Below are 72,089 nucleotides of genomic sequence, written 5' to 3'. Positions count from 1 at the left end.
AATACCATATGTCTGGAGGCGTTACGTTGAAGTTTGTTTGTCCTTTACTGGACTTTAAATTTCTTAGAAAGAGAAAAGTTTCTAAACGTAATGGTGATTTGTGATACCTGGATCTCGCGGCAATATCACAAATACATTGTATAACAGTAATATAGTTATTGCACAAATCTTATATTATAATTGTGACAAGAGTGTGTCATTACCTGCTACCCGAGGTAAGCCAGTTAACTACCAATAAAACGTTCCTGTCTATTGGACATTTATATAATGCTTCAGATTGTTTTAGAGATGTATTGGACATTTATATAATGCTTCAGATTGTTATAGATACAGCGCCTAGCATTGCCAGCTGTGGTGTTCGTTTTGTACATGTCTGCAGATGGTTTACATCTTTTACATTCAAGACTCAGTTGGTAATGAATCAGGATTTCACATCTGTTGTCGTCGTTAGTCATTTATTGATAACGTTAACAAAATCATAAAGATTTGTTATTATTTTATTAACAAAAGCTTTAACAATATAAATACAACAAACAACCACAGCTTCTCAAGTCACCTGTCCAGTGCTGGGTCTGAATCTGTAAAAAGAAAACAAATTACCAATAAGTAAACAGAAACCATCTCGTATACCGTTAACATTACTTAAAGTAAACCTAAACTGCTAGGCTCGTAAAATTTGATCGAATAATTGACGGATTTATTAAATTATTCATCCAGAACAGAGATAAATTGTCACTCGTACAATGCAGAAGCAAACTCCAAGGGGACTTAACCTACGACACTATATGTATATAGGTAATTGCTTCTTAATACGATAATTCGGCCGAAAAATGTATTGAAATAGCAGATAGTGTCAAATATAAGAAACAGCTAAAGTAACGATATCAGCAGTGAAGCCCATTCTGTAAAAAGGGTTGCCGAAACTACACGAGGTGCGTTGATCATCTCAGTGTAAAATAGTAGTTTTGAAAAGGAGGACTGATCTAAACGTTTTATTAATAGAGTAAATCCACGCACCTTTAACGGTTTAGTAGATAGTTTGTCCGGGGTAGTATTGCTGACCGCCAGCATACATCTGTTGTCCACCGGCGTATTGTCCGAGTCCAGCGCCATGTCCACTAGCGTATTGTCCGAGTCCAGTGCCATGTCCAGCAGCGTATTGTCCGAGTCCAGTGCCATACTGACCAGCTCCGTACATCTGGGAACCTGCGTAATGACCACCGCCGTACATCTGGGAGCCTCCGGATCCGTACATACCAGAGCCGTACATCTGGGAACCGGAACCGTAAATCTGGGAACCAGCGTAGTGACTTCCGGTGGTGTATACAGTCGGGTAACCATGTGAAATTACTCCGCCCTTAACATATCCACCATGGTGCTTCTTGCAAGGCAGACCTGAAACACACAAAAATACAAAAGTTGGTTAAAATTAATGAAAAAAAACCTCAAAACTGTATTTATAAAATGATACATATCTGATAATCACTCCTGCAAATCATCGAAAGTCTTAACACAACAGTAGTACATTAAAAGCGTATCAAAGGGGTGCTACTCGAATAGGAGTAACAACGACTACACAGCTATCTAGCGTTTTAGTGTCTGTACAACCAGACCATGACCCATACAATCTCTTCTTATGTAATTTGCCTTTGTTTTATCACGATAATCCGTGGCTAATCTTTCACCAGGTAAAACATATTTTTGTATCTTAGATATATAAATATATATATAAATAAATAATTTTTAAAAAAAAACAGTTTTATACACTAATTATCAGTAAGCTACATGCAATACCGGTCACAGCGAGCAACGTGTTCAGTTCAAATATAGTGTTGATAGTTTTCCTGTTTTCATATTTTCCATAAAGATTCAAACGCAAGCAGAAATCTACAGTTGCTTCTGTAAAGTATATTGCTGCTGAGAACAATACAAATTAAGCAATGTTTTATCAAACACACTTACACAGTCACTTTTCATGGAATACAATTTGTATTCCAATATAACTTCGTTTTTACGTGTTCTGTCCTATACACCAAACTTTATACGTGTTCTGTCCTATACACCAAACTTTATACGTGTTCTGTCCTATACACCAAACTTTATACGTGTTCTGTCCTATACACCAAACTTTATACGTGTTCTGTCCTATACACCAAACTTTATACGTGTTCTGTCCTATACACCAAACTTTATACGTGTTCTGTCCTAGACACCAAACTTTATACGTGTTCTGCCCTATACACCAAACTTTATACGTGTTCTGTCCTATACACCAAACTTTATACGTGTTCTGTCCTATACACCAAACTTTATACGTGTTCTGTCCTATATACCAAACTTTATACGTGTTCTGTCCTATACACCAAACTTTAAGAAAAGCCTTTCTGCCTACCTGATCCCTTGACGAGGGGGTAACCACCGGTCATATAACCACCACCAACATAATGTCCGCCTCCCCCGATGATAAAGCCATCATCATCATCAAATGAGGCAGAGGCTACCGCAAAAACGGCGACGAAGACGGCGGCGATGACGATGAAAGAGTTCATGGTTATTGCTATAAAATATAAGAACATAAAAATTAATAATCTGTGTAGTGCTAATGTTTGATGGAATAAATAGATAAGTTCAGAAACAATTATTTCCAGCTCTCTCAAACGTGTGTTGAATTATATCAAGAAATGTTTACCGCGGTATTATTTTCTTACTTCAGTTAAAATCTAGCTACGTATATGAATGGTACTCAGAAATGTTCGCAAACCATGCTACTTACTTGCTTCGGTGGATGAAACTACAATTTGGTTTGGTTCAGCACCCTTTATATAGTATTCGAATTAGCAATTGCATCGGGAAGTTACGGTTAGTCTAGTCGAATACAGCCTTAACACATAAGATTATATTTGAATACGGAAGTGCATACCGACCGTGGTACCAATGTCGCGGGAACCAGACGGCCGGTTACGTCACGGTGATCACGCTGGGTAGCTAACTGTAAGTGACAGCATTGCGGCAGAATTCATAACTCAGAAAAATAAGCACGATCGGCATGTTCGTAATAATACAGAACCTGAAACTGTTCACGTACACATTCCTGAAACTAGTTAGGATTTTATTAAAAAGACATTTTGCCTCACTAAAAAAAGTTGTTCTTTAAAACCTTCTCTAATAAAAAAAGGATCATTTTCGGTTGAGAGTTTATATAGTTTACATATGAACTGAGGTCATAATTATATTGTAACTTTCATGGATAAGAAAGTCGATGTAGTTTTGATTTCCTATTCAGATTACTTTCAAATTATGAAAACACTTCTATAAATCAAATTATATTATTATTGATCTTAGAGCACATTTAATTTTTGAATGCTGACAATCAAAGTAAATATATATTTTGACGATATGCTCTAAAAACCCCAACTTTGCATTCACTGAAAATACCTACATTCCTTATAGTTTATAGTTAACGAATATTTACTGTATTTTCCATTGTTTTCAGTCAAAATATCAATGGTATATATATATATAGTAAGATGACATTCACGAGAAAGGTGTCGAAAATGAAATACTTCAAAACATTTTGCGATATGTGTAGACACATATATCTTACAATGATTGAAAGATTCTCAACTTCCTCTGAAAGAAATTGAGATACACCATACTGATTACATACGGAATATATATTGTTTATATGATGATACACGTGCCATTATTGTTATAAGATACCTGTACCATTGTTGTTATAAGATACCTGTACCATTATTGTTGATAAGATACCTGTACCATTGTTGTTATAAGATACCTGTACCACTATTGTTATAAGATACCTGTACCATTGTTGTAATAAGATACCTGTACCATATTTGTTGATAAGATATCTGTACCATTATTTTTGATAAGATACCTGTATCATTATTGTTGATAAGATACCTGTAACATTTTTGTTATAAGATACCTGTACCATTATTGTTATAAGATACCTGTACCATTATTGTTATAAGATACCTGTACCACTATTGTTATAAGATACCTGTACCATTTTTGCTATAAGATACCTGTACCATTATTGTTATAAGATACCTGTACCATTATTGTTATAAGATACCTGTACCATTGTTGTTATAAGATACCTGTACCATATTTGTTGATAAGATACCTGTATCATTATTGTTATAAGATACCTGTACCATTATTGTTATAAGATACCTGTACCATTATTGTTATAAGATACCTGTACCATTATTGTTGATAAGATACCTGTACCATTATTGTTATAAGATACCTGTACCATTATTGTTATAAGATACCTGTACCATTATTGTTATAAGATACCTGTACCATTATTGTTATAAGATACCTGTACCATTGTTGTTATAAGATACCTGTACCATTGTTGTTATAAGATACCTGTACCATTATTGTTATAAGATACCTGTACCATTATTATTATAATATACCTGTACCATTATTGTTATAAGATACCTGTACCATTATTGTTATAAGATACCTGTACCATTATTGTTATAAGATACCTGAACCATTATTGTTATAAGATACCTGTACCATTGTTGTTATAAGATACCTGTACCATTATTGTTATAAGATACCTGTACCATTATTGTTATAAGATACCTGTACCATATTTGTTGATAAGATACCTGTATCATTATTGTTATAAGATACCTGTACCATTATTGTTATAAGATACCTGTACCATTATTGTTATAAGATACCTGTACCATTGTTGTTATAAGATACCTGTACCATTATTGTTGATAAGATACCTGTATCATTATTGTTATAAGATACCTGTACCATTATTGTTATAAGATACCTGTACCATTATTGTTATAAGATACCTGTACCATTATTGTTATATGATACCTGTACCACTGTTGTTGATAAGATACATGTACCATTATTGTTATAAGATACCTGTACCATTATTGTTATAAGATACCTGTATCATTATTGTTATAAGATACCTGTACCATTATTGTTATAAGATACCTGTACCATATTGTTTATAAGATACCTGTACCATTATTGTTATAAGATACCTGTACCATTATTGTTATAAGATACCTGTACCATTATTGTTATAAGATACCTGTACCATTATTGTTATAAGATACCTGTACCATTATTGTTATAAGATACCTGTACCATTATTGTTATAAGATACCTGTACCATTATTGTTATATGATACCTGTACCACTGTTGTTATAAGATACCTGTACCATATTTGTTATAAGATACCTGTAACATTTTGTTACTAAGATACCTGTACCATTATTGTTATAAGATACCTGTACCATTATTGTTATAAGATACCTGTACCATTATTGTTATAAGATACCTGTACCATTATTGTTATAAGATACCTGTACCATTATTGTTATAAGATACCTGTACCATTATTGTTATAAGATACCTGTACCATTGTTGTTATAAGATACCTGTACCATTATTGTTATAAGATACCTGTACCATTATTGTTATAAGATACCTGTACCATTATTGTTATAAGATACCTGTACCATTATTGTTATAAGATACCTGTACCATTATTGTTATAAGATACCTGTACCATTATTGTTATAAGATACCTGTACCATTATTGTTATAAGATACCTGTACCATTATTGTTATAAGATACCTGTACCATTGTTGTTATAAGATACCTGTACCATTATTGTTATAAGATACCTGTACCATTATTGTTATAAGATACCTGTACCATTATTGTTATAAGATACCTGTACCATTATTGTTATAAGATACCTGTACCATTATTGTTATAAGATACCTGTACTATATCTGTTATAAGATACCTGTACCATTGTTGTTATAAGATACCTGTACCATATTGTTATAAGATACCTGTACCATTATTGTTATAAGATACCTGTACCATATTTGTTGATAAGATACCTGTACCATTATTGTTATAAGATACCTGTACCATTATTGTTGATAAGATACCTGTACCATTATTGTTATAAGATACCTGTACCATTATTGTTATAAGATACCTGTACCATTATTGTTGATAAGATACCTGTACCATTTTGTTATAAGATACCTGTACCATTATTGTTATAAGATACCTGTACCATTATTGTTATAAGATACCTGTACCATTATTGTTATAAGATACCTGTACCATTATTGTTATAAGATACCTGTACCATTATTGTTATAAGATACCTGTACCATTATTGTTATAAGATACCTGTACCATTATTGTTATAAGATACCTGTACCATTATTGTTATAAGATACCTGTACCATTATTGTTATAAGATACCTGTACCATTATTGTTGATAAGATACCTGTACCATTATTGTTATAAGATACCTGTACCATTATTGTTATAAGATACCTGTACCATTATTGTTATAAGATACCTGTACCATTATTGTTATAAGATACCTGTACCATTATTGTTATAAGATACCTGTACCATTATTGTTATAAGATACCTGTACCATTATTGTTATAAGATACCTGTACCATTATTGTTGATAAGATACCTGTAACATTTTTGTTATAAGATACCTGTACCATTATTGTTATAAGATACCTGTACCATTATTGTTATAAGATACCTGTACCATTATTGTTATAAGATACCTGTACCATTATTGTTATAAGATACCTGTACCATTATTGTTATAAGATACCTGTACCATATTTGTTGATAAGATACCTGTACCATTATTGTTGATAAGATACCTGTACCATTATTGTTGATAAGATACCTGTACCATTATTGTTATAAGATACCTGTACCATTATTGTTATAAGATACCTGTACCATTATTGTTATAAGATACCTGTACCATTATTGTTATAAGATACCTGTACTATATCTGTTATAAGATACCTGTACCATTATTGTTATAAGATACCTGTACCATTATTGTTATAAGATACCTGTACCATTATTGTTATAAGATACCTGTACCATTATTGTTATAAGATACCTGTACCATTATTGTTATAAGATACCTGTACCATTATTGTTATAAGATACCTGTACCATTATTGTTATAAGATACCTGTACCATTATTGTTATAAGATACCTGTACCATTATTGTTATAAGATACCTGTACCATTATTGTTATAAGATACCTGTACCATTATTGTTGATAAGATACCTGTACCATTATTGTTATAAGATACCTGTACCATTATTGTTATAAGATACCTGTACCATTATTGTTATAAGATACCTGTACCATTATTGTTATAAGATACCTGTACCATTATTGTTATAAGATACCTGTACCATTATTGTTGATAAGATACCTGTACCATTATTGTTGATAAGATACCTGTACCATTGTTGTTATAAGATACCTGTACCATTATTGTTATAAGATACCTGTACCATTATTGTTATAAGATACCTGTACCATTATTGTTATAAGATACCTGTACCATTATTGTTATAAGATACCTGTACCATTATTGTTATAAGATACCTGTACCATTATTGTTATAAGATACCTGTACCATTATTGTTGATAAGATACCTGTACCATTATTGTTGATAAGATACCTGTACCATTATTGTTATAAGATACCTGTACCATTATTGTTATAAGATACCTGTACCATTATTGTTATAAGATACCTGTACCATTATTGTTGATAAGATACCTGTACCATTATTGTTATAAGATACCTGTACCATTATTGTTATAAGATACCTGTACCATTATTGTTGATAAGATACCTGTACCATTATTGTTATAAGATACCTGTACCACTATTGTTATAAGATACCTGTACCATTATTGTTATAAGATACCTGTACCACTATTGTTATAAGATACCTGTACCATTATTGTTATAAGATACCTGTACCATATTTGTTGATAAGATACCTGTACCATTATTGTTGATAAGATACCTGTACCATTATTGTTATAAGATACCTGTACCATTATTGTTATACGATACCTGTACCATTATTGTTATAAGATACCTGTATCATTATTGTTTATAAGATACCTGTACCATTATTGTTATAAGATACCTGTATCATTATTGTTATAAGATACCTGTACCATCATTGTTTATAAGATACCTGTACCATTATTGTTATAAGATACCTGTATCATTATTGTTATAAGATACCTGTACCATTATTGTTGATAAGATACCTGTACCATTATTGTTATAAGATACCTGTACCATTATTGTTATAAGATACCTGTACCATTATTGTTATAAGATACCTGTACCATTATTGTTGCTATAAGATACCTGTACCATTATTGTTATAAGATACCTGTACAATTATTGTTATAAGATACCTGTACCATTATTGTTATAAGATACCTGTACCATTGTTGTTTATAAGATACCTGAACCATTATTGTTATGAAATACCTGTACCACTGTTGTTGATAAGATACCTGTACCATTGTTGTTATAAGATACCTGTAACATTTTTGTTATAAGATACCTGTATCATTATTGCTATAAGATACCTGAACCATTATTGTTGATAAGATACCTGTACCATTATTGTTATAAGATACCTGTACCATTATTGTTATAAGATACCTGTACCATTATTGTTATAAGATACCTGTACCATTATTGTTGCTATAAGATACCTGTACCATTGTTGTTTATAAGATACCTGAACCATTATTGTTATGAAATACCTGTACCACTGTTGTTGATAAGATACCTGTACCATTGTTGTTATAAGATACCTGTAACATTTTTGTTATAAGATACCTGTATCATTATTGTTATAAGATACCTGAACCATTATTGTTATATGATACCTGTACCACTGTTGTTGATAAGATACCTGTACCATTGTTGTTGATAAGATACCTGTACCATTATTGTTATAAGATACCTGTACCATTATTGTTATATGATACCTGTACCACTGTTGTTGATAAGATACATGTACCATATTTGTTTATAAGATACCTGTAACATTTTTGTTATAAGATACCTGTAACATTTTTGTTATAAGATACCTGTAGCATTTTTGTTATAAGATACCTGTACCATTATTGTTATAAGATACCTGTACCATTATTGTTATAAGATACCTGTACCATTATTGTTATAAGATACCTGTACCATTATTGTTATAAGATACCTGTACCATTATTGTTATAAGATACCTGTACCATTATTATTGATAAGATACCTGTACCATTATTGTTGATAAGATACCTGTACCACTGTTGTTAATAAGAACCTGTACCATTATTGTTATAAGATACCTGTACCATTGTTGTTATAAGATACCTGTACCATTATTGTTATAAGATACCTGTACCATTATTGTTATAAGTTACCTGTACCATTGTTGTTATAAGATACCTGGACCATTATTGTTATAAGATACCTGTACCGTTATTGTTATAAGATACCTGTACCATTATTGTTATAAGATACCTGTACCATTATTTTTTATAAGATACCTGTACCACTATTGTTATAAGATACATGTACCTTATTGTTATACGATACCTGTACCATTATTGTTATAAGATACCTGTACCATTATTGTTATAAGATACCTGTACCATTATTGTTATAAGATACCTGTACCATTATTTTTGATAAGATACCTGTACCATTATTGTTGATTAAATACCTGTACCATTATTGTTATAAGATACCTGTACCACTATTGTTATAAGATACCTGTACCATTTTTGTTATAAGATACCTGTACCATTATTGTTATAAGATACCTGTACCACTATTGTTTACAAATTAAGATATTTGATAACATTAGTGTCATAATGTGTAAGGCTTTCCATACTGAGGTAAGGGGGATAACTTGTATCAACTACGAGTGTTTAGGTGGCTTTACCTATATAATGTTTCTTATACATGGATTTTATATTTTTTAGCCTAAACTCGAATGATCTGGGACTTAATTAGGATCACTTGTACCTATATAATGGAATTATCGAACTCAATAGGGAAGCATAAATAGTATACTAAAAATGTAACATTCCTGGAAACCTGCGATATATAAATGGTAAATAAGAATACCATATCAAATAATTAATATCACAAAAATCAGATAATGCTTACAACGTATAAGTATATGTATATAGTATATGTATGATGCAACGACATATCATATTTACCTGAATCTTAAAGTATACCATACATGTATTTATTACATTTTTGTCTGTGAAATGTAGAAACATTATTAAACTCATCAAACTTATATTTTCACTGGCAGTGATGAGCAGTGAAAATAAAAGGTTTTGTCGAAACTGTTTTCCTGGACTAAATTAAATATCTATAACTAGTTAAACTGTTTACATAAATAGTGGTTAACATATTGTGTTTTAGAAATTAGTAAACACGATTTTGAGTTTTTAAGTGTCATTTATTATTTTAAATTATTATAAATGAAATAAAAAATAAATTCAACGGTTTGTCGTTTACTATCAAATATATCTAACTCGTATGGTAGTTTTTTGTTTTTCTTTTAATATTTTCACTCGTGCTATCTCAAAATCTACCATATTATTGAAACATATATTGGATATTAAACGGCAAACTATTAAATATCCTCTATCTATTGAATGAAGTTTAATGTTGAAGGATGGCAGATTAACATTATAATATTTTAAGATATGTTTCTGATGTTTTGTTTGTCAATGTGATAGCTATTAAAGTGCCATGGAAACAAATACATTTTCAAACAGTAGCAGAACATGAGTGTTCAATTTTAAATTTGCTTTATTTATCATTACGTACATTAGGATAACTGTACAGGTATACCTGTGTTTGTTTGGAGGTACGTACATTAGGGTAACTACAGGTATACCTGTGTTTGTTTGGAGGTACGTACATTAGGGTAACTACATGTGTACCTGTGTTTGTTTGGAGGTACGTACATTAGGGTAACTACAGGTATACCTGTGTTTGTTTGGAGGTACGTACATTAGGGTAACTACAGGTGTACCTGTGTTTGTTTGGAGATACGTACATTAGGGTAACTACAGATATACCTGTGTTTGTTTGGAGGTACGTACATTAGGGTAACTACAGGTATACCTGTGTTTGTTTGGAGGTACGTACATTAGGGTAACTACAGGTATACCTATGTTAGTTTGGAGGTACGTACATTAGGGTAACTACAGTTATACCTGTGCTTGTTTGGAGGTACGTACATTAGGGTAACAAAAGGTATACTTTCTACTTCTACCATATATCAAAAAAAGACCAACCTCAACTGGTTGAAGGTTATGTCATGTATGGGAGAGCTGAGGCAATACAAAATGGAGAAAGCATAATTAATATATGATAGATGATATAATTAATAACACAAAAATTCAATTTATTAAAATAATGGCAGGAAACTAATTAAAGGAACTAACAAATACTTTAAATAAACATGAATTCATGTTATTATTTGCAAAAAAAATATTTTCTTCAATATTCCTTAACTGAGGAAAATTACACTACTTAAGAATTTCTATAGGAAAGCATTAAGAGTTTAAGGAGAGTTATTTCATTACAGAATTTAAGGAGAGTTCCTTTATTAGAGAATTTAAGGCGAGTTCCTTCATTACAGAATTTAAGGAGAGTTCCTTCATTACAGAATTTAAGGAGAGTTCCTTCATTACAGAATTTAAGGAGAGTTATTTCATTACAGACTGTAAGGAGGGTTCCTTCATTACAGTGTTTAAGGTAGTTCCTTCATTACAGAGTTTAAAGAGAGTTCCTTCATTACAGAATTTAAGGAGAGTTCCTTCATTACAGAATTTAAGAAAAGTCCCTTCATTACAGAATTTAAGGTAGTTCCTTCATTACAGAATTTAAGGAGAGTTCCTTCATTACAGAATTTAAGGAGCGTTCCTTCATTACAAAGTTTAAGAAGAGTTCCTTCATTGCAGAGTTTAAGGAGAGTCCCTTCATTACAGAATTTAAGGACAGTTCCTTCATTACAGAATTTACGAAGAGATCCTTCATTACAGAATTTAAGGAAAGTTCCTTCATTACAGAGTGTAAGGAGAGTTCCTTCATTACAGAATTTAAGAAGAGTTCCTTCATTACAGAGTTTAAGGAGAGTTCCTTCATTACAGAATTTAAGGAGAGTTCCTTCATTACAGAATTTAAGGAGAGTTCCTTCATTACAGAATTTAAGGAGAGTTCCTTCATTACAGAATTTAAGAAGAGTTCCTTCATTACAGAGTTTATGAAGAGTTCCTTCATTACAGAGTTTACGAAGAGTTCCTTCATTACAGAATTTACGAAGAGTTCCTTCATTACATAGTTTACGAAGAGTTCCTTCATTACAGAGTTTAATGAGAGTTCCTTCATTACAGAGTTTAAGAAGAGTTCCTTCATTACAGAGTTTATGAAGAGTTCCTTCATTACAGAGTTTACGAAGAGTTCCTTCATTACAGAATTTACGAAGAGTTCCTTCATTACAGAGTTTACGAAGAGTTCCTTCATTACAGAATTTACGAAGAGTTCCTTCATTACAGAGTTTAAGGAGAGTCCCTTCATTACAGAATTTACGAAGAGTTCCTTCATTACAGAGTTTAAGGAGAGTTTCTTCATTACAGAATTTAAGGAGAGTTCCTTCATTACAGAGTTTACGAAGAGTTCCTTCATTACAGAGTTTACGAAGAGTTCCTTCATTACAGAGTTTACGAAGAGTTCCTTCATTACAGAGTTTACGAAGAGTTCCTTCATTACAGAATTTAAGGAGAGTTCCTTCATTACAGAGTTTACGAAGAGTTCCTTCATTACAGAGTTTACGAAGAGTTCCTTCATTACAGAGTTTACGAAGAGTTCCTTCATTACAGAGTTTACGAAGAGTTCCTTCATTACAGAGTTTACAAAGAGTTCCTTCATTACAGAGTTTACGAAGAGTTCCTTCATTACAGAGTGTAATGAGAGTTCCTTCATTACAGAGTGTAATGAGAGTTCCTTCATTACAGAGTTTATGAAGAGTTCCTTCATTACAGAGTTTACGAAGAGTTCCTTCATTACAGAGTTTACGAAGAGTTCCTTCATTACAGAGTTTACGAAGAGTTCCTTCATTACAGAGTGTAATGAGAGTTCCTTCATTACAGAATTTACGAAGAGTTCCTTCATTACAGAGTTTACGGAGAGTTCCTTCATTACAGAGTTTACGAAGAGTTCCTTCATTACAGAGTTTATGGAGAGTTCCTTCATTACAGAGTTTACGAAGAGTTCCTTCATTACAGAATTTACGAAGAGTTCCTTCATTACAGAGTTTAATGAGAGTTCCTTCATTACAGAGTTTAAGGCGAGTTCCTTCATTACAGAGTTTATGAAGAGTTCCTTCATTACAGAGTTTACGAAGAGTTCCTTCATTACAGAGTTTACGAAGAGTTCCTTCATTACAGAGTTTACGAAGAGTTCCTTCATTACAGAGTTTACGAAGAGTTCCTTCATTACAGAGTGTAATGAGAGTTCCTTCATTACAGAGTTTATGAAGAGTTCCTTCATTACAGAGTTTACGAAGAGTTCCTTCATTTCAGAGTTTACGAAGAGTTCCTTCATTACAGAGTTTACGAAGAGTTCCTTCATTACAGAGTGTAATGAGAGTTCCTTCATTACAGAATTTACGAAGAGTTCCTTCATTACAGAGTGTAATGAGAGTTCCTTCATTACAGAATTTAAGGAGATTCCCTTCATTACAGAGTTTACGAAGAGTTCCTTCATTACAGAGTGTAATGAGAGTTCCTTCATTACAGAGTTTACGAAGAGTTCCTTCATTACAGAGTTTACGAAGAGTTCCTTCATTACAGAGTGTAATGAGAGTTCCTTCATTACAGAATTTAAGGCGAGTTCCTTCATTACAGAGTTTACGAACAGTTCCTTCATTACAGAGTTTACGAAGAGTTCCTTCATTACAGAGTTTACGAAGAGTTCCTTCATTACAGAGTTTATGGAGAGTTCCTTCATTACAGAATTTAAGGAGAGTTCCTTCATTACAGAATTTAAGGAGAGTTCCTTCATTACAGAATTTAAGGAGAGTTCCTTCATTACAAAGTTTAAGAAGAGTTCCTTCATTACAGAATTTACGAAGAGATCCTTCATTACAGAATTTAAGGAATGTTCCTTCATTACAGAGTGTAAGGAGAGTTCCTTCATTACAGAATTTAAGAAGAGTTCCTTCATTACAGAGTTTAAGGAGAGTTCCTTCATTACAGAGTGTAATGAGAGTTCCTTCATTACAGAGTTTACGAAGAGTTCCTTCATTACAGAATTTAAGAAGAGTTCCTTCATTACAGAGTTTAAGGAGAGTTCCTTCATTACAGAGTGTAATGAGAGTTCCTTCATTACAGAATTTAAGAAGAGTTCCTTCATTACAGAATTTAAGGAGAGTTCCTTCATTACAGAATTTAAGAAGAGTTCCTTCATTACAGAGTTTATGAAGAGTTCCTTCATTACAGAGTTTAATGAGAGTTCCTTCATTACAGAGTTTACGAAGAGTTCCTTCATTACAGAATTTACGAAGAGTTCCTTCATTACAGAGTTTACGAAGAGTTCCTTCATTACAGAGTTTAATGAGAGTTCCTTCATTACAGAGTTTACGAAGAGTTCCTTCATTACAGAATTTACGAAGAGTTCCTTCATTACAGAGTTTACGAAGAGTTCCTTCATTACAGAATTTACGAAGAGTTCCTTCATTACAGAGTTTACGAAGAGTTCCTTCATTACAGAATTTAAGGAGAGTTCCTTCATTACAGAGTTTACGAAGAGTTCCTTCATTACAGAGTTTACGAAGAGTTCCTTCATTACAGAGTTTACGAAGAGTTCCTTCATTACAGAATTTACGAAGAGTTCCTTCATTACAGAGTTTAAGGAGAGTTCCTTCATTACAGAATTTAAGGAGAGTTCCTTCATTACAGAGTTTACGAAGAGTTCCTTCATTACAGAGTTTACGAAGAGTTCCTTCATTACAGAATTTACGAAGAGTTCCTTCATTACAGAGTTTACGAAGAGTTCCTTCATTACAGAGTTTACGAAGAGTTCCTTCATTACAGAATTTACGAAGAGTTCCTTCATTACAGAGTTTAAGGAGAGTCCCTTCATTACAGAGTTTATGAAGAGTTCCTTCATTACAGAGTTTAAGGAGAGTTCCTTCATTACAGAATTTAAGGAGAGTTCCTTCATTACAGAGTTTACGAAGAGTTCCTTCATTACAGAGTTTACGAAGAGTTCCTTCATTACAGAGTTTACGAAGAGTTCCTTCATTACAGAGTTTAAGAAGAGTTCCTTCATTTCAGAGTGTAATGAGAGTTCCTTCATTACAGAGTTTATGAAGAGTTCCTTCATTACAGAGTTTACGAAGAGTTCCTTCATTACAGAGTTTACGAAGAGTTCCTTCATTACAGAGTTTACGAAGAGTTCCTTCATTACAGAGTGTAATGAGAGTTCCTTCATTACAGAATTTACGAAGAGTTCCTTCATTACAGAGTTTACGGAGAGTTCCTTCATTACAGAGTTTACGAAGAGTTCCTTCATTACAGAGTTTATGGAGAGTTCCTTCATTACAGAGTTTACGAAGAGTTCCTTCATTACAGAATTTACGGAGAGTTCCTTCATTACAGAGTTTAAGGAGAGTTCCTTCATTACAGAGTTTAAGGCGAGTTCCTTCATTACAGAGTTTATGAAGAGTTCCTTCATTACAGAGTTTACGAAGAGTTCCTTCATTACAGAGTTTACGAAGAGTTCCTTCATTACAGAGTTTACGAAGAGTTCCTTCATTACAGAGTTTACGAAGAGTTCCTTCATTACAGAGTGTAATGAGAGTTCCTTCATTACAGAGTTTATGAAGAGTTCCTTCATTACAGAGTTTACGAAGAGTTCCTTCATTACAGAGTTTACGAAGAGTTCCTTCATTACAGAGTTTACGAAGAGTTCCTTCATTACAGAGTTTACGAAGAGTTCCTTCATTACAGAATTTACGAAGAGTTCCTTCATTACAGAGTGTAATGAGAGTTCCTTCATTACAGAATTTAAGGAGATTCCCTTCATTACAGAGTTTACGAAGAGTTCCTTCATTACAGAGTTTACGAAGAGTTCCTTCATTACAGAGTGTAATGAGAGTTCCTTCATTACAGAGTTTACGAAGAGTTCCTTCATTACAGAGTTTACGAAGAGTTCCTTCATTACAGAGTGTAATGAGAGTTCCTTCATTACAGAATTTAAGGAGATTCCCTTCATTACAGAATTTACGAAGAGTTCCTTCATTACAGAATTTACGAAGAGTTCCTTCATTACAGAGTTTACGAAGAGTTCCTTCATTACAGAGTGTAATGAGAGTTCCTTCATTACAGAGTGTAATGAGAGTTCCTTCATTACAGAGTTTACGAAGAGTTCCTTCATTACAGAGTTTACAAAGAGTCCCTTCATTACAGAATTTACGAAGAGTTCCTTCATTACAGAGTTTACGAAGAGTCCCTTCATTACAGAGTTTACGAAGAGTTCCTTCATTACAGAGTTTACGAAGAGTTCCTTCATTACAGAGTTTACGAAGAGTTCCTTCATTACAGAGTGTAATGAGAGTTCCTTCATTACAGAGTGTAATGAGAGTTCCTTCATTACAGAGTTTACGAAGAGTTCCTTCATTACAGAGTTTACGAAGAGTTCCTTCATTACAGAGTTTACGAAGAGTTCCTTCATTACAGAGTTTACGGAGAGTTCCTTTATTACAGATTTAAGGAGAGTTCCTTCATTACAGAGTTTACGAAGAGTTCCTTCATTACAGAGTGTAATGAGAGTTCCTTCATTACAGAGTGTAATGAGAGTTCCTTCATTACAGAGTTTATGAAGAGTTCCTTCATTACAGAGTTTACGAAGAGTTCCTTCATTACAGAGTTTACGAAGAGTTCCTTCATTAGAGAGTGTAATGAGAGTTCCTTCATTACAGAATTTAAGGAGATTCCCTTCATTACAGAATTTACGAAGAGTTCCTTCATTACAGAGTTTACGAAGAGTTCCTTCATTACAGAGTTTACGAAGAGTTCCTTCATTACAGAGTTTACGAAGAGTTCCTTCATTACAGAGTGTAATGAGAGTTCCTTCATTACAGAGTTTAAAGAGAGTTCCTTCATTACAGAGTGTAATGAGAGTTCCTTCATTACAGAATTTAAGGAGATTCCCTTCATTACAGAATTTACGAAGAGTTCCTTCATTACAGAGTTTACGAAGAGTTCCTTCATTACAGAGTTTACGAAGAGTTCCTTCATTACAGAGTTTACGAAGAGTTCCTTCATTACAGAGTTTACGAAGAGTTCCTTCATTACAGAGTTTACGAAGAGTTCCTTCATTACAGAGTTTACGAAGAGTTCCTTCATTACAGAGTTTACGAAGAGTTCCTTCATTACAGAGTTTACGAAGAGTTCCTTCATTACAGAGTTTAAGAAGAGTTCCTTCATTTCAGAGTGTAATGAGAGTTCCTTCATTACAGAGTTTATGAAGAGTTCCTTCATTACAGAGTTTACGAAGAGTTCCTTCATTACAGAGTTTACGAAGAGTTCCTTCATTACAGAGTTTACGAAGAGTTCCTTCATTACAGAGTGTAATGAGAGTTCCTTCATTACAGAATTTACGAAGAGTTCCTTCATTACAGAGTTTACGGAGAGTTCCTTCATTACAGAGTTTACGAAGAGTTCCTTCATTACAGAGTTTATGGAGAGTTCCTTCATTACAGAGTTTACGAAGAGTTCCTTCATTACAGAATTTACGAAGAGTTCCTTCATTACAGAGTTTAATGAGAGTTCCTTCATTACAGAGTTTAAGGCGAGTTCCTTCATTACAGAGTTTATGAAGAGTTCCTTCATTACAGAGTTTACGAAGAGTTCCTTCATTACAGAGTTTACGAAGAGTTCCTTCATTACAGAGTTTACGAAGAGTTCCTTCATTACAGAGTTTACGAAGAGTTCCTTCATTACAGAGTGTAATGAGAGTTCCTTCATTACAGAGTTTATGAAGAGTTCCTTCATTACAGAGTTTACGAAGAGTTCCTTCATTACAGAGTTTACGAAGAGTTCCTTCATTACAGAGTTTACGAAGAGTTCCTTCATTACAGAGTTTACGAAGAGTTCCTTCATTACAGAATTTACGAAGAGTTCCTTCATTACAGAGTGTAATGAGAGTTCCTTCATTACAGAATTTAAGGAGATTCCCTTCATTACAGAGTTTACGAAGAGTTCCTTCATTACAGAGTTTACGAAGAGTTCCTTCATTACAGAGTGTAATGAGAGTTCCTTCATTACAGAGTTTACGAAGAGTTCCTTCATTACAGAGTTTACGAAGAGTTCCTTCATTACAGAGTGTAATGAGAGTTCCTTCATTACAGAATTTAAGGAGATTCCCTTCATTACAGAATTTACGAAGAGTTCCTTCATTACAGAATTTACGAAGAGTTCCTTCATTACAGAGTTTACGAAGAGTTCCTTCATTACAGAGTGTAATGAGAGTTCCTTCATTACAGAGTGTAATGAGAGTTCCTTCATTACAGAGTTTACGAAGAGTTCCTTCATTACAGAGTTTACAAAGAGTCCCTTCATTACAGAATTTACGAAGAGTTCCTTCATTACAGAGTTTACGAAGAGTCCCTTCATTACAGAGTTTACGAAGAGTTCCTTCATTACAGAGTTTACGAAGAGTTCCTTCATTACAGAGTTTACGAAGAGTTCCTTCATTACAGAGTGTAATGAGAGTTCCTTCATTACAGAGTGTAATGAGAGTTCCTTCATTACAGAGTTTACGAAGAGTTCCTTCATTACAGAGTTTACGAAGAGTTCCTTCATTACAGAGTTTACGAAGAGTTCCTTCATTACAGAGTTTACGGAGAGTTCCTTTATTACAGATTTAAGGAGAGTTCCTTCATTACAGAGTTTACGAAGAGTTCCTTCATTACAGAGTGTAATGAGAGTTCCTTCATTACAGAGTGTAATGAGAGTTCCTTCATTACAGAGTTTATGAAGAGTTCCTTCATTACAGAGTTTACGAAGAGTTCCTTCATTACAGAGTTTACGAAGAGTTCCTTCATTAGAGAGTGTAATGAGAGTTCCTTCATTACAGAATTTAAGGAGATTCCCTTCATTACAGAATTTACGAAGAGTTCCTTCATTACAGAGTTTACGAAGAGTTCCTTCATTACAGAGTTTACGAAGAGTTCCTTCATTACAGAGTTTACGAAGAGTTCCTTCATTACAGAGTGTAATGAGAGTTCCTTCATTACAGAGTTTAAAGAGAGTTCCTTCATTACAGAGTGTAATGAGAGTTCCTTCATTACAGAATTTAAGGAGATTCCCTTCATTACAGAATTTACGAAGAGTTCCTTCATTACAGAGTTTACGAAGAGTTCCTTCATTACAGAGTTTACGAAGAGTTCCTTCATTACAGAGTTTACGAAGAGTTCCTTCATTAGAGAGTGTAATGAGAGTTCCTTCATTACAGAGTTTACGAAGAGTTCCTTCATTACAGAGTTTACGAAGAGTTCCTTCATTACAGAGTTTACGAAGAGTTCCTTCATTACAGAGTTTACGAAGAGTTCCTTCATTACAGAGTTTACGAAGAGTTCCTTCATTACAGAGTTTACGAAGAGTTCCTTCATTACAGAGTTTACGAAGAGTTCCTTCATTACAGAGTTTACGAAGAGTTCCTTCATTACAGAGTGTAATGAGAGTTCCTTCATTACAGAGTGTAATGAGAGTTCCTTCATTACAGAGTTTACGAAGAGTTCCTTCATTACAGAGTTTACGAAGAGTTCCTTCATTACAGAGTGTAATGAGAGTTCCTTCATTACAGAGTTTACGAAGAGTTCCTTCATTACAGAGTTTACGAAGAGTTCCTTCATTACAGAGTTTACGAAGAGTTCCTTCATTACAGAGTGTAATGAGAGTTCCTTCATTACAGAGTTTACGAAGAGTTCCTTCATTACAGAGTTTACGAAGAGTTCCTTCATTACAGAGTTTACGAAGAGTTCCTTCATTACAGAGTTTACGAAGAGTTCCTTCATTACAGAGTTTACGAAGAGTTCCTTCATTACAGAATTTACGAAGAGTTCCTTCATTACATAATTTACGAAGAGTTCCTTCATTACAGAGTGTAATGAGAGTTCCTTCATTACAGAGTTTAAAGAGAGTTCCTTCATTACAGAGTGTAATGAGAGTTCCTTCATTACAGAATTTAAGGAGATTCCCTTCATTACAGAATTTACGAAGAGTTCCTTCATTACAGAGTTTACGAAGAGTTCCTTCATTACAGAGTGTAATGAGAGTTCCTTCATTACAGAGTTTACGAAGAGTTCCTTCATTACAGAGTTTAAGGAGAGTTCCTTCATTACAGAGTTTACGAAGAGTTCCTTCATTACAGAGTGTAATGAGAGTTCCTTCATTACAGAGTTTACGAAGAGTTCCTTCATTACAGAGTTTACGAAGAGTTCCTTCATTACAGAGTTTACGAAGAGTTCCTTCATTAGAGAGTGTAATGAGATTTCCTTCATTACAGAGTTTACGAAGAGTTCCTTCATTACAGAATTTACGAAGAGTTCCTTCATTACAGAGTTTACGAAGAGTTCCTTCATTAGAGAGTGTAATGAGAGTTCCTTCATTACAGAGTTTACGAAGAGTTCCTTCATTACAGAGTTTACGAAGAGTTCCTTCATTACAGAGTTTACGAAGAGTTCCTTCATTACAGAATTTACGAAGAGTTCCTTCATTACAGAGTTTACGGAGAGTTCCTTCATTACATAATTTACGAAGAGTTCCTTCATTACAGAGTTTAAAGAGAGTTCCTTCATTACAGAGTGTAATGAGAGTTCCTTCATTACAGAGTGTAATGAGAGTTCCTTCATTACATAATTTAAGGAGATTCCCTTCATTACAGAATTTACGAAGAGTTCCTTCATTACAGAGTTTACGAAGAGTTCCTTCATTACAGAGTTTACGAAGAGTTCCTTCATTACAGAGTTTACGAAGAGTTCCTTCATTAGAGAGTGTAATGAGAGTTCCTTCATTACAGAGTTTACGAAGAGTTCCTTCATTACAGAGTTTACGAAGAGTTCCTTCATTACAGAGTTTACGAAGAGTTCCTTCATTACAGAGTGTAATGAGAGTTCCTTCATTACAGAGTTTAAAGAGAGTTCCTTCATTACAGAGTTTACGAAGAGTTCCTTCGTTACAGAGTTTACGAAGAGTTCCTTCATTACAGAATTTAAGGAGAGTTCCTTCATTACAGAGTTGACGAAGAGTTCCTTCATTACAGAATTTAAGGAGAGTTCCTTCATTACAGAGTTTACGAAGAGTTCCTTCATTACAGAATTTAAGGAGAGTTCCTTTATTAGAGAATTTAAGGAGCGTTCTTACATTTCAAAATTTAAGGAGAGTTCCTTCATTACAGAGTTTAAGGCGAGTTCCTTCATTATAGAGTTTATGGAGAGTTCCTCAATTAACATCTTTTTCTTATTATCAAATAATGCTTTCATATGTTATAAGGTTGGGGATTTACTTAAAAGGAGCATTGATGAAACCGTGACCTTCACATTTACATGTATATAATGTACTTAGCGATACAAACACAATCATACATGTATTGCCGAAATATAAAGAGATGTGGCGCCTGATGTAAAAGACAATTCATGTACAAATGAAATTATGAAAAACGACTATTATCTCTCGAATTAGACAAAAATTTAAATGCCAGCTTATGTTGAATATTTTATGATTCACTCTTTATCTTGTATTTTTTTCAAAGGGACATGCGTCTTTTTAGAAGAAAAAAAGATGTCTTGAGAGGACATCCCCGCTTCAGTCCTAAACCTAAACGTCTAAGATTGTTGTTCTGTTCGATGTATCAACTCCACAGCTTTGAGGCACGAAGGATAAGAATAGATTTTTTGTGTTCGCCGTAGCCAACAGTTAATAACTCGAGTGCACGGCATTTCGTAGAAACACTTCGTAATCTCGCGTGACTACACGTAATGTTTACGAAGTCAAAGCGTATAATCTTGTAATCAGCGATATGCATAATTATCGTGTATTGTATAACTGAAAGTATAGACTGTTTTTCTGTGTAGTATACAGGGTACAACGTACACGGAATCTGAAAACTAATTGTACTTAGGCCTTAACCATCGTCCTTTCAGTACGGAATGGCGGCGATACTACATACAAAACTATACCTCATTGTTAACTGCAATATGTGCATTATGGTAAATTAACGAATGTACTGTACAAGTGAGGGTATAAAGTGTTGTGTTGCTACTTTTGACTATTCCGGGGGAAAAACCCGGTATAGAAGTGTTAATTAGCTTTCTACATAGTTTGTTTGTCATGTAAAGTACTTCAGGCATCGCCAGAACTGTTCCGAGATTTTGTCCACGCGCACACGAATCATTGTTGGAATAACAGATGCTGATAACAGTTAAGATGAGCGCTGTATGTAGAGTTCGGCCATTATGTTTGCCATCAGCAATATAAAACCGTCGTAATCTATGTCAACACGGGCAGTTTTGTTTGTAAACTTTGGCATATCAACACTCCCGTTTAAAGCTGCGTTCATTCCACAAGAACAGCTTAGCATTCTTGATATGTCGTCGTTCCAGTGGAAATGAAAGACTTTGTTGATGTTTCAGGGACAGCTGTTATTTGTGAAATGGACGAGCTTTTCAAAATCATTGACTAATTGACTTAGATGACCTCACGCCACACTCATATCAGCCGACGCTATTGTTGACCACACCAATTCGGCGTGCCTTTACGGGAGGGGCCTGGCAAGAATAGTAATGAGGACCAACAGAAAAAAGTCCAGCTCCTCGAATGCTTGAGATTGTCATCAATGACAGTCAAGATACTAAATATCAAGTCGTTAATATCATATTGAGATATTAAGTCGTAGTTTCGTGTATTATATTTTGCATTAGTCGAAGCTGCAAGACATCAAATCATAACTAGGAGTTAAATGTATTAAAAGAGACCGATGCAATATATCAACTCGTAGTTATACGAAATACTGTTGTTATGTTTAGTGATGCTTTAACACGATGCTTTAACACGGTGTAAATAGTTTAATTATACATTTTTTCACGTTAATAAAGAAATTACAAAACCAGAATCGCTATAAATTTATTGATTTTTGCATGTTTTTTCAAGTCGCGTACATTTATATTGATGAGTTATCAAGTCATAGTCAATATATCAAGTCATAGACACGAAATACAAGTCGTAGTCACAAGTACGAGATATCAAGTCAGTCAGTATATCAAGTCATAGTCAGTTTATCAAGTCATAGTCAGTATATCAAGTCATAGTCAGTATGTCAAGTCATAGTCAGTATATCAAGTCATAGTCAGTATATCAAGTCAGTCAGTATATCAAGTCATAGTCAGTATATCAAGTCATAATCAGTATATCAAGTGGGTCAGTATATCAAGTCATAGTCAGTATATCAAGTCATAGTCAGTATATCAAGTCATAGTCAGTTTATCAAGTCATAGTCAGTATATCAAGTCATAGTCAGTATATCAAGTCATAGTCAGTATATCAAGTCATATTCAGTATATCAAGTCATAGTCAGTATATCAAGTCAGTCAGTATATCAAGTCATAGTCAGTATATCAAGTCATATTCAGTATATCAAGTCAGTCAGTATATCAAGTCAGTCAGTATATAAAGTCATAGTCAGTATATCAAGTCAGTCATTATATCAAGTCAAAGTCAGTATATCAAGTCATAGTCAGTATATCAAGTCATAGTCAGTATATCAAGTCAGTCGGTATATCAAGTCATAGTCAGTATATCAAGTCATAGTCAGTATATCAAGTCATAGTCAGTTTATCAAGTCATAGTCAGTATATCAAGTCATAGTCAGTATATCAAGTCATAGTCAGTATATCAAGTCATAGTCAGTATATCAAGTCATAGTCAGTATATCAAGTCAGTCAGTATATCAAGTCATAGTCAGTATATCAAGTCATAGTCAGTATATCAAGTCATAGTCAGTATATCAAGTCATAGTCAGTATATCAAGTGGGTCAGTATATCAAGTCATAGTCAGTATATCAAGTCAAAGTCAGATATCAAGTCATAGTCAGTATATCAAGTCATAGTCAGTATATCAAGTCATAGTCAGTATATCAAGTCATAGTCAGTATATCAAGTCATAGTCAGTATATCAAGTCATAGTCAGTATATCAAGTCATAGTCAGTATATCAAGTCATAGTCAGTATATCAAGTCATATTCAGTATATCAAGTCATAGTCAGTATATCAAGTCAGTCAGTATATCAAGTTAGTCAGTATATCAAGTCATAGTCAGTATATCAAGTCGTAGTCAGTATATCAAGTCATAGTCAGTATATCAAGTCATAGTCAGTATATCAAGTCAGTCAGTATATCAAGTCATAGTCAGTATATCAAGTCATAATCAGTATATCAAGTGGGTCAGTATATCAAGTCATAGTCAGTATATCAAGTCATAGTCAGTATATCAAGTCATAGTCAGTATATCAAGTCATAGTCAGTATATCAAGTCATAGTCAGTATATCAAGCCATATTCAGTATATCAAGTCATAGTCAGTATATCAAGTCAGTCAGTATATCAAGTCAGTCAGTATATCAAGTCATAGTCAGTATATCAAGTCATAATCAGTATATCAAGTCATATGCAGTATATCAAGTCATAGTCAGTATATCAAGTCATAGTCAGTATATGATATCAAGTCATAGTCAGTATATCAAGTCATAATCAGTATATCAAGTCATAGTCAGTATATCAAGTCATAGTCAGTATATCAAGTCATTGTCAGTATATCAAGTCATAGTCAGTATATCAAGTCAGTCAGTATATCAAGTCAGTCAGTATATCAAGTCATAGTCAGTATATGATATCAAGTCATAGTCAGTATATCAAGTCATAGTCAGTATATCAAGTCAAAGTCAATATATCAAGTCATAGTCAGTATACAAAGTCAGTCAGTATACAAAGTCAGTCAGTATATCAAGTCATAGTCAGTATATCAAGTCACAGTCAGTATATCCAGTCATAGTCAGTATATCAAGTCAGTCATTATGTCAAGTCATAGTCAGTATATCAACTCATAGTCAGTATATCAAATCATAGTCAGTATATCAAGTCATAGTCAGTATATCAAGTCATAGTCAGTATATCAAGTCATAGTCAGTATATCAAGTCATAGTCAGTATATCAAGTCATAGTCAGTATATCAAGTGGGTCAGTATATCAAGTCATAGTCAGTATATCAAGTCAAAGTCAGTATATCAAGTCATAGTCAGTATATCAAGTCATAGTCAGTATATCAAGTCATAGTCAGTATATCAAGTCATATTCAGTATATCAAGTCATATTCAGTATATCAAGTCATAGTCAGTATATCAAGTCAGTCAGTATATCAAGTCAGTCAGTATATCAAGTCATAGTCAGTATATCAAGTCATAGTCAGTATATGATATCAAGTCATAGTCAGTATATCAAGTCATAGTCAGTATATCAAGTCATAGTCAGTATATCAAGTCATAGTCATTATATCAAGTCATAGTCAGTATATCAAGTCAAAGTCAGTATATCAAGTCATAGTCAGTATATCAAGTCAGTCAGTATATCAAGTCAGTCAGTATATAAAGTCATAGTCAGTATATCAAGTCAAAGTCAGTATATCAAGTCATAGTCAGTATATCAAGTCATAGTCAGTATATCAAGTCATAGTATATCAAGTCAAAGTCAGTATATCAAGTCAGTCAGTATATCAAGTCATAGTCAGTATATCAAGTCATAGTCAGTATATCAAGTGGGTCAATAGACACGAAATACAAGTCGTAGTCACAAGTACGAGATATCAAGTCATTGTCAGTATATCAAGTCATAGTCAGTATATCAAGTCATAGTCAGTATATCAAGTCATAGTCAGTATATCAAGTCATAGTCAGTATATCAAGTCATAGTTTATCAAGTCATAGTCAGTATATCAAGTGGGTCAATATATCAAGTCATAGTCAATATATCAAGTGGGTCAGTATATCAAGTCAGTCAGTATATCAAGTCATAGTCAGTATATCAAGTCATAGTCAATATATCAAGTCATAGTTTATCAAGTCATAGTCAGTATATCAAGTCATAGTCAGTATATCAAGCCGTAGACACGAAATACAAGTACAAACGATATATCAACTTATAGTCAGTATATCAACTCATAGTCAGTATATCAAGTCGTAGTTACACTTACGAGACATTAAGTCGGAGATGTTGATCTACTTTCTAGTAGTTACTATATACTTAGTCGTATTTAGAGGTGGTGATGCTACACGTAGTCTTTATTATAAGATATTAAATCAGATATACAGTCCAACCCACTTAATACGAACTCTGATAATACAAAAAATCGCTTTAATGAAAATCAAATCCCCTGCAAACCGTGTGCAATATGCTTATATTATTATACCTCAGACTTGTATCACAGCTTCTGATTAGTGAAAACCATGTCACGTGATTAAAAACATTCGTTATGTCACCCTCTCGTGAGCCCTCCAAAATCGTTATGTCACCCTCTCGTGAGCCCCAACTCGGAACTCTCTTCCGTAACGTCTTCAAAAGTAGTCGAATCAGAGAAGTTCCGAGTATTCTGCTTGACAACAACAATGGCTGCCGGCGGACGCTATCGTCTGCCAACAGAGGAGGAATTGGCGAAATTATTGCAAGAAAAGGATTCTAAAAACACCAAAAGGGTCATCAATGTGGCCGTGGATTCCTTTAGACATTTCCTATCTGCAACAGGTAGGCCTAGACCAAAGGATTGTGAAAACTTCGACGTCCATACATTGAAAGTTCAACTGGGAGAATTTTATGCCGGGTCCAGAAAGACGATGGGGTACCTCTTAAAAACTTTTCTTAAAAACTGTTGATAGTAATTAATAAACTTATTGATACCAAAATTAATTCACTTATGTTTTTTTCGGTATAATAAAACAATTACTGCCCTTGTTCCGAGTTGACATGAATATTTGCCCACCCTTGAGGTGTCATGTCACCCTCGGGCTACGCCCTCGGGTGACATGACACCTCTCGGGTGGTCAAATATTCATGTCAACCCGGAACAAGGGCAATAATTGTATATTGTTTACCCACTTAATACGAATCGGTTATGACGAAAACCCTGTACCTGTACATGTATAACGTGTGACGGTTTTGTTTGTCGTATGTTAACGTGTCGAGTATATGTACAATGTATCTTTGTGATCCAGATAGTTACAAATATACTACCAGTGTACGTACAGTGTAGCATTTATATACAATGTAACATTTAACGTACACATCATTGTTGACCCTGAATTTCCAATATGTCTTGAAACCTGGCATGTCTAAAAATAACATCTCATAAACTTTTATTCGTTTCTGTTTAATGAGGTTGTTAACATAAAAACGAGCAGAAGAGATCAAAATCACGTTTGATGTTTTTGCTGTTGTGCTATCAAGATAAAATGTAGCGAATTCCATAAAATCACGGAGACGTTCTTCTACGGCAAATGTGATGTATATCAGCTCGTAAAGATACTATAGTTTTTAATTCTAAAAGGAATGCAATATATTCACAATGAAAGCAGTTTATCCTACCTTGGTTGAGTAATAATGAAAATGTGGAATGCAGTCGATTTCAACTTTCCGCTGGAGACCTTTACAAATATTCAATATCATGAAAAAAACATGTTATATGCATGAAATTGTTTTATAGAGTCGATCTATTGTACGGTTTATGACCTCGATTTGTTTTTCTAAATATATCAGTTTTGGTCGCATCGCAACCGCTTGATTGAGTAGTACAGTAAGTGAGTAACACTGGATGTCCCCACATTTCAATGTCAGGTAAACTCCAACCTGGACGATTAATTTAACAATCTGTACTGAACTTTCGTAGCCTATCGCGACCAATTAGTCATTTACTTATCCGTTAGCCTAGACGTAAAGAAATATGTTGTTTTATTATCATTTTCTCGCGGCAAGGATTAAAATGTTCCGCCGGTACACGCGAACTTAGTAAGTGTAGGATTAGCCGTCATACTAACGATTTCATTTCTTAATGGATTGTGAAGTTTACACTTTGGTCGTTTTAATAAGCTTAACAGCTAATGCAGGCCCGTGTTTGGATTGTTGATTTACAATTTCTGATTAGCAAATTATTTTTCCACACTGCAATGAAGACTTTTTTTCTAGAGATTATACAATCTCAGAAAATTTTGCGGTCGTCATCCGGATATCTTTGCGTAATATAAAGTTCAATTTGGCGCTTGGTTGCATTCTTGTTTTGCTGTTACTGTCCTATATTTGATATATAATCATATGAACTGTGTCGTCAATGAAGACGAAGACCTCTCCTTCCATATCAGGTGTTGTTCCTATATTCCTTATCTATTTCAAAACAAACTATGCCCTTAAGGTAGGATGTAAGAATTATACCTGCTGCCCCCATTGCATGATCGCAAGAGGCGACTAAATTTGGGATCTTATCTTTTCTCGTCTTTCTATCAACTTCATTCCTCCGGATGTCTCCCTTGATACTGCCTCACTTTCGGCCTGAAAATGAGCGTGCGCCCCCTTGAGGAAGGCTTTGGGTTCTATCCCCTCGCCGAAACATACTAGAGTATATATGAATGGTTGCTGCTATTCCTATTTAGTGTTCAACATGCATTTTTGTGAGTGAGACGACTGGCTCGGTTCTTGTCAGTATAATTAATTTTTCTTTGTTTTCATGGTAAATACCCCGATGAAACTAAAAAAAATTGACATCAATGCTTAAATAATTTGACCGAATGGGGAGACTTGCTGAGTGTCTTCGACGGCATGCTTCAGTCAGATAGCACTATACACTTTGCATCTCTTCCTTTGTATCACACGGAGGCAAACACGAATATACCACAGCATCCCAAACCACACACCTTCACCACAGCCATGCATCTCGTACACCGGCCGTTCTTGGCTAGTGATAGCCCGTTCAACAAAAACTGATCGACAGCACTTTCCGTGTAAATCGTTCATTGACAATCCTTGTGGTTACAACTTCTTGTTTCAGGAACCAGTAAATATGCTGTCAAAATGATGTGATTTAGTGTGCGTTTCCTCAACCGCTGTGTCCAGTAAATTGGAAATATCCTGCGACTCATTGGTTTTTAGGTTTTTATAAAGTTCAGCGTCAACACAGTGGTATCATTTCAATGAGAGTATTAGACTGTCAAACATGTGTTGATATGGCGTCGTCCGATACCCGATATCTTCGGATAAAAGATAAGAAAAACATAATCATTAATATAACACTTATATATATTATGTGTACGTTTGGTTGCAAGGTGTCTGATAATACATGTTCATGCTATCGCATGATTTGTCATTAAGGTCCTTATCGTTGGCGGAGTGAGAATGAGAATTTTCTGTATATCACTTAAATAGTGTTTTGAAAACAGTTATACATATATAAAGTCACATGCCTTATCGATAACTGACCCTACATCTACAACTTCGGCGGCATTCAGACGTATTTTATCTTCATTAAACAAACCAACTATCATGATCTCTGTAGCCTTGGGGCGAGTAAAGGTGAACTATAGTTTTCTATCAATATGTTTAAGCAAATAACGAACATCTATCTGTCTATTCTACATGTAGTTCGAGCGAGCGCTTGTAGTTTGGGTAAAATGCAGGGCCAGACCAAGTGAGAGATGTTGTAAGGCAGTTACATTTAAAAACGAAATACTGCAGCATCATATAATACCAACAAAATTGAAATCGAAATTAAAGTTAACAAACAGCAAAAAGAACCAATTGGAAATAAAAAAAAAAAAAATATATATATATAAAGGACATTCTATACCCCTATACACCTATAGGAGTTTTTGACACAGAAATTGGGATATTGATATCAGACCATTTGATACAGTATACACCTGATCATAATAAAAAGTCAAAATTAGGAAATGTTTAGGTCGCTTTACTCTCATCATAGATATCATCTGAAATCATTAGTTCCGTTCTAACACCAAACACTAAAATGAACTCTACAAAATTTTATTATCACATGATTCAGATAAATTGTGCACAGCAAATCTATACTGATATGTCCCTATCGTAATCTATACATTGGATTTCACTGTTCATACAAAAACAGAGTCAAACAAGCTATCTATATCCTGTATTAACAATCGTTGCAGTATTTGCATAATGTATAAACATATATAAACTATTTTGTACAATATGAAAGACATTCATTGACAACACATTTTCATCTACTGTATTTCATAGCTGGAAAATACCTATCTAAATGTTTTCGTTTTGCCAGGAATATCTAAATATGGTCCCATATTAATAACCGCACCTACCAAACTCTGCTTGTTACTTCAATGTTATACACTATATATTCCTTTATCATGATAAACCTGAATCACACTAAAGAAGCTGTACAGTGATCATCAACTCCATACTTCTCTCTGTTTGTCTGGTGATTCATCAACTCCGTATTTCTCTCTGTTTGTCTGGTGATAATTAAGTACTGCCTGTACAGTGATCATCAACTCCATATTTCTCTCTGTTTGTCTGGTGATAATTCAGCACTGCCTGTCTGTACATCGATCATCAACTCCATATTTCTCTGTTTGTCTGGTGATAATTCAGCACTGTCTGTACGGCGATCATCAACTCCATATTTCTCTCTGTTTGTCTGGTGATAATTCAGCACTGTCTGTACGGCGATCATCAACTCCATATTTCTCTCTGTTTGTCTGGTGATAATTCAGCACTGTCTGTACGGCGATCATCAACTCCATATTTCTCTCTGTTTGTCTGGTGATAATTAAGTACTGCCTGTACAGTGATCATCAACTCCATATTTCTCTCTGTTTGTCTGGTGATAATTCAGCACTGCCTGTCTGTACATCGATCATCAACTCCATATTTCTCTGTTTGTCTGGTGATAATTCAGCACTGTCTGTACGGCGATCATCAACTCCATATTTCTCTCTGTTTGTCTGGTGATAATTCAGCACTGTCTGTACGGCGATCATCAACTCCATATTTCTCTCTGTTTGTCTGGTGATAATTCAGCACTGTCTGTACGGCGATCATCAACTCCATATTTCTCTCTGTTTGTCTGGTGATAATTCAGCACTGCCTGTACAGTGATCATCAACTCCATATTTCTCTGTTTGTCTGGTGATTCATCAACTCCATATTTCTCTCTGTTTGTCTGGTGATAATTCAGCACTGCCTGTACAATGATCATCCACTCCATATTTCTCTCTGTTTGTCTGGTGATAATTCAGCACTGTCTGTACAATGATCATCCACTCCATATTTCTCTCTGTTTGTCTGGTGATAATTCAGCACTGCCTGTACATCGATCATCAACTCCATATTTCTCTCTGTTTGTCTGGTGATAATTCAGCACTGCCTGTACAATGATCATCCACTCCATATTTCTCTCTGTTTGTCTGGTGATAATTCAGCACTGTCTGTACAATGATCATCCACTCCATATTTCTCTCTGTTTGTCTGGTGATAATTCAGCACTGCCTGTACATCGATCATCAACTCCATATTTCTCTCTGTTTGTCTGGTGATAATTCAGCACTGTCTGTACGGCGATCATCAACTCCATATTTCTCTCTGTTTGTATGGTGATAATTCAGCACTGTCTGTACGGCGATCATCAACTCCATATTTCTCTCTGTGTGTCTGGTGATAATTCAGCACTGCCTGTCTGCCGACAATCAAAGCCAATAAGCGTCGTCTTAATTATCAACAAACTGTCAATCCCGGACAGAAGTAAACAATATAAAAACAGTCTACTCCAGAATGATAGGATATAATTCATGGCGATATCTAAAGACGTATCGTCAGGAAGGAAAAGCATGGCAAACCCAATGTGAGAAAGAGTCCTATATGTACCAATAAACTGTTGCACAGAACGAAGTTCCCGTCGATCTTTCAAACTTAGTTTTTTGGAGGTTCACAAATAATTCTATTGATTAGATGTAAGAGTGCTACGCTGTGTAAAAAGTAAGAAAATGCACAAAGTGATCTACGGTTTACATAATTTTAAGAAAAGAGGACAACATTACTATTATTGAGATTAGGATAGGAGAAATGAACACATTTTCTAAAATTAAGTATTGAGAGTGACACTACGAACATAGTATTTAGTCACGTGATTAATCAGGATCACACGACATGTCCAGACCTTATTCAGTGTATATAAAACAATTCATTACGGTTTACCGAGGATTTATCGTAATTATAAGCACAAATTAGAATTTGTATTGAAAATTTAAATTAATTTACCTTCGTATGATATTGAATACAATACGTCAGTCACTGATTTCCTGTACATGTTGGCTTTCACCGGGTTTTAAAACATTGCCATTTAATCAAAACTCTATCAGGACTATATTGCTGGTTAGGCTATTGGAAGTGTTTTATTATGAGGAGTGCCCCGAGTATAGACGAAAATAGTTCATAAAAAATAAAAACAAGTGTCATTCGGTCAGAATACCGGATACATTCAAGAACGTTTGGCAAATTAATGGTACTTCCTGCTACAAATCAAGTCTGATTTTTTTAGAAATAATGATGGAGATAATCGGATGTTACTGTTTATGTAATCAATATTCGTGCAAAAGTTTGATTTGCTAATGAGTCACCAATACAAAAAAAAATTAAGATCTTAACCAATTTGCGAAGTATATCATTCATGAAAATAACATGTCATTACTAAGCTATTTCAATTAATCATAGCGTTATGACAAACTTATTTGCTGACCTACAGACACATAGCAGTTACCACGAGTAACATGACCAATTACGGTTCACCTACGAAAGTTTATTTATCAGACACACAAAAAATCACGGAAATCACCTATTACAACTTTGTTTGTTTTTGCATAACTTTCAGATATAAAATACATATATCTCATTTACGCAAGAGTATAAAAAAAACATACACACTATACGTTATTGCTATGTTGTAAGTGTGTATACTTTGTAGATGTCTCTAGTTTATGTACTTCCGGTCCATCACTCGTCATAACTCGATGGTTTCTGTCATATATATATACTGATGAAGGATACCAGATTATAGCCGGGCGTACTCGATTATGTCTACATCTACGTAATTGTTGATACATGTTGTCATTGCATATCTAAATTACATAATGGATTCTAGAAGGAGTCGTCACATACACATTTACCGAACACTATGATGAGGTACACAACGAGGATGAACATAATGGTTCCTGCCAGGTACGATATGTAGGGGTGGATGCATGCTAGTATTGTCTGGCATTCTGGCTTCTTTTTACGTTTTGGAGTGATGACTCGTGACCTGTATGCACGACGACGTGACTTCCGGACAATTTTCACTCTTCTTCGATTAGTGGTAACCTCACTCGTTGCCGTTGAAGTGCTTTCATTTCCGTCAACGGATTCAGTCAATGGCAGTATTGTTATTCTTTCGTTGTCATCAAACTGACCAGAAACGTTTTGTTTTTCAGTAAGTGATGCATTTTGATATTCATCCGTTTGTGCATGTTTTAAAGAGGTGCCATTATTTAGATATGAAGGCAATTCGCGTTTAGTCCGTTCGCATTTCTCACTCGGATGGGTTCTGTTGATGTCAGATTGCGGTATAGTGGTATGCTTGTTGGACCCATGTCTGTGAAGTTCACGAAGCAGAACGCTAAGTAACACACTCATTCTGTCAATCAGATGATCTGTTCTGCTTGAGGTGAGGTTTCTGTCTATAGACGGATAGTGTGGATACTTGTTACTGTCTATAGACGGATAGTGTGGATACTTGTTACTCCCTGTACTAGTCTGAATAAGTTGCTCTAATTTTTGTACAATCTTCATAGGACTCCGAGTCCAATTTTCCAGGCCTCGAAGATAATTCCGGAAAGACAAGTTTATTTTCTCCGGAATGTTCGTTAGAATGGATTCCATATGCTGTTTGTTCAGTATTTGTTGTGTCTGTATTTGATCGCTCTCTAGTCTTCTCGCTGTAGTAGGTGATGAGACGATGAATTCATATACTGAAACAAATAACCAGGCATTAGTTGTCATAGGTATAACGATAAACTGATATTAATGTTTACAGATGTCATTCGTGTTATTGCCATGAAGTAATTTTCACCTCGAGAAAAACCAGCATGTTACGTTTCAAAATGCGTGTACCTAAGATCTGTAACTTAAAAACAACTTTCTATTTATAATGTCTACCAAAAACAGAGGATGTGCTATACCCTCATCAATGCAACACAATTAAAAGTTTAACAATCGTTATATATCAAAACTGCCAGAAGGGGATCACAATATCCTGACAACAGGATTCTTTAAACAACAGAACATCTATATCAAATGAACAGAACTACCTCTACTGATACTTCCAAAATAATATATTTATCATATGTACACATGGATACACGACAACAAAAAAAGTTGTCAGGTAACGACAAGTGTCTGTAGCCTACGCATGTGAGAAATGATTAACCCGGAGCATGTTGCTATGACGTCATCGGTCGTCCATAATTGTTGTCCAGTGCAGACAGAACAAGCGCCTATTTAATGTCGTTAATGACGTACTGATCGATTTCCGTAACGTATTAGGTTTTTAACTGTAGAAGAACACAAACAAGAGAGAAGTATTACTTAATGATGACAGAGTACTTCTTTGTCGTAAGCCCCAGTGTCTTAATTAGAAACTAGTTGGGGCACGAACAACAACCCTTACCTATAAGCGGATGGCACAGGCACGACACACTGGTACAAGTGCATATATGTATCACAGCATGCTACGGGCCAAGAGGATATTACATTTTATATCTCTTAACTTAAGATCAAATTTGATAGAAGTGTAATCTTATATAGCTGATGGTTATGTTAAACCCACATACAAAGGTCAATAAAGTAGACTTCTAATACGTCTTATACGTGGGCGTTATTATTGGAATTCAGTAAGTGGGATCACAGTGCATCTTGAAATAGAATTTACGAAGGAAATTGAACTGTTTGTTTGTTTGTAGGATAACATGAGCTGGAACTGTATTATTACTTTGATGACGTTAATATCTTCTTTCTAATCCACTTCCAGCATTATATTATTTTCTGTTAGTCCGCGTTAACATGTGTACACATCACAGTTTAATTTTAAAAGAAGCAGTATAAAGTGGCACATAAGATATAACACGATTTTGCAAACCATTCCAGTAAAATATGTCAGATCTAAGAGTGATGGTGTTCTGTATGTCAATCTCATAGGCTGTATTATGCAAAGCAAAGTAAGAGATCGATGGTGCAATATGATCGATTATGTTCCCTGTTTACGCTGATAAGACGAATTACCATATATCGGGAGGACGCGTCAACGCTGGTACTCGTATCCCTGCTAACCCTGGCGGGTAGGTGGATAGTCGACAAGGGTGGGACGTGAAGCGCAGGAGATAATGGGACCGAGGACATACAGATAACATAGCAATTATTAGTGTTCCATAAACTACATCACGATTTGGCGTGTGGAGTATTAACAATGAGGAGACTGTTATGATATTTTCACTTTTTATCACTAAAAGTTCTATTGATTACACAGTGTACGGCACATATAAATGAACTAAAGAATGTGAATTGATGAAACACATATACAGTACGGTATGCTAGTACGAATTCAAATAAACCTAGAAACACATATACAGTACGGTATGCTAGTACGAATTCAAATAAACCTAGAAACACATATACAGTACGATATGCTAGTACGAATTCAAATAAACCTAGAAACACATACAGTACGGTATGCTAGTACGAATACAAATAAAACTAGAAACACATATACAGTACGGTATGCTAGTACGAATTCAAATAAACCTAGAAACACATATACAGTACGATATGCTAGTACAAATTCAAATAAACCTAGAAACACATACAGTACGGTATGCTAGTACGAATACAAATAAAACTAGAAACACATATACAGTACGGTATGCTAGTACGAATTCAAATAAACCTAGAAACACATATACAGTACGGTATGCTAGTACGAATTCAAATAAACCTAGAAACACATATACAGTACGGTATGCTATTACGAATACAAATAAACCTAGAAACACATATACAGTACGGTATGCTAGTACGAATTCAAATAAACCTAGAAACACATATACAGTACTTTATACAATAACACAAGTCACATTAGCTCTAAAAGTTACATTTATTGAAAAGCTCTACTTTCATGTATCAACACATTATAATTTTTTGGCATTCTTAGGGGCTACTCTGTAGGATTATTCCTTAAGGTAAATTTGGAATTAACTTGGTAATTTCCAATCCATAGTGATAACCGCAGCCCCTGGGAAATCCCCATAGGTGCAGGGTTGTACATGTTTGCATATAAATCCGAATTGGTTGGTCCAATTTTTCGGGAGATCGAGATCGTAAGGCACAGCACGAGTAGATATTCTGGTTCCCCTTTGTTTGGGTCCCATGTCGCTGCTACGGCTGCTGACTTCGGTCTGTGTTTAACTGTGTCCCAAATTGTTATTTTTAACCGAAAAATAGTCCAAACATGTGAAAGTTCTTTCAATATGCTATGAAGATTATCAAAATATTGATCCACTCACAACGAAATGACGGGGAAGACTACGTAAGCCCCTACGAACGGTCCGAAATAGCTGTTCTTGAAAGTTTAAAAGTTCGCAAAACTATCTTGCAGGATAGCAGATCATCGTGAAGATACGTAGTGATTCTAAATTGTCTGTATAAACAAGTAGTCTGTGTAGTAAACACTGGAAGTAATGTTAATCGTGTAAAACACAGTCGTCAAAAGAAACATGAACGTAATTCCACCAGCCTCCTCAACTGCTAGACAAAGACTGAAATTAGCGTCACCTAAACTCTTGACCATTGGTCACTATAGTCACGTGATTACTAACAACATACTTAATATTCATGCATAATGACATCATCTAATTACTGCTGAACAAACGTTACCGAAGGTTAACTCTCCGGCTTATTATATATAAGACCTATTTACATAGATATATGAAGTTGTACATTTGTAACATTAACGTGAAAATTCCCTTCCAAAAAACATTATAAGTCCCGTATGACCTTACAATATATAATAATCTGACGTTAGATTAGGAGTTAAAGAAACTCAAGATTGTAGAGGACATGTGCTTGTATAAACTTAAATTAACACAAAATTTAAATGGTATGCTAGTACGAATTCAAATAAACCTAGAAACACATATACAGTACGGTATGCTATTACGAATACAAATAAACCTAGAAACACATATACAGTACGGTATGCTAGTACGAATTCAAATAAACCTAGAAACACATATACAGTACGGTATGCTAGTACGAATTCAAATAAACCTAGAAACACATATACAGTACGGTATGCTATTACGAATACAAATAAACCTAGAAACACATATACAGTACGGTATGCTAGTACGAATTCAAATAAACCTAGAAACACATATACAGTACGGTATGCTATTACGAATTCAAATAAACCTAGAAACACATATACAGTACGGTATGCTATTACGAATACAAATAAACCTGGAAACACATATACAGTTTTTGTATGCTAGTACGAATACAAATAAACTTGGAAACACATATACACACAGTATTTGTATGCTAGTACTAATTAAAACAAACCTGGAGGATGTACAGTTTTTGTATAGTAGTACGAATTCAAATAAACCTAGAAACACATGTACAGTATTTGTATGATAGTACGAATTCAACAAACCTTGAAACGCATGTCCAGTATTTGTTTGCTAGTACGAATTCAACAAACCTTGAAACGCATGCACAGTATTTGTTTGCTAGTACTAATTAAAACAAACCTGGAGGATGTACAGTTTTTGTATAGTAGTACGAATTCAAATAAACCTAGAAACACATGTACAGTATTTGTATGATAGTACGAATTCAACAAACCTTGAAACGCATGTCCAGTATTTGTTTGCTAGTACGAATTCAACAAACCTTGAAACGCATGCACAGTATTTGTTTGCTAGTACTAATTAAAACAAACCTGGAGGATGTACAGTTTTTGTATAGTAGTTCGAATTCAAATAAACCTTGAAACGCATGTCCAGCATTTGTTTGCTAGTACGAATTCAACAAACCTTGAAACGCATGTCCAGCATTTGTTTGCTAGTACGAATTCAACAAACCTTGAAACGCATGTCCAGTATTTGTTTGCTATTACGAATTCAAATAAACCTAGAAACACATGTACATTATTTGTTTGCTAGTACGAATTCAAATAAACCTAGAAACACATGTACATTATTTGTTTGCTAGTACGAATTCAAATAAGCCTGGAAACACATGTACATAATTTACCAGTCATTCAATAAATGACATTTTAACTACAACATTAATTTTTATTTCTCTTTACGAGTCAAACTATTGCAGCAAACAAGCTTCAGTCTCTGAACATGCACCCGGCTTGCACACATATATTTGAAATAACGTGGATTTGTTCTTCTTGATTCAAATTAACAGCGCATTCGGAAGATTTCTCCGAGAAGATATCGGATATCACTACTATTTGTATACAAATAGCCGAAGAGACGTGTATGAACAAAACCAGAACACTTTCCAATATAAACAATCGTCATTATTTATACACAATTTGATACAAATCATTGTTTGCATCATAACTCAGGCACCTGCCACTTACGCCTCGATCGTTACCTACAGCGTAATAGTTACAGGTTGGTAAACACCATGGGTTAGTTTAATGATCGACATACAGAAACCGCTCGGGATTGCTTTGTTTCCTTTTGCTCTACGCTCGTTGATTTCATGACGTCCTTATCTCTTGTTTTTAATTTGGATACATGACATATTAACCTAGATTTCGTTGATTCAATAGAAGACGGCTGCGGTCCGGAAGATCTGGTCATATTCTCCTTTATTGGTCGAAAACTTTATTTTTTTTATTCATATTTACTTTTTTATATTGTGCCTCGTTTTATTGATTGTGTGTTAGAATAATATTTTCGTTTATTCTCCATTTTGTCTGTGTTATTTTGTTATTAACTTTTCTAAGAGAAGAATATGATAATAATAAACACTGTGATATCAATTGAACAGCTACAATACAAAGCTGGGTTGTTTCACTGCTATACCAAAAACTGATATACATAATGATATTGTTATTCCAATCAGTTAAACTTTATCTGTATTTTTACATGATTCCAAAAAGACAACTGAAGAGAGTAAGAACAGGGGAAAAAAGTCTGAGAGTTCATTATCCCAGATGTGTCTCAAGTAATTCGTGTTATCATCGAATACTCCACACTGCATTATCGCATACTCTTTGATAGGCAATGCATCAATGTTATTGAATTCCACTGCTGCGGGTACCGAGTAGAGATACGGCGGCCTCGTGCATCAACAGAGGAACGAAATGCATGGTTAGGGGTGCGATTTAATTCATGTGCCATCAATCATATAAAATGCCCTAGTTACGGCTTGTTGCTACAAGTGAACATGTAGCACCAACATATAGCATCCTAAATCGTTTCCTGTTTAAATTATTTTAGGTAGCTGTTACAAATGACAATGATCATGATAGATGTATAAAAGTTCTCTCTAATTTAGATACATCTGTTTTATAAGAAAATGTTTTAGAGTGAAATTTAGACATAAAGGGATTTTGAAGTGATGTTGAATCATTTGTCTTTGTTACGGTACCTAAAAAATCAAGACAAATGTTTACTGCTTTTACCAGTTTCATAAGTGTTGTTAAGATTGTAATATAATTATAGGAAAGCATTTCATCTAAATTATTAATTGATATTTTGATATTGTTCTTATGAAGTTGGATCTATATACTGCTTGCTCATACATTAACTTTGTATTTCTATTTAAACATTTTATGACTAAGCCGCTCTTAGTCATTTTAATGACATGGTATTATGCAATACACACACACACATATATGTATCATGCAAGGCTTTTAACAGAGAAACTATTTCCTTTTAAGGCAAAGGGAAAGCAAGCCTTAACTAATGGAGTAGACAAACGCACGAAGAAATGTGTAAGAATTCCATCAAGCATGAGGTTAAGTATGACAACCACGAGTGACTTATTTAGGTGAAAGGATGACAAACATGTACAAGGTATGGAATCGGTTAACGATGACTACCACATACATCAAAACTGTTTGAAGAAATACCAACGTAAAACTATGTTCCAGCTTTACAGCACTACATAATCATTCTTACACATACACATCGAGGTTGAAGTCGTGAAATAAAAGAAATGTAACATCGAAGAGACGTGACCATTAATTTGCAACATTGTTAAATCTATATGATTAGTTTTTTTCTGATACGACACTGGGATGGGTTTTGAATGTTTCCATATGCTTTTCGATGTTTTATTGGTAAAGGTGACGGCATTATACTTTAACAGCTTATCAATATTAAAATAATTTTCAATTGTTCATTCGGTAGAGCGCTAGAAGGCCAGGGAACCCAAAATTGACCACAGTGGAGGTTTTAATGAGCTGACCCATACTAATACTACGTTAGCAGCAATGCAGAGACTCCAGGGTAAACACGTGGCCTGGTGCAACAAGCATCACAGTTATCCTAAGGAAACTCGAACCCTTGGTATTTCCTTAGATTCGGTTACAAGCTGCTAACTGCTTCTTATTTACGGTTATCATTCATCAGGGCGTTAGTCTGGTAGACCTTTGGGCATGGGTTCAAGGCACAGTAAAATACATCAAAATAGTGTTAGTCTGGTAGACCATTGGGCATTGGTTTGAGGCACAGTAGAATACATCAAAATAGTGTTAGTCTGCTAGACCAGTGGGCATGGGTTTGAGGCAGAGTAGAATACATCAAAATAGTTACTTCTTTTACATCACTAACTGTTCACTTGTTTGCATCAGCTGTTATTGATGATTTTTTTTATTTGTTAAAGGCTGCTTTCTATTTACCGTTTTTCATCTTAACGCAATAACTTGAATCTTGGATATATTTGCTAATAGATAATAAGTGGTAACGTCTTCATAGGTTTCAACGTTTCAGTTAACCTAATAATCTAACGTTTAGCTATTTAAAGCAATGGTATTGGATTTACACTCAAATTCTACGGCAAATTTGACTTCCGTTCCAGGATTGTGAATAGTCCTTTCCTAAGTAGTAAAATTCCGATTTCTTTCGGATTGTACGCCCCCCGTAGGGGTGAAAAACAACTCTGCAGTGATCAGTGCGGTATTAATCATAACCAATTTTCCAGCATCTAGGGTTAATGATTTTACATTCGTGTTTTCATGGTTTTCATGAGAAAGATGAAAATGAATACCACGTGCCATGCAGGAAACCTTATCACCTTGTTTTGTCTAGTTTGCTTATCAATGTGCATGTTGTATTTCATTTTCTTTTGATTTCTCCGCTGTGCCTTATTTCAAATTTTGTTTTTATGATTTATATTTGATACATAAGTTATCGGCAACAAAAAAAAAAAACTTCATGAAACATCAGCATTCATATTTGTACAAGGAAATAGAGCAAACGCGTTTTGTTTGAGAAATGTAGATGAAAATGGGACAGGTCTGGTACCAATTTTGGCGTAAATGGTCGTCTTGTGTGAGCTTATATTTGATTTTACACAGCTGTATGACTTATAATTTCTATTAATAAATTGGGGATAATATAAAACATAACGTGGTAATATTTACCCATTTACTGCTACCGTACCTTGAAAGTGATTCCGTGACTTGCTATCACGCGGTAATGATACTTCAACGTTATTGGCAATGCTTGGTATGTTCGTAAAATAACATACCAACGCACGTGTTCAGGGGAACTATATTACCTTATCTACACTTGTGTATTTAGAACATCTTAAAATAGCATACACGAGCGTATGAAGAGGATACGAACGAGTTTCTTGGAGTTTCGTGGATTCAAATTTAAATGGCTAGCATTGACAGACAATAACATGGATAGGCCTGAACATTCTGTAGAAAATTGAAAGATGATTGAATCAGAGGTATTGTGTAACCCAATCATGAGATAACACTCTTGTAAGCCTGAGTCAGGTGGGAATCAACAATTTGAATAATTAAACAATTGCCAGGCATATATTTTAACAAATATCGACCGTTCTGTAGCGTCAAACAAATAGAACGGATTTTGTTTTGAAAACTGTTTCATGGTATAGTCGCTCAGTTTAAATATTATATTTCAATTCATAAAAAAACCAGTTAAACTACCAAACAAAACCGTTTGATACGGGTACGAAATGAGGTCGCAATACCAATACAAACACTGGACTCCTATGGCGACCCTAGAGAAAGAACAAGAGGTATAAATTCAGTATTGAAAAGTCTTGATCTTTAAGATTTTATCCCTCATTTCCTCAGATCTGACGTTATTTGTAGGAAGTCACAACATTTTAAATAAAGCGATTAAATGAAGACATTGGTTTGGTTTGGTTTATTTTGTTTAACGTCCTATTAACAGCTAAGGTCATTTAAGGACGGCATCCCGTGCGTGTGACATGCATGCGTGTGGTGAGTGCATATGTGTGTTTTGGGAGGCTGCGGTATGTTCGTGTTAAGTCTCCTTGTGATAGGCCGGAACTTTTGCCGATTTATAGTGCTACCTCACTGAAGCGTACTGCCGAAGACACCCAACAGGACACCCCACCCGGTCACATTATACTGACAACGGGCGAACAAGTCCCCCAACTCCCAATATGCTGAACGCTAAGCAGGAGTAGCAACTACCATTTTTAAAGACTCTGGTATGTCTCGGCAAGGGGACAGAACCCAAAGCCTTCCTCACAGGGGCGAACGCTCAACTAAAGGCCAAAAGTGAGGAATTGTCAAGGGAGACATTAGGAAGAAGAAAGTTGTTCAGAAAGAATATAAAAGATAAGATCCCAAATTTAGTCGCCTCTTACGATCATGCAATGGGGGCAGCAGGTACAATTTTTACGCCCTACCTGCAGGGAATAGACACAGAATTGATACTGAATAAAATAATAGTGTAAAATGATCGTCCATTGTTTAAATTGTAACGTAATATTGGTTGGCATTATTAATAATTTACCACCAAATTTGTATAGTTTTGCATAATAAAATCATTAAATGTGAGATTATTTGTGATTCAATGGTGTGACTAATAACTCCATCTTCACGATTAATCAGAGCACTTCCCGAGTACGCTCGATAGAGACCCCTACCTATACCGGTCATTTATCACAAGCAGTTCACGGTTCTTTAACTCTAAATCTATCTAAAATTACGGACAAGATAATTGCCTTTTGGTATGTCAACGATCAACAGCCGATGTTTATTAAATCACCCCAACGTACGTGATGAGACAATGCGATTTTGACAAAAATAAAAGTGTTTGGAGATTTGTGATGTCAAAGACAGGAGACCAGGCTTAATATAGAAATATAAGATAAAGGATAAACATTTGTATATCAAATAATGCCTGCAAGGCTCTGTCATTTGGATAGGTCATGAGTATCAGATCAAGACAGTTTAATGTTTAGATATAGTAAAGCTAATCCGTGAACTAATCACTAGGGGTATATAGACAAAGTACATTATAAGTGAGGATTATCGTGAAAATGTATTGTTTCTTCAAGGGATATGGCTAAGTTTTATAAATATCAAAATGTCCATATATCCTGGTAATCATTATTATCAAAATCTAAGCTCGGGATTTACACGAGTAAAACATATTAGAAGAAAACAATTGATAAAAGGTTTTTGAGCCAGCAGAGAGGCCATTTACAATGCATAACATTGTTTGTCACGACTTCCGTAAAGCCTAAATATTAACCAGTTGCAGTTCCTAAATATGCATGTCAGAAACCAATATATTGTATTTCTATAAAAAGTAATAAAAATGTTCACTCTTCCGTTTCCAATTCTTCAACTAAAATACTCCGTAATTTTCACAAACATTGTGCGTAAATGGTTTTAGTCAGCCCAATATAGAGACAACAATGAGCATGGTTCCAATTCTGCAAGCAAACTACCGAGCAATTTTCACAAACGTCGAGCCGAAGTTAAGAACTATAATTTTCTTTGTGATGCATTACGTAATAATGCATTGCCATAGAGATTTTAGGTAATAATTCAACAAATCTGTATGGAGGTGGTTTACGTCTGCTCTCAAGATTTTAATAGTGCTGTGTACGGAGACCCAGGTCCTTAATGTCACGATCAACTCATAGATAACGTTTAGGAAAAACATATTTGACTGATTTTCTATAACTCAAACCGATTTTGTTTCATATCAATGTTTCATCATTTCAACAAATTATTTTTATAAAAAAAATTGGCTGAAGATCAGCGTTATGTCTATATCGTATTTCACTATAGTAAAACACAATCTTTTACAAATCCAATTTTCATTAATTTGTGATTTATCCAATGCATATAACACGCAAAAACGTTGCCTGTTTGCATCCTTAGATGTCACATACATGCTATATGAGTGATAATACAGAAGAATATGTTAAAATGGAAAAGTTGACGCCATACCGATAAAGGACTCCCAGATGTACATGTATGAAATGCAAACATATACAAGATACTGTTCCTTGCATTACGTACATTTTGATAGCTTTGGAAGTAAAATGATTGAAAACAAAATACAACGCAGGTAATCACTTTGCGGCGTAATTTTCGCTTGATTACGATATTGACATTGTCATGACGTCACAATCAATTTCTGATTGCACAACCAATGATAAACGTCCAGGATATATTACACAAGTGACATATGTGAACATATTACACGGGCGAATTCACTTGATAGGAGACTGATTATGTAGTAAATATATATATATGGTTAAGCAATATGAACACTGATTATGCAAAAGGACGTTAGCTTTAAGTTACAAACAAACGAATTTGGATAAGAAACTCAATGTTACCCATTGTGTGACAGCTGATGACAGCTTGCCACGTAAAGAACTGGTTTATATTGAACAATAAATTATTGCTGTAATAATCCCACAAACTGTCAGCAGATCAAATTTATTTCAAATTGGTCACACTATGTGATAAACGGTTAGATGATATACACAATGATACATTGTAATGAAGGTGTTGTTCGATCAGAAGTGCACACGTGCGAGCTTGAAGAGCTCTAGAGTAATCCCTCCATACAAGTGAACAGAAAATAATCCTTTTTATGAGCGTATTCAATGTTGCATCCGCTTCACAAAGACATTGCGTGACATCAACTCATTACCAGTCAAAAAACAAATTAATTCTAGTCAACGCATGTTATATATGAGTGACAATGGTGAACGAAAATGTCTAAAGATCTAAAGTGATGATGAGGCTATGAAAATCGGTTACTGTGCTAGCATGATTATTGTACGAATAGGTGTACATTAATATTAGGAAATGTGCATTACAGTAATAAACAAAAGTCTCACTCAACTCAGCGACTGAATGAAAACACAAACGCAAATATTCAATTTTCCGTTAGCTCGCTGAAAGGACTTAATGGCGATGGGCATTTCATCAAGATACACCAGCAGCAAAACTAAATATACAAATACAAGCAGATGTTCATAAGACCATTCACTACATTGAATAATAGAGAAATATAACAGTTAACCGATTACTGAAATCTAATTGCATGCCTCGGAAAAACCGGGTCTTTGACTCGAAAACCTGTGTTCAATGGCAAGGACCAACTTAAGTCCCTGCTAGCCGAATTTCTCTCTAATGACAGTTTGGACCACTGTCGTACATTTCGAAAACCCCTAAACATGCCTACATAAATACACTTTATCCCTATTAACGAAGAGAACAACAATTCACGGGAAATTGCTATGTGATCATAAAGAATACAGTTGTATAAACCTATTAATTTGGATTAAAATTTTATACAAAAATATAGAGTACCACTCGTCGTATTTGGCAGCTAGAAATACGTTAATCATACGCAGCCATACGCCGACCCCCAACACACCTTACGAGCGTTCCAGTGTAATTGTGCCGCGGGGATATTTGATTGATGAATATAATGAAAATAAATTAAAAAAAAAAACAAAAAAACTTTCCCATGAATTTCTATAACCTACATCTATGGTAAGCACTGGGATAATAACATTATAACCTTAAACACCACTGTAATACCAAACACCATTGCACTACAGCCAGCATTATAACCCTATCTGTTGTTGCTGCCCTTGACAACAATCCTCTATGACCCTAGCTGTTGCTGCTGCCCTTGACGTCAATCCTCTATGACTCTAGCTGTGATTGCTGCCTTTGACATCCATCCTCTATGACGCGAGCTGTTGTTGCTACCCTTAATATCCATCTTCTGACCCTAACTAGTTTTGCTGTCCTAAGCCCCATCCTATATAACCCGACCTGTTGTTGCTGCCGTTGAAATCAATCCTCTCTTACCCCGGCTGTTTGTGCCATCCTTCATATTCGTCTTCTTTGTTGTAGTTTAGAATAGAAATATGTCTGCTTTTGTTTATAGAATAGCGTTACCCCCTCCCCCTAAGCAAGTTAACATTATGTGTTGTCTTTGCGTGGTTTTAAGCTGACCAACGGAAAAATCAAAATTGATAGACCTGACATCAAAAGATATTTCCAATACCATCCGACCGGGACTGATAATGTTCCTCACATTTTTATACCTCATCTGCTTCTTATACTGTTATTCCACCCGTGATTTAACTTACAATGTTTTGATAAATTACCTATTAGCTCGGTCGCCGCGAAGTTAAGCACGTACCCATTTACAGCGCAAATAAAAATCATAAGGAAATCTCAGCAAACCCTGGTCGATATCGTGTCATTGTGGATATTTGGATATTTGCATAGTGTATTGTTGCAGCGCTGCCACAATAACGAGATGTCCGTTTTAATAATTGTAGCCCCACATTGTAGAGATAACACGTTGAGTTAAGAAACGTCCAATTACTGATCACTGATTGGTACTGATACACTAGTAAATAGGTATTGGGACGTTTAATTAAATATCAACACGAACTAAGTTTCATATATGATTATTGTTAACAGCAACGCATACTCACAAATGTCAGGTCGTCAGCGTGAGAGAGCTACACAAGGGAATAACAAATACATGATCGAATCATGTGGCACCATTATATCAATACTACAATCTCTACATAGAAATCAATACATACCAAGACAATGTTATTGTATTATTTTCATTTGATTTTTGTTATGGATATAATATGTTAAAGTCATTCTCCATTTACAACCATATTTTTGCTACTTGCTCTATGACATGATATAAAAATGTTGTGTACTTTCATTCTTGACTTGTATGGTGTTATAAATACTTATAATAACATGTTTGCAATGGTGTGGAAGACGCTAGACCAGTGGGAAATGTTGTCTCAGTTTAAGTTAACCAGGTTTCAGTGGGAAATGTCGGTTCAGTCTTAGTTAACCAGGTTTCTGTCGAAATGTCATCTCACTTTTAGTTAAACAGATTTCGATGGGAAATGTCGTCTCAGTTTTACATAACCAGGTTTCTGTGGGAAATATCACGTCAGTTTTAGTTCAAAAGGTTTATATGGAAAATGTCGTTTGTAGTTCTAACTACCCTAGTTTCAGTTGGAAAGGTCGTTTTCAGTTAACCAGATTTCCTTCCTTCATTCAATTTTGTTGTAGTTGTCACCGTTAATACGTGTTTTTTTTCTATCTTCTTTAGCCGGTGATTGATGGCTATATTTATACAGATGTTAAAGTATGTTTCAATGTAAGTGTAACTACATATTCAAAAATATACTTAGAAACTAACATCTGGTTTTCCTATACCCTTATTTCGATATCATTGTAATGTGTAGCAATACCTTATAATTCCATGAATATCCTGTTCTATAATTCACTATAAATGTTGCCATTTTCATTGCTTGGCATACAGGTGATGAGTCGTAATTTGCTGTTCTATCCCATCGCTGTTATTGTTGCCTGAACGTTTCTCATTTATAGAACGTGACATCACCTGACCAAATTACCTTTTTTACGTGTCATTTTCTTTATTTATTTATTGATTATTTTCATTATTCATTTATCTATTTATTTTTAATTATCTTTTCCCCCTAATTTACTCCATTTTAATTTATCCTTTGATTTGTCTTATCTTTTTAAAATTCAATTTTGCGTAATTCACATCCGATGTGTTATAAAATAATTATACATTAACATGTATAAATGTTAATTTATACTGTAACTCACTATACTTCTACGCGGATTGACTGGAATTCTATTTCAGTGCAATTCTGTAATTGCGCTGTGGATGAAATGACCTCCTCAGTAAGACCACAGTATTTGATTACCAATCGATCTTAGCGATCGGAGGAGCTGGTTTACAGTATATGTTGCTACTGTTTAAAGTAGATGTCCTGCTGAGGCCGACTGTTTGGATTTCTAATCGAGCCCGCCGGCCCTCTTATATATCACAGAAACACAGACTTCGCAAATGCCTGTTCCTTGTTCGCTTGCTAATACTTTTTAATTTCCTAGACGAAATGTTCGACCATAATTAACACAGATCAACTGAAAATGCTTCTGTTAAAGAAAGTATGTGTATGTATTTGACCTTAAAAGGTAGTTTACTTAGATAATTTGAGATTTTATGTGAGTGTTTGTGTGTCTGATCTTAACGTCAGTTCTAAACCAGACAATCTAGTCACCACTCGATTCCAACAATGCTACAGCTTTACGATACATGTAATATACTAGCCTATAAAGTCTATATACTCGTTCATTTACAATCCCAACTACAGAATATAGCCATCATAAGTATACCAATTATTCATTCCGAAGATACAGAAGGAAGATAATGTTGTAATTACTAATCAGGATGAAATATTAAATGAAGTGCGATTATTTTATGAGGAATTATATAGATTTAGAGAAGTTGATGATGTTAATCTTGATGTGTTTCTTGAAGGCTGTGGTGTTCCAAAGCTAAGCGAGTATGATGCAAATGGTTTGGAAGGTAAAATATCTTTGAATGAAGCTGGCCATGTTTTAAAAAATATGAAAAATAATAAGAGTCCAGGATCTGACGGTTTTACAGCTGAATTTTTTAAGGTATTCTGGTATTACCTGGGTGATTTTGTTGTTCGTTCAATTAATTATAGTTTTTCAGTAGGTCAACTGTCAATCACACAAAGACAAGGAGTTATAACTTGTATTCCTAAGGGAGATAAGTCACGTCATTTTTTGAAAAACTGGAGACCCATTTCACTCCTAAATATCACGTATAAAATAGCTTCTGGAATTATATCCCATCGAATAAAATCAGTTTTAGGAAAGCTCATTAATGAAGATCAGACAGGATTTTTAGCGGGGCGCTACATTGGGGAAAACATTCGTACAGTATATGATATAATGCACTATGCAGAGGATCTCAACATCCCAGGTATGTTACTTATGATAGATTTTGAAAAAGCATTCGATTCAGTTTCATGGAATTTTATCAATAACGTATTAGAATATTTTAACTTTGGGACAGATATAAGGAATTGGGTTAATATTCTTCATAATAATGTTTTTTCTTCAATTAATCAGGGTGGTAATATTTCTTCATCAATTAGCATACAGCGTGGTTGTCGTCAAGGGGATCCCATTGCCCCATATATCTTCATCCTTTGTGTTGAGGTTTTAGCAGCACGAATAAGAAACAATAGAAACATCAAGGGAATACAACTCCAAAATATAGATATTCTGAATGTACAATCTGCAGATGACACAGGATTAATTCTAGATGGTTCAGAGATGTCTTTAAAAGAATCAATTACTGAATTAAATAGTTTTGTCAATATTTCAGGGCTTAATATTAATACTAATAAAACTCAGGTAATATGGATTGGCAGTAAAAAATACAGTCAGGAAACTTTTTTACCCGAACTGAATCTGATTTGGGGAAAAGACAAATTCACTTTTTTAGGAATAGACTTTTCTGTGGATCTTGGTGAAATCCCTAGAATGAATTTTGACAAAAAGTTGGTGAAACTTAAATCTCTAATCAATATATGGAGTAGGAGGAACTTTACACCGCTTGGTAAAATTAACATAATCAAATCCTTACTAATCTCTCAATTTAATTATCTATTTATTACCCTACCAAGTCCACCTGAAAAATATATTACTAAACTGAATTCTATATTATTCAACTTTTTGTGGGGTGGTAAACCTCATAAAATAAAAAAGGATGTTGTTATTCAAGATTATGTAGATGGAGGTTTGAAAATGGTTGATCTGCATGCATTTATCGATTCCCTTAAGCTAAGTTGGGTCAGGAGAGTTTTTCAGTCATCAGGGAAATGGAATGTACTTTTAAATTTGACTGTTGATATAAAAAAATTACAAAATTGTGGCAAGGAATATATTAGTACATGTGTTTCTAATTGTAAAAATAAATTTTGGAAGGAAATCTTCAAATGTTGGGTTAGATTGAATAACTCAAATTATATGAGGGTGATACGCCAAGATTCTATATTAAAAACACCACTTTGGTATAACAATGACATCCAAATAGGGAATAAATTTGTTTTCTATCCACACTGGTTTAAAGCCACTGTTTATACTATAAATGACCTTGTAAAAAATATTTGTGATATGACTTTTTATTCCCTTAATGAATTCCGTCAAAACTATAGAATAAATACAAATTTTCTACAATATCATGGTCTAGTCACAGCTGTAAAGCATTTTCTTAGAAGATTTGAGTTTATGATAGAAAGACCAGACTTACCATTTTTACCATCAAACATAGAAATATTTTATAAGAGTAAAAAGGGATCTAAAGACTTTTATAACTGCATCATTATAGCACCTTCAACACCAAATGGGGTAAGAAAATGGAATGAAGAATTTGACTTTGAGTTTAATCGTGAAAAATGGGTTAAAATACTTAAACTTCCATTTACTATCACGAAAAGTTCTAAATTGCAATGGTTTCAAGTTAGAATTTTACATCATATTCTAGTAACTAACACTTTTCTTTTTAAAATAAACATATACCCTAGTCCTTTATGTACACTCTGTAACATGGAAAGAGAAACTATTGTCCATTGTCTATGGGAATGCACAGAAGTGCAGGAACTACTACAGCGATTAGAAACTTTATGTGACATTTTCCTCATTCCTATTTTTATAAATAAAGAATCTTTTCTTTTTGGTATACTATCATCTCAAGCAAATATGGTTGATAACGAAATTTTAGTAATTATAAAACACTACATCTATAAAAGTAGATGTCTACATAAATCTTTGAGTCTGAATGCTCTTATCAATGCCATTAAAGACCACTTCATTGTTCAGAAATATATCATCAGCAGCAAAAATGAATACATGAAAAGGAAATTTGAAATTAATTGGAGGAAATGGAAAGCCATTGTTGAAATGTAACAGTATACGTAGTACAAATAATATTATTAATACTGTATGCCCATCTTACATGTTTTTTATTGTTAATGCTATCGCATGCTCTGACCTTTGCCTATTGTTCGAAAATGTAATGTTTTATTAATACTCAAATTATACAAGGAATTTTGAATATATTTCGGATATTTTAGCTATGGGACCTCTAACTTCCTTTTCTTTCCTACCTACACCCTTTCTCTCTCTCTCTCTCTCTTTCTCTCTTTATTGTTCTCTTTCTATTTTGTGTGTGTCTCTGTCTCCTACAATATTTAGTGTTACTATTTCAATTTAATACAGTTAATTTTTATCTCTTCAATGTTTGTCTACTGTATTATCCTGGTATGTATGGTGAATGGATGTAAAGGTGTATATGTTTGTGAGTTATGTATGCACACACATAAAAAAGTTATAATTTAAAAAAGGAAAACTATATATGAAAGAGATATGTATGTTTCTTGATTGTGCAATATTACGTACAGTGTTTATGTTACATGTTACTGTTGATATTATATAGTAATTTGGATATACATATAACTTTATATATGGCATTAATATTTTGGACAACTTATATGTACTTAAAAGTTCTTTAGCAATATAGTGACTATTATGTCATTTAATCAATTAACTATACTCAATATTATAGATCAATTGACTTTTGACAATTTCATATATACTAAATTTATTCCATAATACATAATACAATGAAAAAAACCCATTAATTGACAGTTTGGTTTTCTTCAGTATATATGTGTGTGAATGTGAAGTGTGTGAATGTGATGTTTATTGCCTTGTAATCCAAAATGAAATGTCTTTGAAAATAAAAAAATTATAAAAAAAAAGTATACCAATTACCGCGTTAAAAACTACACTCATGAAAATCGACACTGGACAAAAATAACCATGTCATTGTTATTTTAAACTAAGGAAAAGGCTATGCTTAAATGTGTCTATTATATTCTTTTTCTGTGACGTCCTGAAAAGGTATACAACTAAATGGCTCGATCGATGTGTGGTTGCTATGTACTTGAATGGCAGAGTTTTGATAAAAGTCTGCAATGTACGACTCACACAATTTATGTCGGTTCTGTTGTACTTGTACGTGAAAATGCTGTTATTTTTGTGCGTCTGTATTACAATTGACTGTACCTACACCCGGAAGTGTAATACGATGATGGATAATGTTAAAACAGTGATTGCGGTTACAAGTGAATTCGTGTTACAACAGTATCTTGGCTTAGAATAGGGTATGTGGTTAAAGGGTTTTGGTAGACTCATGAAGGGGACCGGTGGTGAAGTTGAATTTGAAATGGTTGTTGTTATTACAATGGTATTTTGGGTTATAATGCTGGTGGGTAATATAATTGGTACCTTAATTAGGTTATAATGCTGGCTGTAGTGCAATTGTGGCTGGTATTACAATAGTGTTTGAGGTTATAATGCTGGTTGTAGTGCAATGGTGGCTGGTAATATAATGGTACCTTAATTAGGCTATAATGCTAGTTGTAGTGCAATGGTGGCTGGTATTACAATAGTGTTTGAGGTTATAATGCTGGTTGTAGTGCAATGGTGGTTGGTAATATAATAGTATTTTGGGTTATAATGCTGGTTGTAGTGCAATGGTGGTTGGTAATATAATGGTATTTTGGGTTATAATGCTGGTTGTAGTGCAATGGTGGTTGGTAATATAATGGTATTTTGGGTTATAATGCTGGTTGTAGTGCAATGGTGTTTATCAAGATATCAGATGTCGACTCCTGACGGACGAACGAGATTACGTTGCATAGTGTCATTTTGGGTGATACAGGTAAATGTTTTGCGTCCTTCGACATCAGGGTCGAATATTGACCAAATATGTACCCGTTTGTGTACATAACAGTTGCTCTATCACTCTCCGGATTCTCAATTTGAAGACTTTATATTAGCTTAATATGAGGTGGGATTAAAAAAGTGAAAGTCAGCCATTATTCAAGGTAATTACTTTTCACATTGTGATCCCCTTTGTATTTCCATTCGGGCTATCCAGTGTGATTATTATAAATATACAGGTACATGTACGTTGTTTGAGTATTGTTGTAAAGTTTCAAAACAGAACAGAATATGTACTATTTTTGGTTTACTGAACAATCGTACATACTCTAATTGTGGTTTCAAGCTATTGAGATTGCCTGATTTTCAGAATTCATGGGTTTTATATATTTTGAAATATGCCATTTTAATCGTCCTTTTTTAGAACAAAATTTGTTAGCTGTATTTTGTTGATTCCGTTTCTACCATGAAACAGTATTTACTACACAACGAACATTTATGTCGTAGAATACCATAATGTGTACACATCAAGACAAAAAAAAAGTATCATCAACCAATAATGGCAGATGATCTTCACGAAGGAAAAGCAAACAAGTGAGCAGAAGAAATGATATCTCGGTGCCTTGAAATCGGGAAAAATACTATAGTGTCAACCATCAGGGATACATTTATCGGTGTACAGAAGATAATGATATATGGGATGATTTACTGATTCAACCCATACGATAAGCGGAGGGTGACTTCTATTTTACATGTACTACTGAGGTTAATATACGACAAAATGATATATATGTGGGAGGGGGGGGGGGGGGGGGGGGGGGGAGGTGTTCAACATTGCTTGAAAATAGGTAGAACCAATTCGAGTATATGTGATTATGAGAAGACACATTATATCATCTAAAAGTACAAACTAACTACTTTTTTAGAAGAAAGGATATTAAGAAAACACGACGGATAACTAAGAGTCAAGAAATTATCAACTCAAAGTGTCCGGAGGTGAATCATCGAGATAAAATACAAGACAAACAGTACAAATGGAAAACAAAGACACATTAGAATTAAAGGAACGCCATTGCTCGCAAAAATAGTTCCCAAACTATAGTTGTATATACACTTAATAGGTACAGATGGCATGCCATTGTCACATTTGTCGTCAATTATGTAAGGCAACTTTAGCATTTGAGAAAATTGCGAAAATGCCAGCGGAAATACCCTGCCAAAATGTCTAGAACGCGGCGACCTTATTTCCTCAGCGGTACTCAGATGTCTAGACAATGAAGATAACGATCCGTGCTTCATTCTCGAACATTTCTTTATAAATTAAACTTTCAGTGTGTAACATGTATTGTTGATATATTAGCATACATTTCGTTTACAGATTTAATGAAAACTGAACTGATACCAGTAAAGTCTGTTGTGGTATTGCATGAGTTAAGACAAGCAATAAACTGTCTGAACTGTGGATGGTGCCGCAGATTCCATCTAATGAGAGACTAAAACATGTGTGTGATTGTAGATAGGTCGTACACAACCACCTGGTATCTATAACATAAAAACAGACAAAGCATATCATGTAGTCCTATATAGAAAAATGATGTCGAAAGAGGAAACATATCATTAAAATTATAATGGAATTGGTTTTACTGACTTGTGGAATCATCATACAGTTTTATTTTATGGTTAAGTTCCTAGTCAGTGCTTCTCTAATGTTTCATTAAAACTCTCAACACCACCCTGCTCTCTCCATATCGGCCTTAGTTATTCTGTAACGGTAGGTTACATTTCAGGCGAACGGCAAATATATGGATATCAACTAAATTATACTACTAAACAGACGCCCAAGATGAAATTACCAAATCACTGCATAGCAATATATTTGGCTTTGTAGCCTTTCTTTACATATCTTTCAAAATAATTGTCTATCATGGATATGATTTGTAGTGCACTTTTCATTTTCACATCTTCATCCTAATCTTCATTGGCCATCATTTGCATATGAATCATCATCAACATTGAATTAATCAACAATCTTATATTATCATCATTGTTCTCATTAATCATCATTTACAAGTTTCTATGTAAAACTTCAATGCCGTTCCTACCATCTTCGTTAACAACATTAAACAGTTATATTTAAATTTGGGTGACAAAACCATTCCATAAAGTAACAAGATGGAATAATCAAAACCAAATTCGTGACATAATTCATTGAGTATGATTAAATTTTACCATCATCATCATCACCACCACCATCATCATCATCATCATCATCATCATCATCATCATCATTTAACAAAAACATTCCATCACAATCAGTCTAACTTGCTCTACAAACACTTTCACCTTTGAACACATACGACACCCCCCCCCCCAAAAAAAAAAACAAAAAAAAACACACACACACAAGAACACACTCACAAACATACATTTGTTGAAAAAAGAGAAACAAACTATACTGTATAATGTATTTTAAAGATACTAAATGGAAATTAATAATGATAACAAAAAAAACCTCTAATAATGGCTTCCACTTCCTCTAACGCTCGAACAAGAAAATGATAACATTAAGAAGATCATCAAGAATGATATACCTACTGAAACATCTTGATTTATAGAAAAAATGATTAATGATAATAATATAAATATTTGATAGATTTTCAAATTCCAGTAGTAGTTTTTTTTTACTTATTTATATTCATTAGACCATTGAACTATTGTTTTTGGTTCAATGCACACATCGGACTAGAGAGATCTATTGTCTTCCATTTATCTACGGGAACTGGTGTGAAGAGACCGTTGTCTTTCGAGTCTTTGTGATTGCTGAAAAAATGTTTCAAAAAGCAGAGTTGTAAACTGCACAGCTTGCTTTTCATGCTTACATCTATCTAAATGGGATTTTACTACTTCTATCAATCCGTATTGAAGAAAGTTAGCTTTATATTGATCCAGACACTCATGAAGTGAATAAAAAGTCAAATTTCAATGGACAGTTCGATCGTCACAGATCAATAAAAGCATTGCAGCAGTTCTTCAACTTCTTCAAGTATTCCATTGAGCTAAGGAGCAGAGTCCATTTTGCTGATGACTTAGATATCTTGTCCACCAAACTTAGTTTAAACGATTCCATATAAGCCTGGACATCAGGCTCCAGCCTCTATCTTTCACCATACACACAAAATATCAAAGCAATATCTTAAAAATGTGTTATTAGATATGCATAATTGCTCTTAGAATTGACAAAACTAGCATATTCTTTTTAAATTAAGAAGAATATCAAAGCAATATCTTAAAAGTGTGTTATTAGATATGCATGATTGTTCTTAGAATTGACAAAACTAGCATATTCTTTTTAAATTAAGAAGTTAAATTAATCTAGCTCATTTATTTTAGTACAGCAGTTTATGTCATCCCTACCCCTAAATTTTTAAGTCTTAAATACCCTAATTGTCACCATTTTTGCAATGGTTTTCTTCCTAAAACTGATATCAAAATGTGGGGTCAGTGTGCTGTTTTTGTCCTGACCTAATATTTGTAATTTTTTCCCATTTTGTTGTTTATTATTTTCATTGTATTGAACAATGCAAAGTTTTACAGCAAAACTGAATTAGAAACTTTCAAAATTGCCATCCCAAACCGGAATTTAGTGAAAATAGTTCAGATTATTTGAAAACACTTAATTAAGCAGACAAATAAATCATTGAGCCAGCAACGGGTTATTTTATGATTTAATCAATTTTATATTTTCAAAGGTTTAACTGCGGATTGAACTAGGCTTACGTCATCAAAGCAAAACGTCGTCTGCGCATACACTGTATGTAGGAGGTATACGTCCGACTTTTAAGCCTACAGAATGTTCATACCTGGTGATCATGCAATATGCTCCCCGGCAGTACCCTTACTTCCACTGACACATAAATGTATACGGCATACCCGTTATACAATGCATTTCACTAATGATCATATCGCACGATCTAAACAAAAGACTTGTCACGTAGATATTCCGCTTTACGTGTTGGCCTCCGGTTATTTCACTGGCTACTCATAAATCGGCGTCTAGCAATAAGAATCTATATCCTTTAGATGCCAACGTCTTCCTAGTTTCACAACTGCATATTTTTTGTTCAAACGTGATGAGATCTCTCGTGAGTGAACTTTCCCGAGACTGAAAATGATGCAAATCAGCTGTCTTTGACTTCCCGTACATCACAGAAGAGTCAAAGGAACCGATATTTGGACGCATTGATTTATCAAAATATGATCCGTAATTGAATTATTGAATTAATGGATTTATATATATATATATATATATATATATATTTAGTTGTAATAAAGAAATTAATACTAAGCATCGATAGGAAAAAAATAGCTTCATGCTGATATGGAAGAAAAACTTAATTGCAAACTTTTCAAGAATGCGCGATGCGCTTTCATTTAGTGTACAATTCTGTTGTTCTTTAATACCAGCATGAAACTAAAATATATTTCTGTCGTTGCTTTAGGATCTGCTCCTCTAAAGTTTCAGTCACGGTTAAGTCTCGTTTCGATCTTGCATAAAAACGTGTTTGTTATGTACATGTTTAACAAAAAACAAACAAAAAAACAACCTGTATCTAAGAAAATGTGTCAAAATCTCAGACTTCTTATGTTAGTAGATTTGTTTTTAGAACAGTTTCAAAAAATGGTCCATTTTGCGGCTATTTTGAAAATGGATGTTTCTTGCATTTTGTGTAAGACTAAAATGTCATATTTTTGGACTAACCTGATTTATTTATGCATTTAGCTTTTATATATTACTGTTTGTTTATTATGTCGAAAACAATGTACAGTATCAGTGTAAAGACTTAATATCGTATTGACAAAGAATGGCTTAATAAAATCATTAATATGCTGATGTGATAACGGAAACCTGCAATCATAGTTTGCCTCCAAACATGACTCTTATGACGGGAAAATGTCATACGCATTTACTGTTTTGTCTGCGAGGCATCATAGCATATGTTTGCTGTAAAAATCAATTAGCATCCACAAATCGCAGGAAGGGATGGTTATAACGTAGCAGTCGTGCATATATCGAACTGCACATGTGTACCAGTATGTTGAGAGTGTTTGTAATAGGGGTCAATAAAGTAGCAGACTTGTACATATTTGACGGTATAATTAAAGCTATTTTTCTAAGAAATGTAATCGGAAATGAATTATTATGCGGTCGATACTGATTCCAAAACCGTATATAAGTCATCTGTCACCGGAAACCATAATTTCCTAGTTGCGCATGCTCTAAGATAATCTCTGTAAAAAGGCACTTCTTAGTAGAACACTCATTTGATCAATGGTAATTGCTAGTGGCGTCTTCTTTAATTACATGAAGTTTTATACTTGGATATTTCTGGACTAAAATGAGTTACTTAACCGATAAATCTTTAGTTCTGTAATAAAATACCTCTCCAAATCGCCATAACTCCAAACAGTAGGACCAAATAAAGCGGCAAACGCATGGAAGTCGCCGAGCCTTGGATATGAATCACTGGCCTATGTGATCGATCGACGATCCCAATAATTCTATGTTAACATAGACTACACTTTACTAAAAGAGACATTATCGAATTTAAACAATGCATTGATGTTTTAAAATGAGACCAACGGAATCAAATCAAGTGCTTGATATCTTCTACAAAACGTGGTTAGAACCCATCTAATATGATTTGTTATCGGAGATCCACTTCGACCACACGGCAAAAATGTATGTGTCTATGTAGACAATTCACAAGTTATGGTGATGCTATCCTATGTTGTATATATATGTGTGTGCAGGGGAGGATGAAACATAGATATATCGATCAATGTTCTACCATGATATATAGAATGTTTTATATAAAAACTCCACGGAGATAACTGATTGGTTGTCATTACTACAATGTTTGTAGCGCCTTGTCAGAATCCGAATGACTGTATCACTAACCAAAACGCAACACAGATTCTACGTAGTGAGGGATCTGCTCTGGCTTGAGGCTGACGAAGGTTTGGTCTGGGGATATATCTCTCAATGTGTATTTGCATTGAAGCTGGAAACACTCCTTCTAGCACGTACACTGCAAGGGTGTCAGATGGAAATAGATATATATAGATTTCCGATATTTTAACAGTTTATAAATAAACTATAATAAAACATGTTTGTGGAAAGTTTCCGAGAATGTTTCGTATTTTAGTATTTTAGATAAGACTGTTTTGATTTCTCTTGGGAGATATGGCCTAAGGCTAGACTCTTAAAACAACCACTTATCGCTGACTTATCCTATAGTTAAAAACCAAGCTCTCTTCATAAGCGAAGTTACGCCTTCACAGATAAAAAAAATGTATTTCAACAACAATGTAGTTGTTTCTTTTAAAAATTAGGAATAATAAAATGCGGAGGACAAATTATAAGTATATACTCTTGAAGGTTATGGAGATGGTTACTCGATTTGAATGCCTGTGTTTTAAAAACGATAGAGAAGGACATATTTTTTTTATATCTGGTGACAACCTACGGAACCGCTTACACGCAATGGCAACAATCTTAACTAATTTCGAAAATAGCAGTGTATTTTCGACGTCTGAAGGATTGTTATCACTTGGGTAATTCACAAATTTAACCAAGAGAATGGTACAATGAAGCATATAATTTAGCATAAAGGCTTTCAGAGACAATTATCAAAATCGATAGAACAAGGTCATAATATGGATATATTAATGAAGGCCATTATAAAACGACAAGAAGGCTAAGACCAGGTTCTAGGTAAGGATATCCGTCTTCTGTTGTATCCGTTTCACGTAAATCGTATCTTTGGAAACAGGTCCCTTCATATCAACTAAGACATGCTAATCTAGTCAAAAGGAGGGGTTAACAGGGTCCACTGTACATCAATCAAATTAAAATCAGATTTGTGATTTCCGCTCCTCTACGATACACTGCAATACAAGATCTGACAACTCCCCACAGGAGGTCATCTCAGCATGATCATTGTTGAGCTCAGCCGCTCAGCGCGCCGCCTATGAAAGTTTCGGGGACATTTCATTACTCGGAAGTATACATACTTACGCAACGTTCCCGAGGTATTTCTATGGTCGATAGAAACAGCACACAAAATAGCGTCGCCACCAAGGACTTCGCAACGAATTTATAGTTTAACGAACGTGTGCTCGTGTGTGTGTGTTTTTTTTATTTATTGTACGAGAGGTAGACAGTGTAGCATAGAGGAGCGGAAATCACAAGTCTAAATTTCATTAGAGTGGCTGTACATGAAAATATCATCATTTAACTTTTTAATAGTCAATATGGGTATATTAGAAAAATGTATTACTTATTGTCTGTTACCAAATTCTTTTCGATATTAGGTACATCCTTTTCAAACTATATTGTTTTGTGAAATTCTATTGTGCTCTCTGTAATTGTGGGAAATTATAATGTTACTATTTTGGAGAAATGAAGAATAAAACGGTATAGTACAAAAAGCACGTGTTACTATATAAAGATAGAAGAGTAGTAATAGATAAATAAAAATAAACATTCAGATAGTGTTAATGAGGCAGTATTGTTGTTGATTTCAAATTATTTAGAGCAAATGTTATCCACAAGGTAAATATTACTTCAAACGACGAAGTATCAGTACAAGATGAAGTTGAAAGAGTTCCCATGTGCTCTTGAATATGATCAGTCTCGCAGCAAAACAGAAAAGTACGGCTGAGAGTGAGTGAAGCATAACTGATAGAGGTCGATGATGTTAATCTTAAAAATTATTTTCATCGCTGAAATGTTCCTTTCCGTACTAAATTTTAGATATGTAATCTGCAAACCACCAAAATCCATTGATTATTGTGTTTTAATACACGGTTCTTTTATTTTGATATAAATTAATAACATAGCATTCATTTTCAAACACTTAATTTTTAAGGATTGTCAATTAAAGCAGGCAAGAATTATTGTACTGATGATGAACAGACGATTCAGCCAGACAACATATACAGCAATGATGTCTTCCCTACTGTGAAAAAATGTAAAACGATTCTTCAAAAAAAAAAAAAAAAAGAAAGAGAGAAACAAAAAAAACTGAGTCATGATATTTTTATCGAGTATCAAGTTGTGCTGATATTTATATACAGTATTATGTGGAATTATATACGGATCAATATTTAGATATATAACGTTTTATGGTTTGTTTTTATATAGACACAAGCATAAGTACATACTGGAATGTTAATTTTGTTTGATGTAAAGTAATGACTTTGACTTGAACTGAATGCATAGTTCTGATCTTGGGGAACAATCACAGATCATTAACAGAACAGAGACGCTGAGCTGCTACAGGAATGTTTGCATTCACTTCGTGATTTATATACATTTCTTACAAAAGAGCAATGAGTACACACACAAAAACAATGTGTATACACAAGAACAATTGGTATACACGTATTGTACTACCATATATCAACCTGAGCAGATGCTGCCTACGATATAGGCCTCAGGTGAAAATTGTACTTAAATTTATTTAATAAATAAATAAGAAAACGTTTTTCAACATTACCTGCGGTCATTGATGAACAACAAGTGTTTCGCACAACTCATTAGTATAGGTGTATTTGTGAAATATATAATATATGTATAGTACCTGAACTAAGTAATTGGGAAATATATAATATATATATAGTATCTGAACTAAGTACCAGCCTGATGAATTCTCACTAAATTACCTAATACCTAATAATAATGCGTGTTTTATGATAAATTGTTTCGGGCAACTCTGACCATTGGTATTATATCTTAATAATATCAAGCATCAAACTTCAAAGGATTGAATGGTTTTTCAAAAAACAGAAAAACAAAGACAAAACCAAAACAAACAAAGAAAAAAGAAAAAAATAAACAATCACAGAACAATGAATTTTGTTTTCAATATAAACATAACTTTAAACGATGTGAAAGTTTAGCGATGATAATACGTTTGTAATCTATATATATATTTCCACGTGCTATCTGTGCGTTCTGGCTACAAAAAGATATTTTCCGGAATGCTACGTTTTAAACAACGTTCTACAATACCTGTTTCACTAAGTTTATTTGTCTAAATACGAGAATACTTCTACATTCCTCTTCAAATTATATTAATGCATACATGTAATGCTACAATTATGTTCTGCCTATTGATAAACCGTTTTTCATTACATGTATGTTAAGATAGTAAAAAACATTCCAAATACATAGTCTGCAACTCCAATATCATGTTATACATACCTAAAGCGAGAGATAAGACACTGGCTGCATAACGTATCCACAGTATCATCGCCCACTGGTCATCGCCGAACCTAGTCTAAATAGACTGACCCTTCATCATCACACAACTCTGTTAGGTACGGAATCCTGTATCGGTAGTTCATAATGCCGAGATTTTCCTCGGTTCAAATCACTACAATCAATAAAGCGCAGTTACAGCAAATTTAGCCCAACCTCTTCGTTTTGTTCATCAGTAATTCCCTAAATTACAAATATCATTAGATATTTGACATTCTTTTGAAGCATTTCTCCGTGGAGGTCCCTTCAACACATCGCACGTTTGAGGTACACACTCTGGTTTGACTTTGTCTGTCAAACATTGAACAGTCCGTGATTGAACAAAATAGTTCTTTTCATCCTCAGTGCGTTTCGTCCGTTCAATGCCTGTGGTTCAAGTTTGTAATACACTCACAAACATTTCTGGCATAAAAACAACTTGTTCCTTTGAGTGGAGGTTGGCTGGCTAATCCAGCATACGGTTTTGGGGGATCAGATCTACCAGTACTGCATGTATTTTCTCTCTGCTATTGATCTTTGGGAGCTGGTGCTGACGACCGAATAATCTTTGTCACGGGATCGACTACGAGTCAATGTCGCTACAGTATGGTCCTCTTCCCCAGAACTGCATGGTATCCGTGCTCTCTTTTATACGGTCAGACGAACTCCAAATGACGCGGTTGTTGCAGGCCTATATATACATAGATGTATGCGTTAACAAAAGCAAGCACTCACGGTGACGTTAATAAAAACACACATCTGTCAAATGCCTAAACGACAACTCGGTATTCCAGGAATAGACCCAGCCTAATAACTACTTATTGATCAACAAGTGTAATTAAACGTTAAAGAGTTATGTTAAACCTTGCCGTCTGTATAGTTAGGATTTTTTGAGTACTTATTGGAAAATGTTCTTTGTTTTGGAATGTCCGGTAGCTATATTAAAATAACCGTTAACTTAGAGTATCGATTAACTTATCGCCAGCGTCCAGTTTAAAGTAAATGAATTCTAATAAATCTTATCTTGGCTAATCGAAAAGCGATCTGTGTCAATTAGTTTACCATCTGTTGTAATTGGTGTTCCGTATTCCATCCTCTCTGCCTCGTGAGAACAGCATGCTTCCCACTGCACCTCACAACACTGAATGTTTTCATTTATAACGTAATCAATCAAAATCCCCGTATTGTAGCTGGCTGTTCGTATCCTCACGCGCCATGTGTATGTGTGCTCTCTTCATATCCACCTTAACAAAACCGAGATTCAACAACTCGATTGTTAGGCGTCATGTTTTTCTGTAATCATGATATCTGATGTAACATGTCCATGTGCACCTGGTGCCGTACTTCACTAGTAGATATCACACCGAAGTTGTGTTCCTGCTAAAATTGTCCAGTATACAGAACACAAGCACATTTGAATGTTTTTGAGGGCATGTTTCAACTTGTACATGAACTAGAGTGTCTACAACCTATCGCGGGGAATAAATCAGAACACACTGTTAATGCTGAGTCTATTCATTTGTAATTAGATATTGGATTCCTAACTCTGGTACTAATGATGAATATAGCCTTGCGTTGAGTGTCAGAGGGACCCTTCGAGAGAGACCTTTCAAACAGCGCTCGTGAATACGCACGCCGTATGAAGTAAGGCATATCAGATACATTATGTTCACTGCCTGCTTTCAATTAGACCCATCATCATACCCATTCCATTGATTAAAACAAACAGAACAGGCAATCATATGATATATTGAGTGAGGCAATAGCGGAATTTCGTCGTTATGATTAATAATTATTAAGGATTGGGTAACGAAGATAAAATTGCTATGGTCATATCCCGCCCAGGAGCACGTGCTCTTGGTCTATATTGTGAACTCCTCAAACTGATCTCGCATCACCGATCTACGTAGCGGAAACACAGAACCATCTACGATCGATGGCTAACTTGCATAGGCAGTGGTCACCGCCGACGGTTCTTCATGACGTTTACTGTACCGTGTTTGCCTTTAAAGACTTATGTTATTTTGATTTTGTTTTGATTTAATCGATATGAAATTGATAGTATTGATCTATTCCGTGTTCTTGTTGTCGTTTCTTACAATCGCCGGAAATTCATCCATTTCCTTTGTACCATCGTTAACATACCTATTGATGTGGTTAAAGGAAAAGAACAAACACCGGTAGATATATTATTAAGTGTTTGTGTTTATATTTAGTACTGTATCTCCTACATAGATATCCCGTTTTTATGTAAAACTTCCATGTGGGTTTGTTTTTTTATAAACATTAGCTATCATCGAATCGATAAGGAAAGTGTTTTTACAGAAAAGTAGACCAGCATCAACGGATCCTTCACAACAATCATTTGTACCTGCTGTAAACAAAAACTAAGATTGTACAAAAAATCATTTGTACCGGCTGTAAACAAAAACCAAGATTGTACACAACAATCATTTATACCGATTGTAAACAAAAACTAAGATTGTACATAACAATAACTAAACTATCTGTTTTAATACAAAGCAGGGTGAGAAATGGTTTGACGGTAGGAACACGGAATTACATATGAAGGCTTATAAAATGCATTAAGTTAAATTCGTCAAGTTCAATGTGAAGGCAACACTAACAGATATACACAACGGTGATGTAAGAATGATTACAGATATGCATAACGGTGAGGTAATAATGATTACAGATATAAAAAAAAACGGTGATGTAATAATTATTTCAGATATACACAACGGTGATGTAATAATTATTTCAGATATACATAACGGTAATATAATTATGACTACATATATACACAACGGTAATATAATTATGACTACATATATACACAACGGTGATATAATTATGACTACATATATACACAACGGTGATATAATTATGACTACATATATACACAACGGTGATATAATTATGACTACATATATACACAACGGTAATATAATTATGACTACATATATACACAACGGTAATATAATTATGACTACATATATACACAACGGTGATATAATAATGACTACATATATACACAACGGTGATATAATTATGACTACATATATACACAACGGTAATATAATTATGATTCTTTATATAAACATCACTACTGTGATTTTACGTATGATATACATAGAGGTTACACAACGAGTGGTTGTTGGATATGGAATTTATTTCACACTCGTAAGTTATTTTTTAAAAGTTACAAAAGACACGAGCTTTAGCGAGTGTTTTTTGCAACTTTTAAAAAATAACTTACGAGTGTGAAATAAATTCCATATCCAACAATTTCGAGTCGTGTGACCTGTTTCTACCACAATAATGTCGGCTTGAATCAAAGGGAAACGTGGCCAAGTATAATTTCGCGTATGCAAATAAAGTGTACCGGTGACGTCCGGGACCCGGTGATGTGACGTCATTAGATTATTGATGACGTCAATAACAACTGCAGCTTGGGTCAAAGTTCACCGTGTTAGCCAATCGAAATGCTTACAGAGTTTATACCACGTGTGGTATAAACAGATTGTTAATCAACAGCTGTAATGATTAACTGATGGTCTGAGAGTTGAATAACACAGGGTATTGTGGTAGAAAAAGGACTAATACAATTATGACTTTTGATATACAAAGTACTGATGTAATATAACTTTGTTCATAAAAACTGCTGATGCTATATCGTAGAATCATTTATTAATCAATTCTATATCATTTATGCAGGTAACACGGAATCTATACTCTTTGTGTACGGGAAAGTGTTTTACGTCGATAAACAGAATTCAACCATTGAAGGTTATGTATTATAGACAACGTAAATGTAATATTCAGGCATGCAGTTTCATGCTGTTCTATTCTGATGTAAAGGTTAAGCTTTCAAATCGTGAAGGCTAGCTTCACAATGATGTATTGAGTTTTAACATATTGATTAACTTTATAAAATGGTATGGCTTGTTCAAAAGTAACTCTATATTCAGGAATATCATCAATATTATCATGTTTACACCACGGGGACATGTCATTAATTTGGATTTACTTGTAATGAAACTATATAACCCCAAACCAATCAAACCGCCAGCAAGGAAATATGCCGTAAGCCAATTAGTAGAAACGGACCTTGATAATTCTATGAGATTATCGAGGTCCCGGTTTATGTGTACAAGACGTAAGTATTCCTGACAGATCAAACGACGAGCACACCACTCTAGTTCCGACATCCTATTGATTAAATGTGCCGGAATACCACTAGTATGGAGACCAATAAGGTCTCAAGATTTCACCACTACGGAGGACTTGAAGGGCTAGATATTCTAAAGACGGAGATAAAGAACGCCTCGAGCGTTCCTTCAGTGAAGAGTATTAATATCACTAAGCTAGTCTACTTGTTGCTAGGTTTTGCTCAGTGGTCCTTGGAGCTAGATAGCTGAAAGCTCACAAGCTATCCTCTGCGGGGCATTGAAAATACTTTAGGAGACACCAATATCCCCGATTGTCCCGAATACGAAAGTCAAGAACGCCGAAATGTTATTGAACAGAAATGAAAACTAGGCCTATTGTTCACTGCCATGCAGCATTCAAATTTTGGACGCACTCGTACGTTGTGGTTCACTTTGCTTTCGATTTATTTTGTCGAGTTATTGACCATAGACACAGCTTAAACAGAGATTGCAGTCGTGGATAAAAAGATGAAATCTCTAGGCAAAGAAACTTAATAGAGACGGATTAAATATCTTCGTGTTCCACAGCAACAGCTGGACAACAGAAAAAGAGCGGAAGCTATGGCCAAAGACGACTGTGATCTTCACAAGTATGGCTCAGAGAGGGTTGTAAAATCAATGTACAAATATCTGGGAAAGAACCACCATTAAGGTCAGTCCAGGACGGTCCGATAGTTATATCAGACAGAGAAACGTTAGTGGAAATAGTACAATCTATTTGAGATGGTTGGTCAGGAAGAAAAGATAAGAGTGCGGTAGTTACTGCAATAGGGAGGACAGAGAAAATTAAAGCTGTACTGATTTACTGACTCCTGGTGGTCACGATCGCACGGCATGGTCTCCGCGAGCAGCTCTGCAATGTGCATAGCTTTCTATCGCCGGAGAGCTAGAGATCAGAAGGGGTTGTATATTTTTAGTATAGTCAAAGATGGCACATTCGAATAGAAGGCAATTTGTTCGAAATTTCAGACGTCGAAATTCAGAATTTGTTTGTCTTTCCAGATAGACGTAGGATTTAATCACCTCTTTCTCGAAACCAAGACAAACAAGACAGTTATCGTATTTGAAGTTTCATGTATGGTGTATCCTCATGAATAAAAAGACTTGATGCCAATGTCAGTATTCAAGAGAGGGCAGAGTTATTTTAGCTGCTCTTCGGGGAAAAGATTTTGTTTTTGAGAAGAACCAAAAACACCACAACAAAATACAGCAGACAGTAAGAATTAAAAACAAAATATTAAATGTTAATTCTATATGAAAACTGTCAGGTGGTGTTTATTTGTCTGTATATTAAAAGCACTGATATTCATTTTCTGTGTTTTGGGTACTCATTATGTGTAAAATGCATTGTAGAAATACTGGTAAACCAACATCCCACACACCTTATACAAGTCTTTGCTACCGTAAAACCTACACAACCCTCTCATCCAGATCGTTCACATCTCACAGGTTCTAAATAATACACTTCCAACAAAAACAAAACCTACAAATCAAGGTTATCATACGTCCTTCACACACTTCAGGTCCGTGTTAACACACGTCCTACACATTACATGTCCGTGTTAACACACGTCCTACACACATTATAGGTCCGTGTTAACATACGTCCTACACATTACAGATCCGTGTTAAAACACGTCCTACACATTACAGATCCGTGTTAACACACGTCCTACACACATTATAGGTCCGTGTTAACACGTCCTACACTACAGGTCCGTGTTAACACACGTCCTACACACATTACAGGTCCGTGTTAACACACGTCCTACACACATTACATGTCCGTGTTAACACACGTCCTACACACATTACAGGTCCGTGTTAACACACGTACAACACACATTACAGGTCCGTGTTAGCACACGTCCAACATACATTACATTTCGGTGTTATCACACGTCCAACATACATTACATTTCCGTGTTAACACATGTCCTACACACATTATAGGTCCGTGTTAACACGTCCTACACTACAGGTCCGTGTTAACACACGTCCTACACACATTACAGATCCGTGTTAACACACGTCCTACACACATTACATTTCCGTGTTAACACATGTCCTACACACTACAGGTCCGTGTTAACACACGTCCTACACACATTATAGGTCCGTGTTAACACACGTCCTACGCACATTATAGGTCCGTGTTAACACACGTCCTACACACATTACAGGTCCAGATAAGCACATGCCCAACACACATTATAGGTCCGTGTTAACACACGTCCTACACACATTACAGGTCCGTGTTAACACACGTCCTACACACATTACAGGTCCAGATAAGCACATGTCCAACACACATTACAGGTCCGTGTTAATACATGTCCTACACACATTACAGGTCCAGGTAAATACAAGTCCTACACACTACAGGTCCAGGTAAACACACGACCTACACACTACAGGTCCGTGTTAACACACGTCCAACACACACTACAGGTCCGTGTTAACGCACGTCCAACACACATTACAGGTCCGTGTTAACACACGTCCTACATGTATGTATCTAAAACGTCAGAAATTTCATACTTTTGTAGTAGCTGAAGCCCGTCTGGAATAGAACCCATCTGTGAACTCGGAAAAAAAAACAAAAAAACCCACACGTCCTACACACATTACAGGTCCAGGTAAACACACGACCTACACACTACAGGTCCGTGTTAACACACGTCCAACACACATTACAGGTCCGTGTTAACACACGTCCTACATGTATGTATCTAAAACGTCAGAAATTTCATACTTTTGTAGTAGCTGAAGCCCGTCTGGAATAGAACCCATCTGTGAACTCGGAAAAAAAAAAAAAAAAACCCACACGTCCTACACACATTACAGGTCCAGGTAAACACACGACCTACACACTACAGGTCCGTGTTAACAAATGTCCTATACACTACCGGTCCGGGTTGACATGCGTAGTAGACGTAACCAGTCCGGGTTAACCCACGTCCTACACGCTATAGGTCCATGTAAACACATGCCATACGCACTGTACAGGTATTGGTTAACGAAATTCCTACACTCAGCACAGACCTTGGTTAAATCATGTCCTACATATAGTATAAGTCTTGGTCAACATGCGTCCTACATACATTACAAATCCTAAACACTGCAGGTTTTAGATAACATTTATCATACGTCCTAAAAATACTACTCATCTTGGTAAGCACCTGTCCTACAAACATAACGTGTCATGGTTAACATATTGCCGTTCTCAATGCCAGGGGCAAGGAAACACAAACTCCTTCAGTAGGGTTCTCTTTGTTTATTAGGGATAAATTCCCAGACAAACGCATATCTACAAATGACAAATACAAACTATCAATACATGTATATTCACACGTATACGCACACACACATAACATTCATTAAATTTAACATTTACTCAATTTAATAATAGTATTAAATTGCTACTAGAAAAAATATATATGAATAGCTACTACTTACTTAGCAGTTACTAGAGAAACATAATAATACAACGTTTTCCAACATGGTTAAATTAGCGACCGACATGCGCGTCTCCAAAACCATGTGCTTTTAAAGTTATTAACATATACACAATTGTATCTAATATAAATTGTACATAATAAATCCTATTTAAAACATACATACAGGCAACACTTTCTCACATAGAACACTTACCACTGTGTAACAGCGAAATGCTATTATATACATGTAGTTCTCCAGCTCGTATCAGATGGCTCGCTAGTCGATACGTATACACGCCCTATACTGTCGAAGTATTTGGTCTGAGTGCGCAATACAATACCCGACCCCAGCGCTCTAGCACCCGAACAGGATACCACGTGACATACTAGGCGGGTAGAACAGGTAACGCACGTGAACAGGACACTACACGGATAACACGCATTGACTGTACAATGGGACATGGACGTATACAAAGTAATGAATATAATATTTAAATGAAACACATGTACAAGAATATGAAGAATGGATATGAAAGATGTATTGGAAAGAGATGAAATGAAAAGTATATATATATACCTAAAATATAGTTGGCTAAGAACTGATACATAAATATGTATACACTGTACATATTATATACATATATACATATTTATAGCCTGCCACAAACACACTACCTACATATCTTACATATCCTGGTTAGCACACATTCTCCACAGACTACAAGTCTAGGTAAGAACACGTTCGACACAATATAGCTACAGGTAAATACACGTCCTACACACTACAGGTCCAGGTAAGCACACGTCCAACATATTACAGGTCTAGTTAAACACACGTCCTACACACTACAGATCCAGGTGCAAACACGTACAACACAATACAGGTCCAGGTAAACACACGTCCTGCACACTACAGGTCCAGGTAAACACACGTAAAACACACGCCAGGTCCAGGTAAACACACGTCCTAAACAATACAGGTCCAGATAAACACACGTCCTACACTCTACAGGTCCAGGTTAACACACGTACAACACACGCGAGGTCCAGGTAAACACACGTCCTACACACTACAGGTCCAGGTAAACACACGTCCTGCACACTACAGGTCCAGGTAAACACACGTCCTACACACTACAGGTCCAGGTAAACACACGTCCTACACACTACAGGTCCAGGTAAACACACGTCCTACACACTACAGGTCCAGGTAAACACACGTCCTAAACAATACAGATCCAGGTAAACACATGTCCTGCACACTACAGGTCCAGGTAAACACACGTACAACACACGACAGGCCCAGGTAAACACACGTCCTACACACTACAGGTCCAGGTAAACACACGTCCTACACTCTACAGGTCCAGGTAAACACACGTACAACACACGCCAGATCCAGGTAAACACACGTCCTACACTCTACAGGTCCAGGTAAACACACGTACAACACACGACAGGTCCAGGTAAACACACGTCCTGCACACTACAGGTCCAGGTAAACACACGTACAACACACGCCAAGTCCAGGTAAACACACGTCCTACACACTACAGGTCCAGGTAAACACACGTACAACACACGCCAGGTCCAGGTAAACACACGCCCTACACACTACAGGTCCAGGTAAACACACGTCCTACACACTACAGGTCCAGGTAAACACATGTCCTACACACTACAGGTCCAGGTAAACACATGTCCTACACACTACAGGTCCAGGTCAACACACGTCCTACACACTACAGGTCCAGGTAAACACACGTACAACACACGACAGGTCCAGGTAAACACACGTCCTACACACTA

General features: G+C 34.9%; 2 protein-coding genes across 2 annotated transcripts; both read right to left on the bottom strand.

The window, feature by feature from the left end:
• Positions 1-479: 479 nt before the first annotated feature.
• LOC117324359 (glycine-rich cell wall structural protein-like) lies at positions 480-2,901 on the bottom strand. Its single transcript, XM_033880170.1, has 4 exons — positions 2,774-2,901; positions 2,393-2,557; positions 1,018-1,395; positions 480-578 (listed from the first exon to the last, which is right to left on the bottom strand). The coding sequence occupies exons 2-3, from the start codon at positions 2,547-2,549 to the stop codon at positions 1,028-1,030; spliced, it is 525 nt and encodes a 174-aa protein (XP_033736061.1). The 5' UTR covers positions 2,550-2,557; positions 2,774-2,901; the 3' UTR covers positions 480-578; positions 1,018-1,027.
• A 27,163-nt stretch (positions 2,902-30,064) lies between these two features.
• LOC117324358 lies at positions 30,065-64,113 on the bottom strand. Its single transcript, XM_033880169.1, has 3 exons — positions 63,692-64,113; positions 62,594-63,320; positions 30,065-34,093 (listed from the first exon to the last, which is right to left on the bottom strand). Exons 2-3 carry the CDS (start codon positions 62,640-62,642, stop codon positions 33,225-33,227), a joined length of 918 nt encoding a protein of 305 aa, XP_033736060.1. The 5' UTR covers positions 62,643-63,320; positions 63,692-64,113; the 3' UTR covers positions 30,065-33,224.
• Positions 64,114-72,089: the final 7,976 nt, after the last annotated feature.

This window comes from Pecten maximus, chromosome 3, assembly GCF_902652985.1.
Source record: "Pecten maximus chromosome 3, xPecMax1.1, whole genome shotgun sequence".
Taxonomy (NCBI): domain Eukaryota; kingdom Metazoa; phylum Mollusca; class Bivalvia; order Pectinida; family Pectinidae; genus Pecten; species Pecten maximus.
This window is presented reverse-complemented; position numbering and strand designations above follow the sequence as displayed.

Excerpts from the sequence above, each read along its gene's own strand:
- LOC117324359 (XM_033880170.1), bottom strand. The coding sequence starts at position 2,549 with ATGAACTCTTTCATCGTCATCGCCGCCGTCTTCGTCGCCGTTTTTGCG. Across the intron at positions 1,396-2,392 it reads CCCCCTCGTCAAGGGATCAG|GTCTGCCTTGCAAGAAGCAC; the intron begins GTAGGCAGAAAG and ends TGTGTGTTTCAG.
- LOC117324358 (XM_033880169.1), bottom strand. The coding sequence starts at position 62,642 with ATGATACTGTGGATACGTTATGCAGCCAGTGTCTTATCTCTCGCTTTA. Across the intron at positions 34,094-62,593 it reads TGTCTTATCTCTCGCTTTAG|TATATGAATTCATCGTCTCA; the intron begins GTATGTATAACA and ends TATTTGTTTCAG.